Genomic DNA, 71,422 nt, shown 5'->3' with positions numbered 1-71,422 from the left:
CACGTGTGTCTGACTTCGGATTCGCCTTCCACCGAGCGCTTTCTCATGTGTCCATGACTTCGGAATCGCCTTCCACCGAGCGCTGTCTCACGTGTCCATGACTTCGGATTCGCCTTCCACCGAGCGCTTTCTCACGTGTCCATGACTTCGGATTCGCCTTCCACCGAGCGCTGTCTCACGTGTCCATGACTTCGGATTCGCCTGCCACCGAGCGCTGTCTCACGTGTCCATGACTTCGGATTCGCCTGCCACCGAGCGCTGTCTCACGTGTCCATGACTTCGGATTCGCCTTCCACCGAGCGCTGTCTCACGTGTCCATGACTTCGGATTCGCCTGCCACCGAGCGCTGTCTCACGTGTCCATGACTTCGGATTCGCCTTCCACCGAGCGCTGTCTCACGTGTCCATGACTTCGGATTCGCCTGCCACCGAGCGCTGTCTCACGTGTCTAAGACTTCGGATTCGCCTTCCACCGAGCGCTGTCTCACGTGTCCATGACTTCGGATTCGCCTGCCACCGAGCGCTGTCTCACGTGTCCATGACTTCGGATTCGCCTGCCACCGAGCGCTGTCTCACGTGTCCATGACTTCGGATTCGCCTTCCACCGAGCGCTGTCTCACGTGTCTATGACTTCGGATTCGCCTTCCACCGAGCGCTGTCTCACGTGTCCATGACTTCGGATTCGCCTTCCACCGAGCGCTGTCTCACGTGTCCATGACTTCGGATTCGCCTTCCACCGAGCGCTTTCTCACGTGTCCATGACTTCGGATTCGCCTTCCACCGAGCGCTGTCTCACATGTCCATGACTTCGGATTCGCCTTCCACCGAGCGTTGTCTCACGTGTCCATGACTTCGGATTCGCCTTCCACCGAGCGCTTTCTCACGTGTCTATGACTTCGGATTCGCCTTCCACCGAACGCTGTCTCACGTGTCTATGACTTCGGATTCGCCTTCCACCGAGCGCTGTCTCACGTGTCTATGACTTCGGATTCGCCTTCCACCGAGCGCTGTCTCACGTGTCCATGACTTCGGATTCGCCTTCCACCGAGCGCTTTCTCACGTGTCTATGACTTCAGATTCGCCTTCCACCGAGCGCTGTCTCACGTGTCTATAACTTCGGATTCGCCTTCCACCCAGCGCTTTCTCATGTGTCCATGACTTCGGATTCGCCTTCCACCGAGCGCTGTCTCACGTGTCTATGACTTTGGATTCGCCTTCCACCGAGCGCTGTCTCACGTGTCTATGACTTCGGATTTGCCTTACACCGAGCGCTGTCTCACGTGGCTATGACTTAGGATTCGCCTTCCACCGAGCGCTGTCTCACGTGTCCATGACTTCGGATTCGCCTTCCACCGAGCGCTGTCTCACGTGTCTATGACTTCGGATTCGCCTTCCACCGAGCGCTGTCTCACGTGTCCATGACTTCGGATTCGCCTTCCACCGAGCGCTGTCTCACGTGTCCATGACTTCGGATTCGCCTTCCACCGAGCGCTTTCTCACGTGTCCATGACTTCGGATTCGCCTTCCACCGAGCGCTGTCTCACATGTCCATGACTTCGGATTCGCCTTCCACCGAGCGTTGTCTCACGTGTCCATGACTTCGGATTCGCCTTCCACCGAGCGCTTTCTCACGTGTCTATGACTTCGGATTCGCCTTCCACCGAACGCTGTCTCACGTGTCTATGACTTCGGATTCGCCTTCCACCGAGCGCTGTCTCACGTGTCTATGACTTCGGATTCGCCTTCCACCGAGCGCTGTCTCACGTGTCCATGACTTCGGATTCGCCTTCCACCGAGCGCTTTCTCACGTGTCTATGACTTCAGATTCGCCTTCCACCGAGCGCTGTCTCACGTGTCTATAACTTCGGATTCGCCTTCCACCCAGCGCTTTCTCATGTGTCCATGACTTCGGATTCGCCTTCCACCGAGCGCTGTCTCACGTGTCTATGACTTTGGATTCGCCTTCCACCGAGCGCTGTCTCACGTGTCTATGACTTCGGATTTGCCGTACACCGAGCGCTGTCTCACGTGGCTATGACTTAGGATTCGCCTTCCACCGAGCGCTTTCTCATGTGTCCATGACTTCGGATTCGCCTTCCACCGAGCGCTGTCTCACGGGTCTATGACTTCAGATTCGCCTTCCACCGAGCGCTGTCTCACATGTCCATGACTTCGGATTCGCCTTCCACCGAGCGCTTTCTCATGTGTCCATGACTTCGGATTCGCCTTCAACCGAGCGCTGTCTCACGTGTCTATGACTTTGGATTTGTCTTCCACCGAGCGCTGTCTCACGTTTCGATGACTTCGGATTCGCCTTCCACCGAGCGCTGTCTCACGTGGCTATGACTTAGGATTCGCCTTCCACCGAGCGCTTTCTCATGTGTCCATGACTTCGGATTCGCCTTCCACCGAGCGATGTCTCACGGGTCTATGACTTCAGATTCGTCTTCCACCGAGCGCTGTCTCACATGTCCATGACTTCGGATTCGCCTTCCACCGAGCGCTTTCTCATGTGTCCATGACTTCGGATTCGCCTTCCACAGAGCGTTTTCTCACGTGTCTATGACTTCGGATTCGCCTTCCACAGAGCGTTTTTTCACGTGTCTATGACTTCGGATTCGCCTTCCATTGAGCGCTTTCTCATGTGTCTATGACTTCGGATTCGCCTTCCACCGAGCGCTGTCTCACGGGTCTATGACTTTGGATTCGCCTTCCACCGAGCGCTGTCTCACGTGTCCATGACTTCGGATTCGCCTTTCACCGAGCGCTGTCTCACGTGTCCATGACTTCGGATTCGCCTTCCACCGAGCGCTGTCTCACGTGTCCATGACTTCGGATTCGCCTTCCACCGAGCGCTGTCTCACGTGTCCATGACTTCGGATTCGCCTTCCACCGAGCGCTTTGTAACGTTGTTATGACTTCGGATTCGACTTCCACCGAGCGCTTTCTCACGTGTCTATGATTTCGGATTCGCCTTCTACCGAGCGCTTTCTCACGTGTCCATGACTTCGGATTCGCCTTCCACCGAGCGCTGTCTCACGTGTCTATGACTTCGGATTTGCCTTCCACCGAGCGCTTTCTCATGTGTCCATGACTTCGGATTCGCTTTCCAAAGAGCGTTTTTTCACGTGTCTATGTTTTCGGATTCGCCTTCCACCGAGCGCTTTCTCATGTGTCTATGACTTCGGATTCGCCTTCCACCGAGCGCTGTCTCACGGGTCTATGACTTTGGATTTGCCTTCCACCGAGCGCTGTCTCACGTGTCCATGACTTCGGATTCGCCTTCCACCGAGCGCTGTCTCACGTGTCCATGACTTCGGATTCGCCTTCCACCGAGCGCTTTGTCACGTTGTTATGACTTCGGATTCGCCTTCCACCGAGCGCTTTCTCACGTGTCTATGATTTCGGATTCGCCTTCCACCTAGCGCTGTCTCACGTGTCTATGACTTCGGATTCGCCTTCCACCAAGCGCTGTCTCAAGGGTCTATGACTTCGGATTCGCCTTCCACAGAGCGCTGTCTCACGTGTCCATGACTTTGGATTCGCCTTCCACCGAGCGCTGTCTCACGTGTCCATGACTTCGGATTCGTCTTCTACCGAGCGCTTTCTCACGTGTCCATGAATTCGGATTCGCCTTCCACCGAGCGCTGTCTCACGTGTCTATGACTTCGGATTCGCCTTCCACCGAGCGCTGTCTCACGGGTCTATGACTTCGGATTCGACTTCCACCGAGCGCTGTCTCACGTGTCCATGACTTCGGATTTGCCTTCCACCGAGCGCTTTCTCACGTGTCTATGACTTCGGATTCGCCTTCCACCGAGCGCTGTCTCACGTGTCAATAACTTCGGATTCGCCTTCCACCGAGCGCTTTCTCATGTGTCCATGACTTCGGATTCGCCTTCCACCGAGCGCTGTCTCACGTATCTATGACTTTGGATTCGCCTTCCACCGAGCGCTGTCTCACGTGTCGATGACTTCGGATTCGCCTTCCTTCGAGCGCTGTCTCACGTGGCTATGACTTCGGATTCGCCTTCCACCGAGCGCTTTCTCATGTGTCCATGACTTCGGATTCGCCTTCCACCGAGCGCTGTCTCACGGGTCTATGACTTCGGATTCGCCTTCCACAGAGCGCTGTCTCACATGTCCATGACTTCGGATTCGCCTTCCACCGAGCGCTTTCTCATGTGTCCATGACTTCGGATTCGCCTTCCACCGAGCGCTTTCTCATGTGTCTATGACTTCGGATTTGCCTTCCACCGAGCGCTTTCTCACGTGTCTATGACTTCGGATTCGCCTTCCACCGAGCGCTGTCTCACGGGTCTATGACTTCGGATTCGCCTTACACCGAGCGCTGTCTCACGTGTCCATGACTTTGGATTCCCCTTCCACCGAGCGCTGTCTCACGTGTCCACGACTTCGGATTCGTCTTCCACCGAGCGCTGTCTCACGTGTCCATGACTTCGGATTCGCCTTCCACCGAGCGCTGTCTCACGTGTCTATGACTTCAAATTCGCCTTCCACCGAGCGCTGTCTCACGGGTCTATGACTTCGGATTCGCCTTCCACCGAGCGCTGTCTCACGTGTCCATGACTTCGGATTCGCCTTCCACCGAGCGCTGTCTCACGTGTCCATGACTTTGGATTCGCCTTCCACCGAGCGCTTTGTCACGTTGTTATGACTTCGGATTCGCCTTCCACCGAGCGCTTTCTCACGTGTCTATGATTTCGGATTCGCCTTCCACCGAGCGCTGTCTCACGTGTCTATGACTTCGGATTCGCCTTCCACCGAGCGCTGTCTCAAGGGTCTATGACTTCGGATTCGCCTTCCACCGAGCGCTGTCTCACGTGTCCATGACTTTGGATTCGCCTTCCACCGAGCGCTATCTCACGTGTCCATGACTTCGGATTCGTCTTCTACCGAGCGCTTTCTCACGTGTCCATGAATTCGGATTCGCCTTCCACCGAGCGCTGTCTAACGTGTCTATGACTTCGGATTCGCCTTCCACCGAGCGCTGTCTCACGGCTCTATGACTTCGGATTCGACTTCCACCGAGCGCTGTCTCACGTGTCCATGACTTCGGATTTGCCTTCCACCGAGCGCTTTCTCACGTGTCTATGACTTCGGATTCGCATTCCACCGAGCGCTGTCTCACGTGTCAATAACTTCGGATTCGCCTTCCACAGAGCGTTTTCTCACGTGTCTATGACTTCGGATTTACCTTCCACCGAGCGCTTTCTCATGTGTCTATGACTTCGGATTTGCCTTCCACCGAGCGCTTTCTCACGTGTCTATGACTTCGGATTCGCCTTCCACCGAGCGCTGTCTCACGGGTCTATGACTTCGGATTCGCCTTACACCGAGCGCTGTCTCACGTGTCCATGACTTTGGATTCCCCTTCCACCGAGCGCTGTCTCACGTGTCCATGACTTCGGATTCGCCTTCCACCGAGCGCTTTGTCACGTTGTTATGACTTCGGATTCGCCTTCCACCGAGCGCTTTCTCACGTGTCTATGATTTCGGATTCGCCTTCCACCGAGCGCTGTCTCACGTGTCTATGACTTCGGATTCGCCTTCCACCGAGCGCTGTCTCAAGGGTCTATGACTTCAAATTCGCCTTCCACCGAGCGCTGTCTCACGTGTCCATGACTTTGGATTCGCCTTCCACCGAGCGCTATCTCACGTGTCCATGACTTCGGATTCGTCTTCTACCGAGCGCTTTCTCACGTGTCCATGAATTCGGATTCGCCTTCCACCGAGCGCTGTCTAACGTGTCTATGACTTCGGATTCGCCTTCCACCGAGCGCTGTCTCACGGGTCTATGACTTCGGATTCGACTTCCACCGAGCGCTGTCTCACGTGTCCATGACTTCGGATTTGCCTTCCACCGAGCGCTTTCTCACGTGTCTATGACTTCGGATTCGCATTCCACCGAGCGCTGTCTCACGTGTCAATAACTTCGGATTCGCCTTCCACAGAGCGTTTTCTCACGTGTCTATGACTTCGGATTCACCTTCCACCGAGCGCTTTCTCATGTGTCTATGACTTCGGATTTGCCTTCCACCGAGCGCTTTCTCACGTGTCTATGACTTCGGATTCGCCTTCCACCGAGCGCTGTCTCACGGGTCTATGACTTCGGATTCGCCTTACACCGAGCGCTGTCTCACGTGTCCATGACTTTGGATTCCCCTTCCACCGAGCGCTGTCTCACGTGTCCACGACTTCGGATTCGTCTTCCACCGAGCGCTGTCTCACGTGTCCATGACTTCTGATTCGCCTTCCACCGAGCGCTGTCTCACGTGTCTATGACTTCGGATTCGCCTTCCACCGAGCGCTGTCTCACGGGTCTATGACTTCGGATTCGCCTTCCACCGAGCGCTGTCTCACGTGTCCATGACTTTGGATTCGCCTTCCACCGAGCGCTATCTCACGTGTCCATGACTTCGGATTCGTCTTCCACCGAGCGCTGTCTCACGTATCTATGACTTTGGATTCGCCTTCCACCGAGCGCTGTCTCACGTGTCGATGACTTCGGATTCGCCTTCCTTCGAGCGCTGTCTCACGTGGCTATGACTTCGGATTCGCCTTCCACCGAGCGCTTTCTCATGTGTCCATGACTTCGGATTCGCCTTCCACCGAGCGCTGTCTCACGGGTCTATGACTTCGGATTCGCCTTCCACCGAGCGCTTTCTCATGTGTCCATGACTTCGGATTCGCCTTCCACAGAGCGTTTTCTCACGTGTCTATGACTTCGGATTCACCTTCCACCGAGCGCTTTCTCATGTGTCTATGACTTCGGATTTGCCTTCCACCGAGCGCTTTCTCACGTGTCTATGACTTCGGATTCGCCTTCCACCGAGCGCTGTCTCACGGGTCTATGACTTCGGATTCGCCTTACACCGAGCGCTGTCTCACGTGTCCATGACTTTGGATTCCCCTTCCACCGAGCGCTGTCTCACGTGTCCACGACTTCGGATTCGTCTTCCACCGAGCGCTGTCTCACGTGTCCATGACTTCTGATTCGCCTTCCACCGAGCGCTGTCTCACGTGTCTATGACTTCGGATTCGCCTTCCACCGAGCGCTGTCTCACGGGTCTATGACTTCGGATTCGCCTTCCACCGAGCGCTGTCTCACGTGTCCATGACTTCGGATTCGCCTTCCACCGTGCGCTGTCTCACGTGTCCATGACTTCGGATTCGCCTTCCACCGAGCGCTGTCTCACGGGTCTATGACTTCGGATTCGCCTTCCACCGAGCGCTGTCTCACGTGTCTATGACTTTGGATTCGCCTTCCACCGAGCGCTGTCTCACGGGTCAATGACTTCGGATTCGCCTTCCACCGAGCGCTGTCTCACGTGTCCATGACTTTAGATTCGCCTTCCACCGAGCGCTGTCTCACGTGTGTCTGACTTCGGATTCGCCTTCCACCGAGCGCTTTCTCATGTGTCCATGACTTCGGAATCGCCTTCCACCGAGCGCTGTCTCACGTGTCCATGACTTCGGATTCGCCTTCCACCGAGCGCTTTCTCACGTGTCCATGACTTCGGATTCGCCTTCCACCGAGCGCTGTCTCACGTGTCCATGACTTCGGATTCGCCTGCCACCGAGCGCTGTCTCACGTGTCCATGACTTCGGATTCGCCTGCCACCGAGCGCTGTCTCACGTGTCCATGACTTCGGATTCGCCTTCCACCGAGCGCTGTCTCACGTGTCCATGACTTCGGATTCGCCTGCCACCGAGCGCTGTCTCACGTGTCCATGACTTCGGATTCGCCTTCCACCGAGCGCTGTCTCACGTGTCCATGACTTCGGATTCGCCTGCCACCGAGCGCTGTCTCACGTGTCTAAGACTTCGGATTCGCCTTCCACCGAGCGCTGTCTCACGTGTCCATGACTTCGGATTCGCCTGCCACCGAGCGCTGTCTCACGTGTCCATGACTTCGGATTCGCCTGCCACCGAGCGCTGTCTCACGTGTCCATGACTTCGGATTCGCCTTCCACCGAGCGCTGTCTCACGTGTCTATGACTTCGGATTCGCCTTCCACCGAGCGCTGTCTCACGTGTCCATGACTTCGGATTCGCCTTCCACCGAGCGCTGTCTCACGTGTCCATGACTTCGGATTCGCCTTCCACCGAGCGCTTTCTCACGTGTCCATGACTTCGGATTCGCCTTCCACCGAGCGCTGTCTCACATGTCCATGACTTCGGATTCGCCTTCCACCGAGCGTTGTCTCACGTGTCCATGACTTCGGATTCGCCTTCCACCGAGCGCTTTCTCACGTGTCTATGACTTCGGATTCGCCTTCCACCGAACGCTGTCTCACGTGTCTATGACTTCGGATTCGCCTTCCACCGAGCGCTGTCTCACGTGTCTATAACTTCGGATTCGCCTTCCACCGAGCGCTGTCTCACTTGTCCATGACTTCGGATTCGCCTTCCACCGAGCGCTTTCTCACGTGTCTATGACTTCAGATTCGCCTTCCACCGAGCGCTGTCTCACGTGTCTATAACTTCGGATTCGCCTTCCACCGAGCGCTTTCTCATGTGTCCATGACTTCGGATTCGCCTTCCACCGAGCGCTGTCTCACGTGTCTATGACTTTGGATTCGCCTTCCACCGAGCGCTGTCTCACGTGTCGATGACTTCGGATTTGCCTTACACCGAGCGCTGTCTCACGTGGCTATGACTTAGGATTCGCCTTCCACCGAGCGCTTTCTCATGTGTCCATGACTTCGGATTCGCCTTCCACCGAGCGCTGTCTCACGGGTCTATGACTTCAGATTCGCCTTCCACCGAGCGCTGTCTCACATGTCCATGACTTCGGATTCGCCTTCCACCGAGCGCTTTCTCATGTGTCCATGACTTCGGATTCGCCTTCAACCGAGCGCTGTCTCACGTGTCTATGACTTTGGATTTGTCTTCCACCGAGCGCTGTCTCACGTGTCCATGACTTCGGATTCGCCTTCCACCGAGCGCTGTCTCACGTGGCTATGACTTAGGATTTGCCTTCCACCGAGCGCTTTCTCATGTGTCCATGACTTCGGATTCGCCTTCCACCGAGCGATGTCTCACGGGTCTATGACTTCAGATTCGTCTTCCACCGAGCGCTGTCTCACATGTCCATGACTTCGGATTCGCCTTCCACCGAGCGCTTTCTCATGTGTCCATGACTTCGGATTCGCCTTCCACAGAGCGTTTTCTCACGTGTCTATGACTTCGGATTCGCCTTCCACAGAGCGTTTTTTCACGTGTCTATGACTTCGGATTCGCCTTCCATTGAGCGCTTTCTCATGTGTCTATGACTTCGGATTCGCCTTCCACCGAGCGCTGTCTCACGGGTCTATGACTTTGGATTCGCCTTCCACCGAGCGCTGTCTCACGTGTCCATGACTTCGGATTCGCCTTCCACCGAGCGCTGTCTCACGTGTCCATGACTTCGGATTCGCCTTCCACCGAGCGCTGTCTCACGTGTCCATGACTTCGGATTCGCCTTCCACCGAGCGCTGTCTCACGTGTCCATGACTTCGGATTCGCCTTCCACCGAGCGCTTTGTAACGTTGTTATGACTTCGGATTCGACTTCCACCGAGCGCTTTCTCACGTGTCTATGATTTCGGATTCGCCTTCTACCGAGCGCTTTCTCACGTGTCCATGACTTCGGATTCGCCTTCCACCGAGCGCTGTCTCACGTGTCTATGACTTCGGATTTGCCTTCCACCGAGCGCTTTCTCATGCGTCCATGACTTCGGATTCGCTTTCCAAAGAGCGTTTTTTCACGTGTCTATGTTTTCGGATTCGCCTTCCACCGAGCGCTTTCTCATGTGTCTATGACTTCGGATTCGCCTTCCACCGAGCGCTGTCTCACGGGTCTATGACTTTGGATTTGCCTTCCACCGAGCGCTGTCTCACGTGTCCATGACTTCGGATTCGCCTTCCACCGAGCGCTGTCTCACGTGTCCATGACTTCGGATTCGCCTTCCACCGAGCGCTTTGTCACGTTGTTATGACTTCGGATTCGCCTTCCACCGAGCGCTTTCTCACGTGTCTATGATTTCGGATTCGCCTTCCACCGAGCGCTGTCTCACGTGTCTATGACTTCGGATTCGCCTTCCACCAAGCGCTGTCTCAAGGGTCTATGACTTCGGATTCGCCTTCCACAGAGCGCTGTCTCACGTGTCCATGACTTTGGATTCGCCTTCCACCGAGCGCTGTCTCACGTGTCCATGACTTCGGATTCGTCTTCTACCGAGCGCTTTCTCACGTGTCCATGAATTCGGATTCGCCTTCCACCGAGCGCTGTCTCACGTGTCTATGACTTCGGATTCGCCTTCCACCGAGCGCTGTCTCACGGGTCTATGACTTCGGATTCGACTTCCACCGAGCGCTGTCTCACGTGTCCATGACTTCGGATTTGCCTTCCACCGAGCGCTTTCTCACGTGTCTATGACTTCGGATTCGCCTTCCACCGAGCGCTGTCTCACGTGTCAATAACTTCGGATTCGCCTTCCACCGAGCGCTTTCTCATGTGTCCATGACTTCGGATTCGCCTTCCACCGAGCGCTGTCTCACGTATCTATGACTTTGGATTCGCCTTCCACCGAGCGCTGTCTCACGTGTCGATGACTTCGGATTCGCCTTCCTTCGAGCGCTGTCTCACGTGGCTATGACTTCGGATTCGCCTTCCACCGAGCGCTTTCTCATGTGTCCATGACTTCGGATTCGCCTTCCACCGAGCGCTTTCTCATGTGTCCATGACTTCGGATTCGCCTTCCACCGAGCGCTTTGTAACGTTGTTATGACTTCGGATTCGACTTCCACCGAGCGCTTTCTCACGTGTCTATGATTTCGGATTCGCCTTCTACCGAGCGCTTTCTCACGTGTCCATGACTTCGGATTCGCCTTCCACCGAGCGCTGTCTCACGTGTCTATGACTTCGGATTTGCCTTCCACCGAGCGCTTTCTCATGCGTCCATGACTTCGGATTCGCTTTCCAAAGAGCGTTTTTTCACGTGTCTATGTTTTCGGATTCGCCTTCCACCGAGCGCTTTCTCATGTGTCTATGACTTCGGATTCGCCTTCCACCGAGCGCTGTCTCACGGGTCTATGACTTTGGATTTGCCTTCCACCGAGCGCTGTCTCACGTGTCCATGACTTCGGATTCGCCTTCCACCGAGCGCTGTCTCACGTGTCCATGACTTCGGATTCGCCTTCCACCGAGCGCTTTGTCACGTTGTTATGACTTCGGATTCGCCTTCCACCGAGCGCTTTCTCACGTGTCTATGATTTCGGATTCGCCTTCCACCGAGCGCTGTCTCACGTGTCTATGACTTCGGATTCGCCTTCCACCAAGCGCTGTCTCAAGGGTCTATGACTTCGGATTCGCCTTCCACAGAGCGCTGTCTCACGTGTCCATGACTTTGGATTCGCCTTCCACCGAGCGCTGTCTCACGTGTCCATGACTTCGGATTCGTCTTCTACCGAGCGCTTTCTCACGTGTCCATGAATTCGGATTCGCCTTCCACCGAGCGCTGTCTCACGTGTCTATGACTTCGGATTCGCCTTCCACCGAGCGCTGTCTCACGGGTCTATGACTTCGGATTCGACTTCCACCGAGCGCTGTCTCACGTGTCCATGACTTCGGATTTGCCTTCCACCGAGCGCTTTCTCACGTGTCTATGACTTCGGATTCGCCTTCCACCGAGCGCTGTCTCACGTGTCAATAACTTCGGATTCGCCTTCCACCGAGCGCTTTCTCATGTGTCCATGACTTCGGATTCGCCTTCCACCGAGCGCTGTCTCACGTATCTATGACTTTGGATTCGCCTTCCACCGAGCGCTGTCTCACGTGTCGATGACTTCGGATTCGCCTTCCTTCGAGCGCTGTCTCACGTGGCTATGACTTCGGATTCGCCTTCCACCGAGCGCTTTCTCATGTGTCCATGACTTCGGATTCGCCTTCCACCGAGCGCTGTCTCACGGGTCTATGACTTCGGATTCGCCTTCCACAGAGCGCTGTCTCACATGTCCATGACTTCGGATTCGCCTTCCACCGAGCGCTTTCTCATGTGTCCATGACTTCGGATTCGCCTTCCACCGAGCGCTTTCTCATGTGTCTATGACTTCGGATTTGCCTTCCACCGAGCGCTTTCTCACGTGTCTATGACTTCGGATTCGCCTTCCACCGAGCGCTGTCTCACGGGTCTATGACTTCGGATTCGCCTTACACCGAGCGCTGTCTCACGTGTCCATGACTTTGGATTCCCCTTCCACCGAGCGCTGTCTCACGTGTCCACGACTTCGGATTCGTCTTCCACCGAGCGCTGTCTCACGTGTCCATGACTTCGGATTCGCCTTCCACCGAGCGCTGTCTCACGTGTCTTTGACTTCAAATTCGCCTTCCACCGAGCGCTATCTCACGGGTCTATGACTTCGGATTCGCCTTCCACCGAGCGCTGTCTCACGTGTCCATGACTTCGGATTCGCCTTCCACCGAGCGCTGTCTCACGTGTCCATGACTTCGGATTCGCCTTCCACCAAGCGCTGTCTCACGGGTCTATGACTTCGGATTCGCCTTCCACCGAGCGCTGGCTCACGTGTCTATGACTTCGGATTCGCCTTCCACCGAGCGCTGTCTTACGGGTCAATGACTTCGGATTCGCCTTCCACCGAGCGCTGTCTCACGTGTCCATGACTTCAGATTCGCCTTCCACCGAGCGCTGTCTCACGTGTGTCTGACTTCGGATTCGCCTTCCACCGAGCGCTTTCTCATGTGTCCATGACTTCGGAATCGCCTTCCACCGAGCGCTGTCTCACGTGTCCATGACTTCGGATTCGCCTTCCACCGAGCGCTTTCTCACGTGTCCATGACTTCGGATTCGCCTTCCACCGAGCGCTGTCTCACGTGTCCATGACTTCGGATTCGCCTGCCACCGAGCGCTGTCTCACGTGTCCATGACTTCGGATTCGCCTGCCACCGAGCGCTGTCTCACGTGTCCATGACTTCGGATTCGCCTTCCACCGAGCGCTGTCTCACGTGTCCATGACTTCGGATTCGCCTGCCACCGAGCGCTGTCTCACGTGTCCATGACTTCGGATTCGCCTTCCACCGAGCGCTGTCTCACGTGTCCATGACTTCGGATTCGCCTGCCACCGAGCGCTGTCTCACGTGTCTAAGACTTCGGATTCGCCTTCCACCGAGCGCTGTCTCACGTGTCCATGACTTCGGATTCGCCTGCCACCGAGCGCTGTCTCACGTGTCCATGACTTCGGATTCGCCTGCCACCGAGCGCTGTCTCACGTGTCCATGACTTCGGATTCGCCTTCCACCGAGCGCTGTCTCACGTGTCTATGACTTCGGATTCGCCTTCCACCGAGCGCTGTCTCACGTGTCCATGACTTCGGATTCGCCTTCCACCGAGCGCTGTCTCACGTGTCCATGACTTCGGATTCGCCTTCCACCGAGCGCTTTCTCACGTGTCCATGACTTCGGATTCGCCTTCCACCGAGCGCTGTCTCACGTGTCTATGACTTTGGATTCGCCTTCCACCGAGCGCTGTCTCACGTGTCGATGATTTCGGATTCGCCTTCTACCGAGCGCTGTCTCACGTGGCTATGACTTAGGATTCGCCTTCCACCGAGCGCTTTCTCATGTGTCCATGACTTCGGATTCGCCTTCCACCGAGCGCTGTCTCACGGGTCTATGACTTCAGATTCGCCTTCCACCGAGCGCTGTCTCACATGTCCATGACTTCGGATTCGCCTTCCACCGAGCGCTTTCTCATGTGTCCATGACTTCGGATTCGCCTTCCACCGAGCGCTGTCTCACGTGTCTATGACTTTGGATTCGCCTTCCACCGAGCGCTGTCTCACGTGTCGATGACTTCGGATTCGCCTTCCACCGAGCGCTGTCTCACGTGGCTATGACTTAGGATTCGCCTTCCACCGAGCGCTTTCTCATGTGTCCATGACTTCGGATTCGCCTTCCACCGAGCGATGTCTCACGGGTCTATGACTTCAGATTCGCCTTCCACCGAGCGCTGTCTCACATGTCCATGACTTCGGATTCGCCTTCCACCGAGCGCTTTCTCATGTGTCCATGACTTCGGATTCGCCTTCCACAGAGCGTTTTCTTACGTGTCTATGACTTCGGATTCGCCTTCCACAGAGCGTTTTTTCACGTGTCTATGACTTCGGATTCGCCTTCCACCGAGCGCTTTCTCATGTGTCTATGACTTCGGATTCGCCTTCCACCGAGCGCTGTCTCACGGGTCTATGACTTTGGATTCGCCTTCCACCGAGCGCTGTCTCACGTGTCCATGACTTCGGATTCGCCTTCCACCGAGCGCTGTCTTACGTGTCCATGACTTCGGATTCGCCTTCCACCGAGCGCTGTCTCACGTGTCCATGACTTCGGATTCGCCTTCCACCGAGCGCTGTCTCACGTGTCCATGACTTCGGATTCGCCTTCCACCGAGCGCTTTGTAACGTTGTTATGACTTCGGATTCGCCTTCCACCGAGCGCTTTCTCACGTGTCTATGATTTCGGATTCGCCTTCCACCGAGCGCTGTCTCACGTGTCTATGACTTCGGATTCGCCTTCCACCGAGCGCTGTCTCACGGGTCTATGACTTCGGATTCGCCTTCCACCGAGCGCTGTCTCACGTGTCCATGACTTCGGATTCGCCTTCCACCGAGCGCTTTGTCACGTTGTTATGACTTCGGATTCGCCTTCCACCAAGCGCTTTCTCACGTGTCTATGATTTCGGATTCGCCTTCCACCGAGCGCTGTCTCACGTGTCTATGACTTCGGATTCGCCTTCCACCGAGCGCTGTCTCAAGGGTCTATGACTTCGGATTCGCCTTCCACAGAGCGCTGTCTCACGTGTCCATGACTTTGGATTCGCCTTCCACCGAGCGCTGTCTCACGTGTCCATGACTTCAGATTCGTCTTCTACCGAGCGCTTTCTCACGTGTCCATGACTTCGGATTCGCCTTCCACCGAGCGCTGTCTCACGTGTCTATGACTTCGGATTCGCCTTCCACCGAGCGCTGTCTCACGGGTCTATGACTTCGGATTCGACTTCCACCGAGCGCTGTCTCACGTGTCCATGACTTCGGATTCGCCTTCCACCGAGCGCTTTCTCACGTGTCTATGACTTCGGATTCGCCTTCCACCGAGCGCTGTCTCACGTGTCCATAACTTCGGATTCGCCTTCCACCGAGCGCTTTCTCATGTGTCCATGACTTCGGATTCGCCTTCCACCGAGCGCTATCTCACGTGTCTATGACTTTGGATTCGCCTTCCACCGAGCGCTGTCTCACGTGTCGATGACTTCGGATTCGCCTTCCACCGAGCGCTTTCTCATGTGTCCATGACTTCGGATTCGCCTTCCACCGAGCGCTGTCTCACGTGTCTATGACTTCGGATTCGCCTTCCACCGAGCGCTGTCTCACGTGTCTATGACTTCGGATTCGCCTTCCACAGAGCGTTTTGTCACGTGTCCATGACTTCGGATTCGCCTTCCAACGAGCGCTGTCTCACGTGTCCATGACTTCGGATTCGCCTTCCACCGAGCGCTTTCTCATGTGTCCATGACTTCGGATTCGCCTTCCACAGAGCGTTTTGTCACGTGTCTATGACTTCGGATTTGCCTTCCACCGAGCGCTGTCTCACGTGTCCATGACTTCGGATTCGCCTTCCACCGAGCGCTTTGTCACGTGTCCATGACTTCGGATTCGCCTTCCACCGAGCGCTTTCTCTCGTGTCTATGATTTCGGATTCGCCTTCCACCGAGCGCTTTCTCACGTTTCTATGATTTCGGATTCGCCTTCTACCGAGCGCTTTCTCACGTGTCCATGATCTCGGATTCGCCTTCCACCGAGCGCTGTGTCACGTGTCTATGACTTCGGATTTGCCTTCCACCGAGCGCTTTCTCATGTGTCCATGACTTCGGATTCGCCTTCCACAGAGCGTTTTCTCACGTGTCTATGACTTCGGATTCGCCTTCCACCGAGCGCTGTCTCACGTGTCCATGACTTCGGATTCGCCTTCCACCAAGCGCTTTCTCACGTGTCTATGATTTCGGATTCGCCTTCCACCGAGCGCTGTCTCACGTGTCTATGACTTCGGATTCGCCTTCCACCGAGCGCTGTCTCAAGGGTCTATGACTTCGGATTCGCCTTCCACAGAGCGCTGTCTCACGTGTCCATGACTTTGGATTCGCCTTCCACCGAGCGCTGTCTCACGTGTCCATGACTTCAGATTCGTCTTCTACCGAGCGCTTTCTCACGTGTCCATGACTTCGGATTCGCCTTCCACCGAGCGCTGTCTCACGTGTCTATGACTTCGGATTCGCCTTCCACCGAGCGCTGTCTCACGGGTCTATGACTTCGGATTCGACTTCCACCGAGCGCTGTCTCACGTGTCCATGACTTCGGATTCGCCTTCCACCGAGCGCTTTCTCACGTGTCTATGACTTCGGATTCGCCTTCCACCGAGCGCTGTCTCACGTGTCCATAACTTCGGATTCGCCTTCCACCGAGCGCTTTCTCATGTGTCCATGACTTCGGATTCGCCTTCCACCGAGCGCTGTCTCACGTGTCTACGACTTTGGATTCGCCTTCCACCGAGCGCTGTCTCACGTGTCGATGACTTCGGATTCGCCTTCCACCGAGCGCTGTCTCACGTGGCTATGACTTCGGATTCGCCTTCCACCGAGCGCTTTCTCATGTGTCCATGACTTCGGATTCGCCTTCCACCGAGCGCTGTCTCACGTGTCTATGACTTCGGATTCGCCTTCCACCGAGCGCTGTCTCACGTGTCTATGACTTCGGATTCGCCTTCCACAGAGCGTTTTGTCACGTGTCCATGACTTCGGATTCGCCTTCCACCGAGCGCTGTCTCACGTGTCCATGACTTCGGATTCGCCTTCCACCGAGCGCTGTCTCACGTGTCTATGACTTCGGATTCGCCTTCCACCGAGCGCTTTCTCATGTGTCCATGACTTCGGATTCGCCTTCCACAGAGCGTTTTGTCACGTGTCTATGACTTCGGATTTGCCTTCCACCGAGCGCTGTCTCACGTGTCCATGACTTCGGATTCGCCTTCCACCGAGCGCTTTGTCACGTGTCCATGACTTCGGATTCGCCTTCCACCGAGCGCTTTCTCTCGTGTCTATGATTTCGGATTCGCCTTCCACCGAGCGCTTTCTCACGTTTCTATGATTTCGGATTCGCCTTCTACCGAGCGCTTTCTCACGTGTCCATGACTTCGGATTCGCCTTCCACCGAGCGCTGTCTCACGTGTCTATGACTTCGGATTTGCCTTCCACCGAGCGCTTTCTCATGTGTCCATGACTTCGGATTCGCCTTCCACAGAGCGTTTTCTCACGTGTCTATGACTTCAGATTCGCCTTCCACCGAGCGCTGTCTCACGTGTCCATGACTTCGGATTCGCCTTCCACCGAGCGCTGTCTCACGTGTCCATGACTTCGGATTCGCCTTCCACCGAGCGCTGTCTCACGTGTCCATGACTTCGGATTCGCCTTCCACCGAGCGCTTTCTCACGTGTCCATGACTTCGGATTCGCCTTCCACCGAGCGCTGTCTCACGTGTCCATGACTTCGGATTCGCCTTCCACCGAGCGCTGTCTCACGTGTCCATGACTACGGATTCGCCTTCCACCGAGCGCTTTGTCACGTTTTTTTGACTTCGAATTCGCCTTCCACCGAGCGCTTTCTCACGTGTCTATGATTTCGGATTCGCCTTCCACCGAGCGCTTTCTCACGTGTCTATGACTTCGGATTCGCCTTCTACTGAGCGCTTTCTCACGTTTCCATGACTTCGGTTTCGCCTTCCACCGAGCGCTTTCTCATGTGTTTATGACTTCGGATTCGCCTTCCACAGAGCGTTTTCTCACGTGTCTATGACTTCGGATTCGCCTTCCACCGAGCGCTTTCTCATGTGTCCATGACTTCGGATTTGCCTTCCACCGAGCGCTTTCTCAAGTGTCTATGACTTCGGATTCGCCTTCCACCGAGCGCTGTCTCACGGGTCTATGACTTCGGATTCGCCTTCCACCGAGCGCTGTCTCACGTGTCCATGACTTTGGATTCGCCTTCCACCGAGCGCTGTCTCACGTGTCCATGACTTCGGATTCGTCTTCTACCGAGCGCTTTCTCACGTGTCCATGACTTCGGATTCGCCTTCCACCGAGCGCTGTCTCACGTGTCTATGACTTCGGATTCGCCTTCCACCGAGCGCTGTCTCACGGGTCTATGACTTCGGATTCGCCTTCCACCGAGCGCTGTCTCACGTGTCCATGACTTCGGATTCGCCTTCCACCGAGCGCTGTCTCACGTGTCCATGACTTCGGATTTGCCTTTCACCGAGCGCTGTCTCACGGGTCTATGACTTCGGATTCGCCTTCCACCGAGCGCTGTCTCACGTGTCTATGACTTCAGATTCGCCTTCCACCGAGCGCTGTCTCACGTGTGTATGACTTCGGATTCGCCTTCCACCGAGCGCTTTTTCATGTGTCCATGACTTCGGAATCGCCTTCCACCGAGCGCTGTCTCACGTGTCCATGACTTTGGATTCGCCTTCCACCGAGCGCTTTCTCACGTGTCCATGACTTCGGATTCGCCTTCCACCGAGCGCTGTCTCACGTGTCCATGACTTCGGATTCGCCTTCCACCGAGCGCTGTCTCACGTGTCCATGACTTTGGATTCGCCTTCCACCGAGAGCTTTCTCACGGGTCTATGACTTCGGATTCGCCTTCCACCGAGCGCTGTCTCACGTGTCTATGACTTCGGATTCGCCTTCCACCGAGCGCTGTCTCACGTGTCTATGACTTCGGATTCGCCTTCCACAGAGCGTTTTCTCACGTGTCTATGACTTCGGATTCGCCTTCCACCGAGCGCTTTCTCATGTGTCTATGACTTCGGATTTGCCTTCCACCGAGCGCTTTCTCACGTGTCTATGACTTCGGATTCGCCTTCCACCGAGCGCTTTGTAACGTTGTTATGACTTCGGATTCGCCTTACACCGAGCGCTGTCTCACGTGTCCATGACTTTGGATTCCCCTTCCACCGAGCGCTGTCTCACGTGTCCACGACTTCGGATTCGTCTTCCACCGAGCGCTGTCTCACGTGTCCATGACTTCGGATTCGCCTTCCACCGAGCGCTGTCTCACGTGTCTATGACTTCGGATTTGCCTTCCACCGAGCGCTGTCTCACGGGTCTATGACTTCGGATTCGCCTTCCACCGAGCGCTGTCTCACGTGTCCATGACTTCGGATTCGCCTTCCACCGAGCGCTGTCTCACGTGTCCATGACTTCGGATTCGCCTTCCACCGAGCGCTGTCTCACGGGTCTATGACTTCGGATTCGCCTTCCACCGAGCGCTGTCTCACGTGTCTATGACTTCGGATTCGCCTTCCAAGTGTTCATGTCTCAAAGAAATATTTAGTCGTATATCTTTGAACAACAAATTATGACATTTGAGACACCCCACCCCCTTTTTCTTCCTAAGTCTGAGTCACCTGCGGATCCAGGGGGGGGGCGGTAGGGGCGATCGCCCCCCCGCCACTCGGCTGACCCCCCCCCCCGCGGGGGGGTGCGGACGAATTTTAGTATAGAATTCACACAATTTGTATACGAATTTATTACTTATGTTAATAATATATACTAATTATTTATATTTCAACCTTTTTTTAGATTATTTCGCCCCCCCCCCCCCTTTCTAGTATTTTGGCCAATTTGGTAGGGTCGGGAGGGGGCGATAGCATCAATCCGCCCCCCCCACCATAAACTTTAAAGTGGGGGGGCGGTCCTATTTATTTGTAGAAATCACAGCTTGCTAACAGAATCAATTAAATATCTATATGATTAAAACTTGTTATTGGTATTTTAACCGGTCTTTATATTATGTCGTTCATCTGTTGGCCGATTGGAAAGGGAGGAGCGAATACCTCTACTGCCCTTCCCATCTAAACCCTTTGAGTGGGGGTGTGGTCCTATTTTATGGAGAAATCATAGTATGTGAACAAAATTAGTCGAATATCTATATAATATAAACAGGTGGAAATGCGATACACGCAATCACCGCCCTCTCCCCCCCCCCCCCCATCGGACAAACCAATACTTTTTCTTTTTGTATTATAGTAAGAAATTACAAAATTTAAAAAATCTGTCACTAATAACCATATATAAGTAAATTCTAATATCGAGTCGCCCAACCTCTATTCTTTAATGCAAAATGCAATCATTAGCAGAAATTATAAGCAAGGATTAATCGTTTTCATTTTACCGCCCTTCCCCTTTCCAGACAGAGTTTGTGTAATTTCACATGAATTTATAATAACTATTTTAAGAAAGACTTTGCTTTGGAAAAGTTATAATTCAAACGAAATTTTTCAATATAACAGTCACGGTTGAGATGAGTTCAAAAGCCAGATAATCCTTTCCTAGTCGACTTTTTCCAACCTTTACTCTATCTCATATTATTCTAGTTAAATAAATTTAGGACTATAACTAACAATTTATGCTTACATTTTATTGAATATTATTCATCGAATATTTTATTTTCGGCGGCGATCCTCAAAGCCTTAATCTAAATATGTTGGGCATCTTATCTTTTCAAAGAAGAAATCGATTGTATTTGCAATGTATTAAGGGACTATAAATTCATATTAGAATATTTTTCCACATTATTCAAAAGGTCCTTTATAATGGAATGAATAATGAGCTGTAGGTCAGGAGAATGCGTTACTACAGTGAAGAATGCCAAAAAACGCTTTTAGCGTTGAGGCTTCGCCCCGAACCTCACTGATGAATAATAAGCTGTAGATGTCAGGAGAATGCGTTTCTGCAGTGAAGAATGCAAGAAGACGCTTTTGAAGTCGGGGCTTCGCCCCGAACCCCACTAATAAATAATGAGCTGTAGATGTTAGGAGAATGCGTTTCTGCCGTGAAAAATGCAAGAAAACGCTTTTGGCGTCGGGGCATCGCCCCGAACCCCACTGATAACTAATGAGCTGTAGATGTCAGGAGAATGCGTTTCTGCAGTGAAAAATGTAAGAAAACGCTTTTGGGGTTCGGGGCGAACTACTGAGGAAATTTACTGCGCTTTTCTAGGCCCCCAAGCGTGCAAGAGAAAGGCCTCAACATGACTGTTTTTTTTTTCTGTTTTTTTTTTTTTTTGCCGAAGATTGAGAAACAGTATTATCTTATTCGAATATATCGAATATATATATATATATATATATATATATATATATATATATATCGAATATATATGCTGTACTCACGTTTATGCATAGGGTTAGGGTTTACTGGGCGTTAGGGTTAGGGTTTGGAAAAAAATCGCCCCCCCCACTCCAAAGTTCTGGATCCGCCAGTGGTCTGAGTATACACTTTACATATCCCCAGAACTTCGGTCTACTTAAGAATATTCTCTCACGTGGTATGTACTCTTGACTGTCAACTCGATGGCCCGGGGCTCGAAATCTGCCTGCCGCCCCCCCCCACACACACACACACACCGTTCTGCGGGAGGTTTGAAATAGGATCTTTAATTCTGAACGAACATGTAGAATAAAAACTTAAAAACAAAATCAGTTTATTTATTATTTAATTCTATCTTCTTAGCAAACCGACTTTCAAACCTAACCCGTTCTTTTATAAACTTTTCATATGTTTAGATACCAAGGTCGTATCCATGTCTGACTAAGTCCAGAGTCTTCGTGACATGGTCTCTTTTAATCTAGGATGGCATGGTCTTACCCCTGTCCATTCATCGTCTGCTCCTCTCGCCCACCCCCTCATTTCTATGCACTCGTCTTGATTAAAGGTCAACATTTCAGGCGCCTGACTAATGACCTCTGAAGATGCAATTTCTTCCGGGGGACTATGCCTTCTTTAGACGCGCTATTTAAAGAAGGGTTCACTTGCCATGACATATATTTCATTCCCCTTTTTTAAATATCAGAAATGTATTAAATTCAATTCTTCCCCGTCGTTGCGTGTAAGTATTATGTAAGTATTGCAAGTATTCATTTTATTCATTAGGAAATAACATTCATTAGTTCATTACATGTTACATTATAAACATTACGTCTAGACAGTTTCAAGGAAGTATGGAAGTGTTCCTGAATACTTCAAATGGTGTATGAACATTCAGAAATTGTTCATTACAATTTATATGAAGCCAGTAGAAACTTTGTTCATAAGACTTTATCCTGGTTACGCTAGTGCGCTAAATACAACACTGAGTACTGACATTGATTTCTTTTCGCTTCTTGAGACTCCACTTGCGTCTAGAAAAGTCTCTAGACATGGAATGTCAAACTGGGTGTTCGGCCGCATGCGGCCCCCTTGGCCACCTACAAAATTATAAAAATAATGTTAAACTATTACGCTGGAAAACTAGAGATGACAAGCAACTTGAATTGAAAAATAATATTTGTTAATTAAACTGAACAACCAGGGTGAGTCTGCAATGAAAGAAAGCTACATTTTGTCAAACTTCATTGTAAGCCATTGCAAATCTTTAATAAATGTGATTTTATGAAGGAGTGTGCCATTAGAGTCGAAATAGTTTGTCCAGAAAAGGTGAAAGCATTCAAAGAAATAGCGTTAACACTGTGGCAGATAGAATAAATGACATGTCAGTCAGGTTGCGTGAACAATTAAAGAACAAAATAGCTGATTTTGAATTATTTTCATTGGCTCTCTATGAGTCAACTGATGTAAAGGGTGTAGCAAAGTTGGGTATATTCATAAGGACCTGTGAGGAATTTTGACATACAAGAGGAACTACTTCAGTTCTGTTCTATGCATAAAACCACAACAAGCGAGGATGTTTTTGAGAAATAACAGGAGGTGATAATGCAGTACAATTTATCATTGGTAAAGCTATCTAGTCTAACATGGTATGGCGCACCAACCATGAAATGCAATGGTTTTGATGCAAAAATAAGAGAGACTGATGATAATTTTAAATTTGCTCATTTTCAGTGCATCATTCTCAAGAAACATTCTGCGCACAGCAATTGCAGTTTCAACATGTCATAAGACCGTTTTCAGTCGCTCCTCAATTTTATTCGTGCCCGCGGTTTTAATGCTCGTCAATTTATAATGTTTCTGGATGACATTGGACATGAATTTGATTGTGTTTCCTACTACACAAAAGTCCGCTGGCTCTCATGACATATAATATTGAAGAGATGGTTTGCACTGCGTGAGGAAATCGTATTGTTTCTGAACATGAAAGTTGAACCTGTTGAACATTTCCAAACTGACGAATGTGTTCAGAATTTGGCATTAGCAGTTGATCCCACTGGTCACCTGCAAGACTTGAATTTAAAACTTCAAAGTAAAGACAAAATTGTCACAACTGAGTGTAATCATGTGAAGTGCTTTCAAGCAAAGTTAGGACTGTGGATAAACCAAATATGAAGTGAAAATCTTGTTCACTTCTCAACGTGTCAGGAACTAAAAAGATTAAATACGGTTGTGACATTTGGTGAATGTCTTACACCTAGAATCGTTAGTAGATGCTTTCAATGACCGTTTACGTGACTTCGTTACATAAGAGCAAGAATTTTCGTGTTTTGTATCTCCATTCTCATTTGATTCTGAAAATGCTGCTGGAAATGTGCAACTAGAGCTGATAGAATAGCAGCCAGATTCTTAGTTGAAATCGAAGTACATTGAAATGGCTGTGCCAAAAAGTTATTTACCCTGAACGGTATGCTGAATTGCGGAAATTGGCAGCCAGAATTCTAGCTATGTTTGCATGCACTGGTCTCTGTGAGCAGTTCTTTTCCATAATAAAAGCTACAAAAACACCTCACCGTTCCAGATTATCTGATCAAAATTTTGTCATCTGTGATGAAAGCGTCAGTGGCAAACAAATTTCAAACTGACATTAATAAAATGTTATCCCAGAAAAGATGTCAAGCATCAGGACAAAGAAAATAATGCGTAATCAAAGTATTTTTTAATTAGCCAATAGCCAATTAGCCAATAGTACTACAAATTTAGCTAAGGGACTGGTATGCCATTAATTATTGTATTCTATTACACTATTTCTAATTTACAATTTCTAATTTAGGCATACAGTATATCATAAAAATTGTATTTCCTACATAGATCACGCTCAATAGCAAGAATAACCAAATGTTTCAATCTATCTTTGAGAATTGTTGACCTCAAGTAATTCTTCATTAGTTTGAGGCGCGAGAAGCTTCTTTCACTAGATTCCACAAGTATTGCAAAATGCCTTTTTTTTCGCGTAGGATTGACGTTTTCCATTTTGAATGACACCCCAAAATGACAATTTTGTCTATATTTCAGGAGATTATTATGAGTTTTCAAAATATTTTAATAATTCCGGAGATTTCCTGAACTTTTTTCGTATATTTTGCAATTTCCGGAGATTTCCAGGAGCTTCTGGTAAACGTAAATGTCCATTCTTGTTGTATTGGCGGAGCCTTGGGTTGGGGTTGTTGATAGTTTTAAATTTAATCCATAGCTTTTTATATTCATGCTGAAAATATTCAAAATCCCTTTTTACCTACTTGACTGGACCACTTCGGGAGCCGATTGTGATTTGATTTTTTTCCCCACGAAAACTATCTTTGTAACATTTTTTTGCAGAGCTTATATCAACTCAAGCAGTCTGTTCGTTTATCTGTCTGTCTATCTGTCTGGTAAAAGGTTTGAACATGTTTTATTTTTCTCCAGCTTCTTATTCTCGGATCAAGTTGAAATGTTGCACAATTATTCATATTCAATGACAAAACACAAATCTATCCAATTAGTCAATCAATAAGTACTAATAAATAAATTATATTTTATATTGTTTTATATAGCAGAAAGGAGCTAAGCCCCGCCATTTTCATATTAATGTCATCGATTAGCGGTTCTTCCCCTTAGATGAGCTTTGTTTTTTTAAAACGTATTTTGTTCTATTGCTTGTTAAACTTGTTTTTCCTTTGTTGTCATCATCATAAAATTACATGTAAGCGTGCTCGAGTTCTTGTGAGGCTCAAATCCTTTATTGCAAAAGTCCTGTACAAAAACCCTGCGGTTGTGCATCATGCACAATTTTATTGGTTTTTTTTTCATTGGTGTCTCCCTTTATTCGGTCTTATTTGTTTCATTTTTCTATGTCATTCAATTATTCCAGCGCCTACTCCTGCGCTTCTAATACAAGATCATTAAAGTACCTATTTTTAGGACATTAGAATGACTAGAAACGTATGCTCAATAATTAGCTTCAATTTAAAAAAAAAAAATTAATTTTATAAATGCATACAACAGAAACGTTTCAGTAGATTTGAGTAGAAAATATTGTTCTGACTCTAGGTCCCTCATCCATGAGGTATATTACAAACCTTGCAATCCAAAGGGCAAATTATCTGTATTTATGGCCGACAGCTTGCACAACAATCAACCTCCTTTACATTCCCCCAACTATTAGAGTTGGGTGGACTCAGGGCGTTAGGTACCGTCGATCTATTAACACTTTTGGCGTGAACAGAACAGACCAGCTGCAAGACGTCTTGCTAAACACGAGGATGGGCTTACGTTACGCTGATCCATTACAAGCTGATATGCCCTCGGCTACTGCCTCGAATGTAACTTCAGTTAGGACTCGTCCCACCCCTTCTTCCATTGAGTTTTAATTTACCTTTGATATTATTAAGTAAAAATTGTACACTGTAGACCCAAGGATACCTGAGTTTACTGAAGCTCTGAAAGGAAGAAAAACATGACACCTTAGCCCCTGCCCCCTGAACACGCTAGAAGATCTCACAGCGCTCCCATGCTCTTTTCCCCTAGACCCTCTTGCTGACATACAGGGTGATGAGCGTGAATATTTTGGTCTAGGTGGGTGTTACTAGTAAAAGTTTGAGAAACGCTAGTCTAATGACTAAAGTTAAGTATTCGCTAACCGCACCGCGTGACCCTATCCTTAGTGACGCTACTGGTTTTAATACTAGACGTAAGTTATGTGAAAATTCAGAGAAAACTGTTGAATAGTTAGATATCGAATTTGATGAGTCAACATTTATTGCGAGCTGTGTTGGCTTTCTAGAGGACAAGTTTACAGATTTTTTTAAAAATAATTCCTTCATGCTTCCATCGCCAGTCTTTGTTGTGGGCCAGTGTGGAGAGAGAGGGGGGAGAGAGAGAGAGTATCCTCTAGGCGCCCAACCAACACAACTCTGCTAAGTCGGGATTCGAACTTGAACCCATTGCTAGGTAGCCAAGCTGTAGCCCAGCGTTTTTTTGCCTCTCAGACACACAGACCAGACTGCGCCGGGTGAACCTATCCTTAAGTGACGCCACTGGTTATAATACCATTGGAATCAAATTTGAGAAAACCTTGAATAGTTAGATATGGAATATGCTGATCTCAAATTGTATTGAGAGGTGGGTTGGCTTTCTAGAGGACAAGTTTTCAAGATTGTATGTATATGCTTCATGTTTACAGAATGCTCACTGCGTTATCGTCCAATATTTTTTTGGGGGGAGGAAAGGATATCGTTAGGCGCTCAGCAAAACAGCACAACTCTGCTCAAGTGGAGATTCGAACCCTTTTGTTAGGTAGTCAAGATGTAGACAAGCTGTTTTGGCCTCTCAGCCACACTGACCGTATAATTGTGTAAAAAAAAATATTTTGAAAAACTGTTGTATTTTATTTTCTAGAAGAGAATCTACTCGAGGAAAGGGAGGACGCTTTTGTGTGATGTTTAATGTTTGGGTTGATGTTACAAGCCATATCATTGAATGCAAGGCAAGGAGTTAATAGTTTGATATCTTAGAAATCAGATGATTTAAAATTTCAGGGCAAGGAGTTAATTGTTTGATAACTTAGAAATCAAATGATTTAAAACTGCAGTTAAAACTGTTTATGTCTCAATAAAAAAAATATTAAGAGTCCAACCCCCCCCCCCCATATATATATATAAGGAAAATAGAAAAAACAATGTATTTCACGTTTTAACACTTGTAAAGCTCAATCTTATTGTAATATTACTCAATCTTATTGTAATATTACTCAATCTTATTGTAATATTACTCAATCTTATTGTAATATTACTCAATCTTATTGTAATATTACTCAATCTTCACCCACCGTCTAGTAATTTCCTTATTGTTAGACTTGATATTTCTAGAGAATGTATTATCCTTAACAGTTTGGAAATTAGAAGCACATCTTTTATTACTGAATCTACTCTAAACATTAGTGGGGCATTAGATTTTGTTAGTCCAAGATCCATTGCTATATTTCAAAATAAATAAAAGCGTTTAAATGGTTTTCAAATAGATCTCTTCCACACAAACACTGTACCAAAATATTAAGCAAAGACAGACGAAAGACTGTTTCTCAGTTATGAAGCTTCCTGTTTATTAACAAATCTTGTTGAAAGTTAACATAAGATCAAGCAGATGAAAACATTTCTGATAGACTAAACATTGTACAATAGATTTCTATCTCTCAATGTTAAAGTTTCAACAATCTCCTTGCTTTGAAGTGTTCACATTTTTAGAGGAGTTAAAAAACATTTGCATTCTTACTTAAGTAAAATTGTTTTTAAAAAATGGAATCATTGATACAATGTTAAACTATCACTGGAAATAGTTTGTATAAAAATAACAGATTTTCAAGATGGAATTTGTTTTCTGAAACAATGCCTGAGTTGAATAAAGTACAAGAGAAATGTTTAAGTCAGATGTATGAAGATGTATGATCAATGCGCTCACCCGTGAGATTTGTGCAAGAAAAAAATTAACAAATATCAACAATTTATTTCAATATCAACACTTGTTCGTCTATCAAAAAGTTCCATATGAAAGAGTTTCGTGGTCCGAGTGCTAAGTAAAGTCAGTTTTTCTGAGAGCTGTTTCCTTGTTTATGCTTTCTTGAGAACTTCATTGAAGGAAGCAAACAGGTTGGTCCAGGCTCTGGATTCAACGCTGTCAGATGCAACGTTCAGATTCTGTTCGATATACAGGTGGATGTACCTCTGGAGTGGCTGCAAGTTTACAAATTAAAACATGATCTCATTCAGTGTTGGACAATTTTGGGCTAAACAATCATATCTCAAATAGTGAGAAAGTCAAATAGATGCTTAAAATAAATAGATGTTTTTTGTATTAAATATATAATTGTAATAAGAATGGGTTGAATTTTAAAAGCTAATATATTTTTTTATTCTTTATCCAGTGAACAGAACAGCGCAAGTTATGTATTTTGTAAAGTATATAATAGTGCACTTTTTGGCATTACAGAATCAAATTTGTAAGAATCATTGCTTTTAGCAAAAAGTAATATCACAATAGATAAAACATTAGACTTTCTATGAAAGTAACGCAACTAAAAGTTAGTATTTGTAGTTAACAGTGATCATGCAGTTTAGAGTCCAGGTTTCTTTTCTATTTTATCTTTTTTTTTTCCTGTATTCAATAATCCCTTACAACGCAAACACATGTAGCAATCCTCTCCTTTACTTGACTGCATTGCTTAGAAGAATACTAGCTGAACTTAATAAGCAACTTATCAACAAAGGGCAAATTACTTTGATTAGTTTGCTTTTGAAAATAGTGCAGTAGGATTTATAGAAATTTTACTTTTAGTTTCCTGTTTTCCTGCATACTGATGCCAATTAAAATTGTTTATGTTTATATCACAATATTTTGAGATAGAAATGATTGCGGGGATCCAACTTACCCCAAAGTATTGAAGTCCAACACTAGGGGTCTTGTTCTTGTGAAGGGTGGACAGTCTCTCTAAGGCAGCCTGGAACTGACCAGGGTTCTCTACATTGTTGACCAGGGATTCCAGGCCAGATGTGATGCGGTCAACTTGGGCTCCAAACTCTCTGTCTTGTCTCAGGGCTGAGTCAGGTTGGTAAGCATTGAACTTGGTGAATCTGTCTCTCATGTTGGGCACATTCTCAAACATCCTGAAGGAATGACCAAACAATTCGTGAATGAAAAAACAAATATGAACATAATTCATTGATAGAATCACAGAAAAAAAAATTTTAGATAAAATTTTAAAACTTTTTGAAAGAAAAAGTTTTCAGGAAAAAAACAACTCCCGTTATGTCGACCTACTTACCAGAGGACAAGATTGGTTCCAGCATTGTCTCTACCTCCAGCTCTGCCGACCAGTTTCCTCCAGGAGCTAACAATGGCCTTCCTGTCTCTGTGGGAAGAAAGAATTATTTTAACATAAAGTAACGCATAACAAGCGCTGACATCGACAAGTTTTGGTGTATATCTATATCTGAAGGAATCTCATTAAAAGTTGACAAGAGAATGAATTGAAAAGCAAAGAACTTACTCTTCTGAAAGACCGATTTTCTTGACGGAATCTGGAAAGAAAATGGACAAAAAACATTTCGTTAACTAGGTTATTTGAACAAAATAAGGATATATAGGACTTAATTCAGAAAAAACTAATAATATTAGTAAAATATGTTCTTTAAATTCTCATTTTTTGTTTAGCCGTTTTAAAATATTCATAAATACAAATTATAAATATATGTCTGTGTCATAAATATAAATTTCACATATTATTTTTTTTTATATATGCACCAACCAAAAATGCGTTCAAAAACAAAAGAGAACTAAGTAGAAGGCTACATGTGGAGAGCTGTGGCTACATGTGGAGAGCTGTGGCTGCTTGTGGAGAGCTGTGGCTGCATGGTGTAAGGTTTGTATGTGTAAAGCAATATTGAGACATTAATTAGTTTGACTCAGCAACAATACTTACGTTCCTTGAGGACTTTGTTGAAGGCACGAAGCAGATTGGTCCAGGACTTGGACTCCACACTGTTTGAGCTTACTCCGAGAGCTTTCTCAATGTAGAGGTGAATGTATTTTTGGAGAGGCTAGAGATAAATGTCATTAGATAAAGTCATTAGATAAATGTCATTAGATAAATGTCATTACATAAATGTCATTAGATAAATGTCATTAGATAAATGTCATTAGCAGTAAATTAACTGTCTGTGCTCATAATTTTATTGTCCTAATTTCATTATTGTTGTGATCATTGTAAAGATGTCCAATAAGAAACAATTTAAACTTACTCCGAAGTATTCAAGACCAACACTTGGTACCATGTGCAAGTGGTCATCCACTAGTTTCTCAAGGTTGGCCTGGAGTTGACCAGGTTCATTGACGCTGTTGATCAGTAGCTCTAGACCTCCAACAATGACGTTGACCTGATTACGGAACTCTTTGTCGTTTCTGAGGGCTTCGTCTGACTGGGTGGCGTCGAATTTGGTGAATCTAGCTCTCATGTTGGGGACATTGTCGAACATCCTGTAATGTACATATGTGTATGATTAGTAAAGCTTTATAGGAGAAACATAAATGAATACCAATGAAAGAACAAAGCGGCTTAGACTACATATCACGTGGGCGGATACAACAACAGCCAAGAAGTATTTAATTTAAAGTTGAAGATCAGACGTATATTTAATAATAATGATAATAATAAGGCTTATCTTCGAGTCCGAAGATTAGTGAGGAATGCAGTATTTCCCGTGGCTGCGCAGCCCAAGCTGTGACCTACATATTTTGCCACCCCCAGGGCAAGCATACCCACTGTCCGCAGGTGGTCGATTTAGATTTTCTTTTCGCCGTCTGCGTTTGTCCTCGGCAGCGGATTTTCTTTTGGTCTCAAATATGTATCCCGCGGCCTTTGTGAGTGACCTCCAGCTGCAACCAGGTGCTCTCTTCTATGTCAGCTAAGGAAAGTTGACGCCTAAGCTAGTCTTTGAAGCGTTTCTGAGAGGCGCCTCTGTTACGTCGACCACCTTATAGCTCACCAAAAAAGACTTTCTTTGGCATACATTCGTCTCCCATACGGGATACGTGCCCTGCCCAGCGTAACTGTCGGACCATAAGAATTCCCTCTATACTGTCCATACCGGCGTTCGCAAGGACATCGCTGTTTGTATTGCGGTCTTTCCACCTTATGTCCATGATGGAGCTCAAGCATCTTTGGTGAAAGCGCTCAAGAAGTCTTTGTTGTAGAAGTCTTTGTTGTTTTCTGTATAGTGTTTATGTCTCAGAGCCATATAGAAGGGTTGATAGAACCACCGCCTGGTAGACATTGATTTTTCTAGGCAGGCGGAGCGATTTGTTCCGCCAAACTCTCGCCTGAAGGCGTCCAAAAGCGTTCCTGGCCCTGGCCAGTCGTTTGTCAACTTCCCTTGAAAGTAAGGCGTCATTTGATACTATACTTCCTAGATATGTGAAGTGGTCTACCACGTTAAAGGGCTGTCCGTTTACGGTGATCTTTGGGGCTGAGTATGTTTTATTGGGTGACTTCTGGAACATGACTTCTGTGTTCCCGAGGTTTATAGTTAAACCGAAAGAGGCGGCAGCGTATGCAAATTCGTTTACCGCGTTTTGGAGATCATGTTCATTGTGAGCTAGCAGGGAGCAATCATCGGCATAGAGAAGCTCCGTTATGACCATCTCCTTTGTTTTTTTATTGGATAGTAGACGTCATTTGTATATATAACGTATATTTAATCGAGACATTTTACTGCTTTCAGACACTTGTGTGTATCACGTGATAAGTAGGCGTTTAGTTTTAAATTATTTGTATCTTTGAGGATAAGATCCAGATAAGTAAAAAAAAATATAACACTTACATCACTCCAAAACTCTAACAAAAAAGTAATAATGCGATAATTTGTTTTATAACTCTTCTTGGTATTATAATTCTTCTTTGAATTATGGTTCTATTTTAAGTCTTGATTTCATAAAGCTGCTTGGTATTATAACTCTTCTTTGTATTACGGTACTACTTGATATCTTGGTATTATAACTCTATTAGTTAGTATAATGACTCAACTTACCAAAGTACCAATTTCTCTCCAGCGGTATCTTTTCCCTCGGCAATCAAACTGCTCCAGGAACTGGTCAAAGCTTGTTTATCACTGTCAATTAGACAATTATTGTTTAGATTATATTTAAGACATTTCTAAGATTCTATTTTAGTTTAAAAATGGACGTTAGAAAACAAAGATTCACTATACACGAAAGAACTCGTAGAAAGATGCTATCTACCTGTCTGAAAGTCCAATTTTCTCAACTGAGCCTGTAGAAAGATGAGGATAGAAAATGTGTATGTATAAATGTATAAAACATTTATAAAACATAAAAATTAAATTAAAACCTTTTTTTATGTTATACATAATTTAGCGGCCTAGCATTTTGTTGTGTTTAAGACCAACATTATTATGAGACTCACGTGTGATACATCACTGCTGGATTGCAATAGTTTGATTCAATAACATTAAAACACTATACGTCGACATTTTGATGTAAATGGGATTTGAATTTTCTTTTAGCGTACACGATTTTAAGTTATAAAAGTGTTTTTTTCTCTGTATTACATTTTCAAAATTATTATTAGATTTGGAAGTAGACTAACTGATATGCTTAGTAGACTAACTGAAATGTTTAGTAGACTAACTGAAATGTTTAGTAGAATTACTTAAATGTTTATGTTTTGCTTGACAATCTGTATTTATAGAAAGTTGACTGGAAAAAAGAAATATCTCACTTTCCTGCTAGACAGGATGACTTATGACTTACTGTATTTCAGAATCTCATTGAAAGCTCCGAAGACGTCTGTCCAGGCGTTAGCTTCATCACTTCCAGCAGCAACACCCAGAGCGGACTCAATGTAAGTGTGGATGTTCTGTTGTAGTGGCTGCAGAAACAAAGCAAAGGATGAACAAGATGACCTGTGGGATGAACTGTGTACATTATAGTCAATAGAAGAAAAATTCTCGAAGGGTTTTGCACCAAAATTGATTGTAACTAAGATGAAGATCTAATCCAAAGCTGTCTTCCTATATTGAACATTGTTTGCAACAATAAAAAAAAAGATGACATTGTTTTCAAAACAAGACTTCAATCTTACCCCGAAATATTCCAGTCCAATACTTGGCTTCATGTTCAAGTGAGCAGAACTGAGTCTCTCCAGGGCGTCCAAGAAACGGGCGGGGTTGTTCACATTCTTAACCAAAGATTCTAGGCCACCAGCAATACGGTCTACTTGATTGAGGAACTCTTGGTCATTTCTGAGGGCAGCGTCTGGCTGGTTGCCATTGAATTTGGTGAAATGGTTGCGCATGTTGGGTACATTGTTAAACAGCCTGTTTTAGTTTGGGAGACAAAAAATATACGATGTAAAGTGAGTACTGGTAGAGCAACAAGATATACATTTTATTTAGGACTTAGTATTTAGGGTTAGGGATAGTTCATCCAACACCAGTACTTCAGTATTAAGCATTAGAAAACACATTTCAGCGATTGTCTTCAAGTTGGAAGATTAAGACAGAGTGCAACACTGTTTAAGTAGACCCAGTTAGAATTTGTCATTTCTAACGCAGACAAAGCTGTTGGTCTCTAAAGCATTTAAATGTTAAGCTTGACATGAACATTTGCAATGGACGTACGATAGTTTATTGTAAGGGCCAACTCCCACGCCCAGTGAGACTGTCGCCCAGTGAGACTGTCGCCCAGTGAGACTGTCGCCCAGTGAGACTGTCGTTATTAAAATCGATAGTTTATTGTAAGGGCCAACTCCCACGACCAGTGAGACTGTCGCCCAGTGAGACTGTCGTTATTAAAATCGATAGTTTATTGTAAAGGCCAACTCCCACGCCCAGTGAGACAGTCGCCCAGTGAGACTGTCGTTATTAAAATCGATAGTTTATTGTAAGGGCCAACTCCCACGCCCAGTGAGACTGTCGCCCAGTGAGACTGTCGCCCAGTGAGACTGTCGTTATTAAAATCGATAGTTTATTTCTTGGTGCATGTCATTAGTGGATATTGTCTTTGTTATTTGATCTTTAATATTCAAAACTAGAAAACAATTCACTAATATACACTAGTCTTGCTTTCTGTTGAAGAAGAGCGTATCCTGATGTCTGGAGTGTAATCCTGATTAGTACTGAGTACACATGTGTGTCATTTGTAACAATTTTTATCATGATGTATTCTAAAGTAAGAATGAGTAAAGAGATCTCAAGTATATTGAGAATTGTAGAGAACATTACAGAAAACCCTTTTAATGAGAATGTTACCAACTTAAAGTAATGGCTCTCCAAATGTAGGCTTTTTAAAGAAGAGCGTGATAACTTACCAGAGAACTAGATTGACTCCAGCATTGCGTCTGCTGCCAGCCTTTCTAATCAACTCATTCCAGGAGCTTACAAAAGCACTCTTGTCACTATTTAAAAAAAAAACATTATGCCGATGTTTATAAAATAGTTACAATAATTCAATACACGTGTTTTATGTGTGAAAATGTCGTATTTTAATCAAACTTCTAAGTAAAAGGGCTGATAAAGTTGAATTGGGGCCTTATCGTGATTCATTTCTAAAAAGAACATTCTGTATCCACCAAGAACTCTTTTAAGAGATTGGGCGAGAAGCAAATAAAGCAAACAAAGACCTCATTCAATACAAGAAATCGGACGGGAGGTTACAAAGGTGTAGACCAAATGACACTTACAGTTCATATTGTGCACTATGATGACTGGAATTGTATAAGATAGATGTCCATCATTTGAACGTGAATGTTTAGTTTATTCCCAACGTAATTACTGTAGGCGTGACACCAAGGAAGTCAAGACATCGACTGACGTACAAGGAACTGTTTCAGATGACTTTAAACGACGCTCTGCCATTACTTATAAATAAGTCTATTTATTATGAACTAATATTGAGTTCTTGTTAAATTTATTATCCTATGGCCCCTGTGAAATCAATATAACTCTAACAATAGTCAACGCTAATCATCACAATACACAAAGAGTCTAAATTAGTTGTTTGTATTTAAAATCAATGGAGTTCAAAATAGTGGATTTCTTTTTCGTACCTGTCAGACACTTTTCTGAGAACAGCTCCTGAAGAGAGATAGAGAGAAACGAGTTAGCAAGGGACAGAACCAATGCAAATATAAACATGAATATGTCTGGAAACATTGGAAATAGAAAAACAATTTAAAAAAAAAACGCAGTATCAATCTATATTTTTATCAGCCAATGTCTTAACTACAATGAGATATATTTTTTAAATTACACATCAACACCTCTATGCAGAAGTTTTAAATCCATTAAGCGCAAGGATTTATAGTGAACATTTGATATAATACGAAGAAAATACACAGACCTGGGGTAGCCAACAAGTTCATTTTAAAAAGTACAAATATCCCCCCCCCTTTTTCAGACCTTGCGATCTACGGGGGAGACGATGTAAAGGCCATGTGTTTTTTTGGGCCATGGTTAACGAGGGTGTCATATAGCTAGCACAACGGCCAACCTCTTTTACTTTCCATAATTTATGTCAGGTACCCATTAGAGTTGTGTGGACTCGGGGGTGTCCTTAAAATCCAGGAATTAAAATTCCAGTCTTCACAGAATTCGTACTGAGATGCCTCGGTTCGGAAGCTAAGAGTTTGACCACTCCATCATGCCTCCTAATATTAAAATAAGCTGTTTTTTAAATTGTATTTTTAAAAGCTGAATTGATAATGTTTTATTGTTCTGTCCTTACTGTTTCTAACGACTCTAGTAAAGCCAGCCAAAAGGTCAGTCCAAGCCTGGGATTCATCGCTGTCTGCGGTAACACCCAAGGAGATTTCAATGAAGCGATGGATATTCTGGGAAAGGGCCTGAAAAAATATGCAAAGGATTGTTTAAATCAACGACTAAAAATTGGCTAAAAAATCTAGAATATGCAAGCAAATAACCGAATGACAAAGGACTAGCTGAAATCACTTACAGAGAAGTATGGAACACCAACAACTGGATCCATGCTCAAGTGAGCTTCAGCAATTCTGTCCATGTTGGCCTGGAGTGCGATGGGGTCGTTAACACTATCCAAGAAAGATTTAAGTCCTCCAACGATGACATTGACCTGTTTTTGGAATTCGGGGTCAGCTCTCAGAGCATCATCAGCTTGATTGGCGTCAAATTTGGTGAATCGTTCACGCATGTTGGGGATATTGTTGAAAAACCTGATTTCAATGAACACATGGAAATGTTAGAATTGTTTGAATTTTAACGACATTTGTTTCTTAACGTTTTCTTTAGTATAAATAAATGTATAAAATTAGATGTTTTAACATGTACAGCGTCCCGTGTAAATACTTACCAGAGAACCAAGTTAACTCCTGCTTTCTGGACTCCGTTTTCACCAGCTGTGAGCCTCTTCCAGGAACTGTCTAGAGCTCTTCTGTCACTGAAAGTTAGAGATGTATGTTTCTAATACGGAACATTTGATGTTGTATTGATCTTTGAACTACGTACTACTCGAATGTTTTATTTCTAAATAATGTAATTAACGATACGAAAAGACAATAATATATAAAATGTAAATACAAAATGAAATTAACAAAGTGACAGATTTAGGCAAATTTTTGAGCAATATTCATTTTTCCATTTAACAATGTAAACTTTTACTTCCATAAGAATAGATTATATGGAAATGGAAATTTAATACACCATTGGATGACTGAAGTTGATTGATAGAGCGCAAGTGAGTCCAGTGAAAAACTGTTTGTCAGATGGTCAAACAAGTAAATTCAGACATTTTAAGCATCTCTGTGCGTTTTACATCTCGAAAGGAGATCCTTTCCCTTTGAAACTTATCATGTGACTAATTTCATGATACACAGCTGCGGTCACAGGTTGGGCATCTGTTATCACCAAGCGCTGTTGCACTTTCACCCTTCTCTCTACCATCTGCAGTCCAGGATCTATCTAATGCCTCTTTTTTTCCAACTGTTAGTGTCGATTTTAAAGAGCTTCATGTTACGTTTGCATGCCTCAGTCTCTAATTAAAAGTGGGCGACCGGCGGCTCTCCTGCCTTCTAGTAGATCACCATGCAAAAAGTCTTGTCGGATTGACCTTTTGGCATTCTGTGTCCAAATCAGCAAGGCATACCACGTATCAAACAGCACTAAATGTCATGTTAACAAAGAAAGTACAGAATGGAATTTGAATTAGACGATGTAACAGAAACTAATGTCTTACGTTTCAGAGAGTCCAATGTGTTGATTGGCATCTGAGGGAAGAAAAAACATAAATGGTAGGTTTTAAAAAATAAGTTTCAATACTTAGTAGCATTTGTCTATCAAGTTGAAGCTATTCAGCAGATTTGTTTTGTTGAAATCGCTAAAGAGTTACTCTATAACACATCCATTGATAAAAGACAAACAAACTATCTATGCGATGTACAAAGTGTTTGATTTACTTACGGTCATTAAGAACTTTGTTAAAAGCACCAATCAAATCAGTCCAGGCTTTGGGCTCATCACTATCAGCACCGACACCAAGGGCTTGTTCAATGAAGGTGTGAATGTTCTTTTGGAGTGGCTGTAGACAGACAAAAAGACAGTTATAAACCGCACAAAAAAACAACAACATGGAGATCAGTGAAGACACATTGGCATTACAATATTTTCTATTTTTCCCTCAAAAAGTTAAGATATATTTGAAATTGTTGACATAAAAGATTGTACGGATGTTGGTATACTCAATTAATTCCATGCTTGTATTTGTACTATTAGAAACGTGTTTGAAAATAGGTGTACCTAAAAATACAAGAGCTAAACTTACACCAAAGAATTCTGGGCCAACACTTGGTACGAAATGCAAGTGGACATCAGTGAGTCTCTCCAGATTGGCCTGAAGTTTGCCAGGATCATTCACGCTATCTACCAAGTCTCCAACTCCATTGATGATATTGTTGACTTGTTTCAAGAAGTTGGGGTCTCTTCTCAGATCAGCATCAGATTGTTTAGCGTCAAACTTGGTGAATTGTTCACGCATGTTGGGAACATTGTTGAACATCCTGAGAAGACAATGTTTTGACAATAATTTATTTATTTGTTTGTAATAATATAATTGTTGTTTGTTTTGTTTAAACATGATAATAAAGTCAGCATATTATAGTTTGATACTAGATAGCTGATTGGTCAAGTGATATTTATTTCGGATTGTCGTCACAATAATCCACTATTCAAACACAAAGATTAATTAAAGATTAATTAAGAAATGTAAAACTCAAAATTTGTAATTTTTTTCTGCATTATTTTATGCCCAAACTAGCCTTTAAAAAAATGGGTAGTGCTACATAAATTGGGAAAGAATTGCTTAAAACAATATCTACTCATATGATATGTAATATTTACTGAACCTTACCAAAGAACAAGATCAACACCGAAGTTTTGTCTGCCACCAGCAGTTAGTTTCTTCCAGGAGCTGACAAGTGCTCTTCTGTCGCTGTGGAATGAAAAGGCCACTATGAAGTTCGAACTTTCTCATCTTTATTAAACTTATTTAGTTGAAAGCATTTTAGGAAAACTAGTACATTCGTCAAATTGTTTCAAATTCATTCATTTAAATACAAGTTATTGATCGGTTTTTTTTATTTAACAACATTAATAATCAAGGAATAAATATCAAACTGTATTAAAAATGAATAACTCTAAAATAAAAATAAAGAAATAATTTACCTATCAGAAATACCGATTTTCTCGAGGGAATCTGAAAATGTATTAAATAAATGAGTTTAAAATATTTTTTAGTCTAACAATGGATTTTCAGTAATGTTTTAAATACCATCTGGTACAAAAAATCTTTACTTTTTTTGTTGATTATTAATTATTGACCAGTATACAAATCTGATTTTAAGAATTCTCTTTCTTGTAGGATAACAAACTTCTAGTTTAATTTTCTCAACAGATGTCTTTACGATTGTAGTGACGAAAACAATCTCCATTAATTCTTAAAAAGACATGTTTGTATAGCAAGCTTATCATTAAGATCTTTCTCATTGATACTTTTCCCCCCTCAAAACTGTTACGAATGTATAGAAGCCATGCCTCAATATTTCAACTCATTTCATGACAACAAGGACAAGCAGGTAATGACTATAAATGAACGTGTAGTATCATTGCCTTAATGTACCAAACTGTTCATATGTACTAAAACGTTCAGATCACTTACGCTCTTTCAAGACTTTGTTGAAGGCAGCGAACAAGTTAGTCCATGATTTGGCCTCATCACTGTTAGAAGCAACACCGAGAGCTTTGGCGATGTAGAGATGGATGTATTGTTGGACGGACTGGACAGAGAAGACATGGTCAATATTTATATCAAGAAATTAAAATAGATAATACTATTTATTTTAGGTAAAGTAAAGGTACCCCTTTAGAAAAATAACTTTGATCTCTGGGGGCAGATGAGGTCAAATGTATCTGATTCTATTGCAGAGAGTTAACGAGGGTGTCATATGGCCAGCACAATGAAGAACCAAGTTTATTTCCCCGATGTAGTACCCATTGGACTTAAGTGGACTCAGAAGTGTCCTAATATCCCGTAGTTGAAACTCCCAGTATTCATACTATACAAGCTTGAGATGCCTCAGTTTGGAAGCCATGCTATAAATATCATTAAACAAAGAGTTCAATTAACCTCAGAATATTTTTTTATTTGATACGATAGTTTCATGATAGTTACATGATAGTTGCACGATAGTTGCATGATAGTTGAACAATGGTTGCACGATAAACAAAGCGTTCAATTAACCTCAGAATATTTTTTTTGAAATCTGATATGACAGTTACATGATAGTTGCTCGATAGTTGCACAATAGTTGCAGGGTAGTTACACGTAATTGTACGATAGTTGCAAGATAATTGCACGATAGTTACTTTAAGTAAAAAAAAAGTCTTAGGCATCATAGACATTAACAGAAATTATTAGCAGAATGAAATATATTCTACACAGTTGGCATTATTTCTCTGTGTTCACTTACTCCAAAGTAGGAAAGACCAATGCTGGGTTGGAAGTTCAAATGAGCATCGACCAGATTCTCAATGCTGGACTGGAGAGCAGCGGGGTTGTTGACATTGTTCACAAATGACTCGATACCACGGGTGATGGCCCTGACCTGGTTACGGAACTCGTCATCGTCTTGGAGGGCAGCATTGGATTGGTGGGCGTTGAATTTGGTGAATCTGTCTCTCATGTTGGGGACATTGTCCAACAACCTGTTTGAAGTAAAAAGTTGGATAACTCAGAAAGCTGATCAGTCCTGATCAATTGTTTTCTATAATGTACCTTTCAGTGTGGGTCATAAGTGGCTTCTTTCTTATGAAAGCAATATACTGAATGGATTGAATAAATCTAGTTAGACGGGTCCCCAAAAGACTTACCAGAAGACAAGGTTTGTTCCAGCGTTCTCGCTTCCACCAGCAGCATCTGTCAGTTTTTTCCAAGAGCTTTCAAGAGCTTTTCTGTCGCTGTAAAACAAACATTCACATTACTAAGCAGTGAATAATATAACTTATACAATATTATAGTGCAGTATATTATAGATTGTTCCTCAAAATAACTAAAATTGGCTTGTATACTTGTGTTTTGTATGAGCCAATCTAATCAGGAAACAAATGTCATCTAATGTTGCGAAATGAGAATCTCAAAGACTACTGCATGACAAGGGTTATGTGAGGTAAATATGTAGGAGACAGTCGGGTCTAGGTAGTCACATGAAATACTGCATTCCTCATTAATCTTCAGATTTTTATTAAATATTTTTATTATAGTCTAATTCTAATAATGTTTTTACGCTATATTTCTAGCATTACTATTATTTTCAAAGAAAATGTATTAAACACAACTTATAATTTGATTTCATTGTATATAAATGTTGGTATTTTTTATTTTCTTGTCTCAATTTTTCTTCTTACTTTTAAAACATAAATCAAGCTTTTGACCTCTGCCCTACTTCTGCCCTACCTCTGCCCTACCTCTGATATATTAATGGCGTTGCCTAGCGTTTATTTTTTGTTCAGATTATGAAACCGAACTATTTAGATAAACCAACGAATAATATTTAAAAATTCTAGATATACTTAAAAATACTTTAAAGTATACTTACACATCTGAAAGGCCAATTTTCTCAAGAGAGTCTGTAGTAGATAAAAGAAACAGATGGTTACTTGGATATATAGGACACAAAGAAAATAAAAATAACATAATAATATAAATGACCTTCATAACACACCAGGCTAATAGAATAGCTCGAACTCTCATCAGAATATCAGAAGAGAAACCTATTTGTTTTATATGAAAAAATATAAATCTCTGTTGTTGTGGTTGCTTGTTGTTTGTTTTTGGGTTTTTTTTTTTGACAATTTTTGACCAAAAAAAATCATTTTTATTTAATTTCTTGAAGAGCAATGCAATTCCAAAAATGCCGTAATTGAGTTCTATTGAAGATATTACAAATGATGAATTTTTAACGACCTCCTTTCATAAAATACAGAAGGAATAAAGCGATAGAGATTCGAGAATTAAAGACACAGACAGGCCTATCTTTTTGTAGACTTAGTCGGTGAGAACAAAGAACCAACACGAGCTTTTAAAATTTTAAATACATGTAGTTACAATGGAGGTCCACAAACCCTTTCACCACCGAATCATGCAGGACAACTTGAACAAGAAACTGGCAAACATAAAATGTTTGAGTAATCTGATGCGACATGAAGACTCTCCTTCTCAAACCTATTACAAAATGTAAGACAATGAATTAAAATGACGTACGTTCTCTAAGGACTGTGTTGAAGGCACTCAGTAGATGTGTCCAGGCTTTAGCCTCATTGCTATCAGCGGCAACACTAAGAGCAGACTCAAGGTATTTGTAGATGTTCTCTTGTAGTGGCTGGAGAGAAATAGTAGATTCTAACTCCATGTCTTCATCGAACATGTTCACAAAATGATGACATAATATAATTTGAGATATACTGTTAGAGTTCTGCTGCTGTGTTAAGAAATACCTGGAAATACTCAAGTCCAACGCTGGGTCTAAAGTTCAAGTGAGCATTAACCAGTCTATCAATAGCAGCTTGGAGCTTGCCTTGGTTGTCTACGTTGTTGATCAGAGATTCCAGTCCTCCAGCGATGCGTTCAACTTGTTTGACGAACTCTGCGTCGGCTCTAAGAGCGTCGTCTCCTTGGAGAGCATTGAACTTGTTGAATCTTTCACGCATGTTGGGCACGTTTTGCAACATCCTGCAAGGGAGAACAATGAATGTCGTAATATTTACGAGAACAATGAATGTCGTAATATTTAGGAGAACAATGAATATCGTAATGTTTAGGAGAACAATGAATGTCGTAATGTTTAGGAGAACAATGAATATCGTAATGTTTAGGAGAACAATGAATGTCGTAATATTTAGGAGAACAATGAATGTCGTAATATTTAGGAGAACAATGAATGTCGTAATATTTAAGAGAACAATTAATGTCGTAATGTTTAGGCTGTTGACTGTCGACAAAATAATGACCTAGTTCGTGAAATCTCATGCATTCAGGCGTCAAGTGACTGGCAGCTAATACACTCACCAGAGTACAAGCCTGACTCCAGCCTCTTGGGTTCCACCAGCAGCGCTTTTAAGTGAATCCCATGAACTTCTGAGAGCAGCCCTCTCACTGAGGAAGTATTTATAGAATAGGTCAATAGATCATCAAACTTCAGTTTTCAACTACAACAAACTATGAAAGACAAAGTAAATGAAGGTTGTATTCTATTCAGTATTTGGAGACCATGTCGAACTTCTATTTCAATATATTTTACAAATGCTTTGGTATTATGTTCATTAGTTTTATTGTTCATCTATCTGAATAGTGGGAAAAGGTTCTTACTTGTCTGACACAATCTTGAGAACAGTGCCTGGTGATACAATCATAGAAACATTTTGAAAATAAAAAAAAATTAAAGCAAAAAAAAAGAAAACACAATCCTAATATATATTTTTTATACAGCAAATAATTATGTATTTGTGTTAGAACTTGTATTGTTTAGTCAATTTCAATTGTCAATTTTAATGTTATTTTAGAAAATTATGACATACACTTAATGACATAGTTATTGAAAGGGTTGATGTCTTCTAATTTTACGTTAAGGCCGAAAAATGGTTGGCGTTACAGAAGCACAATAATAGATTGCCTTTATCCCCTCCCCCTTTTTTTACAATTTCAGCTAGGTAACACATTTAGGATCATAGAGATGAGTCCAGAATTGAATGAGGTATATATTTGTTTCAAGGATTTGTACACCACAATTCCCTCATGTTCCACACGATCAACTCTCGTCCCCAAGTGAAACAATACAACAGATGAATTTCTTTTTATAATCTACATACGTTCTTTGAGGACCTTGTTGAAGGCAGCGAAGAGATCAGTCCAGCCTTTAGCTTCGTCACTGTCAGCACCGACGCCTAGAGCTTCCTCGATATAGTCGTGGATGTAAGTTTGGAGAGGCTAGTAAAGAAATCAACGCATCATAGAATGTGCAGCTTCTATGAAATGGCACATTTCTAACAGGTCAGCATTAAGTTGACATAAACATAAACCGTTAACGAACCTCATTATGTTAAATTTAATTAATAAAATATTAATTGTCTTTTAAATTATACTTTTGTGAAAATTTGTTTAGAAAGTAAATTACACTTTAAGGACTTGCGATCTAAAGGATAGATGATGTAATTGTCATCTTTTTTCTATTGCCTAAGGTTTATGGGGGTGTCATGTGGCTTGCACATCGGCCAACTTTACCTACGTTCCCTAACTAATGTTAGCTACCCAGTAAAGATTCAAACTCGGAGCCTCGGTTCAGAAGCCAAGCGCTTTACCACTCAGGCACCACACCTCAATGTGTTAAATACAATGATGTCTTCTAGAATCGCTTATTTGTTGAATACAATGATGTCTTCTAGAAACGCTTATTTGTTGAATACAATGATGTCTTCTAGAAACGCTTATTTGTTGAATACAATGATGTCTTCTAGAAACGCTTATTTGTTGAATACAATGATGTCTTCTAGAAACGCTTATTTGTTGAATACAATGATGTCTTCTAGAAACGCTTATTTGTTGAATACAATGATGTCTTCTAGAAACGCTTATTTGTTGAATACAATGATGTCTTCTAGAGACGCTTATTTGTGGCTGGAATAGTATAGTATTAGTAATAAGTTAGTTTAACTCATAGCTGCGCTCAAATGAAGACTTATGTGTAGCACCTAAATAAAGAGGTTTTACGTCCTAGTACAGACAACTAAAGCCATTGTTTACATCCAGCTGAATGTCAACTACTGTAGGAATTGTACAAGATTTTATTCAGAACAAGAACTTACTCCAAAATAATCAAGGCCAACTCTTGGATCGAAACTCAAATGGGCATCTGCCAGTCTATCGATGGCGGCTTTAAGGGCAACAGGGTCGTCGACATTGTTGACCAGGGACTCAACGCCTCCAAGGATGCGGTCAACTTGGGCCAAGAATTCTGGGTCACGTTGAAGAGCTGCGTCTGATTGCTTGGCGTCGAATTTGTTGAAGCGATCGCGCATGTTGGGGATAGTCCTCAACATCCTGTGGTCAGCAAGAAGAGTAGTTTGTATGAACTATACTTTAACATTTCAACAATGAAGCTAATTTATTTGGTAATAGTTTTAGGAAGATTAATAATGCAAGACTTTCTCGTGACATGTGAATTTAGCCGTATTGATTTCGTGTCTTGGTCTTGTAACTTGGCCTTCTTTAGACAGTTTAAAACCTCACGTTTTTCAAAGATGTCTTTTATAACAAGGGATTAATTTACTTTGAAAATTCTCATTACAGTTTTAAGAAGCAAAATATGAGATGCTGTCTTGGTCTTATTGTTTCTATTACTATTCTATTAAGCCCTGACAACAATGGACTTCAAGCCTGTACAAAACTTTAAACAGCTATTTAACAAATCTTCTATTTAACATAGCCTTAAACGAAAAGTTGAATTGAAACACCAATTCCTAACATCAACATATAGTAAACCTCTTATTCTAAGTCATTCCTGTTTAATTTGCTAAACGCTCAACCTAAATCTTTGACTTGAAAATTATTAAAATTAAAATTAAATTAAATTACGTAGTTTCTATAAACTTAATCAGAAGTTAAGACTTACCATTGAACAAGCTTAATACCAGCATTCCTTCTGCCACCAGCTCCAGATCTGAGTTTCTTCCAGGAACTGTCAATTGCTTCTCTGTCGCTATGAAAGAAAGTAACATAGACAGTTAGCCTAACAAAACAAAAGACAGTCACAGAAAGATTTGCAAACGATGAACAGAAAAATCCATCTAATTTTAGATCAGTTTCAATAACCCGATTGTAGCTTGCCATTTTGGTTTGTTGTATTATTAAAAATGCTCCAATTTCGATAATTCTTTTATGTGAATTATGAATTGAATATTGAGATACACAGATGTCTTCCAAAAAAAAGTTAAGTTTTCTATTCGTATGTCTTCTAGAGAAATGAGGCTGTCTACTTACTTATCTGAAAGTCCAAGTCTGTCAATGGCATCTGTCGAGAAGAGTAGAAAAAAAAAACAACCATTAATGAATACATCAAACGTTTGTGAAAATTAATGCATTATGCGTGTAAACAACTAAGGAGAAACTATCCAGGCTAGACTAGATTTGGTGTCCTTACGATCTCTGATGACTTTGTTCAAAGCAGTCAATAGATCTGTCCAAGCTCTAGATTCCTCACTGCCAACAGCAACATTCAGGGCACTCTCAATGTAGAGATGGATGTACTTTTGTAGAGGCTGGAGACATACACAAAAATGTTAAGGTAACTGTATATGATCGTCAAATTGAAGTGTGGGATTAACGCTAAGACCTAACATTAAACTTTGTTTATTACATACACACAAAAACTACAAAATCTTCTTTCTCTTTCTTCTTCTGACTTCTCATTGTTATATTCAAGGGCTCAGGTGACTAGTTTAGATGACTAGTTCAGGTGACGAGTCAATATCTAAGATGAACTGTGCTGTAGTTTCCAGATGAGTCAGCTGTCCGTAATGTTTTGTTTTTGGTTTTTTATATAGGTGTGTTTTTATGGGCCAGTGTCTGTTTTGGGCCTCTTAATAACGAATGAGCCTTTGAAGCTTTTAACGTAACAACTGGTAACAATAGAAAGAATGAGTTAACATTGGAGATTCTTGCAATACTTCCTTGGAATGTATCTAGATTTCATTTTTTCTCATGGAAATAATACCTAATGGAAAGCGAGCGGTTTGTCGAGTTTCATTTCTTTGATAGATTCAGCTGTTGCGTTCCATTCATATTAGTTTGGTTGAAAAAAAAAGTACTTTAAGTGATTTCAGTATTATGAGTCGTAATTGTCTTCTGTAGAAACGTCTGTAATTTAAAAGATAAGATTTTCTACAAGTCATTGAACTTACGCCGAAAAATTCAAGTCCGATTCTTGGTTTATGGTCAAGATGGTAGTCGGCGAGACGCTCCAGGGCAGCCTGCAGTTGACCAGGTTTGTCTAAATTGTTTAAGATGGAGTCCAGACCTCCAACAATGTTGTTGACTTGGTTGATGAACTCAGCGTCGTTTCTCAGCTCAGCTTCGGATTTGCGGGCGTCGAATTTGGAGAACTGGTCGCGCATGTTGGGAACTTGATCGAACATCCTATGGTTTCAAAACAAAAGTATATACACATTGTAAAATATACAAATTCGCGTAAATTGCTCCGACAAAATAGAAAACACCAAACTGTGGGAGATGAGTGGACAGAAAAATATAGAGATGTAGATCTTAGAGAGAAAGTGGAGAAAGGGTCATACCCTTAAAAAAGATACCAAACAACAGAGCTAAATAGGCCTTAGAGTGGAACCCCCAAGGGCAAGAGACGTAGAGGAAGACCAAAAAGAACATTGCGACGCAACGTACTAGATGAAGCCGAGAGGACAGGAAGGAGTTGGAAAGCCATTAAAAAAACTATCAAGAGACCGTGGAGAGTGGCGTGTTCTTACTGAGCCCTATCCTCCATAAGGAAAGCAAAGGAAAGAAGGTCACATTGACTTCGAGTCAATGGCGGTGTCATCAACATTAAATAATGCATTAACAATTCTGATACTGATAGTAATTTTTCGTGTGATCGTAGAGATGGTTTTTAAGTTTGGATGTTGTTTACGACTTGAGTTCCGATGAATTAAAGATTACGGGACTGTGTTTACGACTTGAGTTCCGATGAATTAAAGATTACGGGACTGTGTTTACGACTTGAGTTCCGATGAATTAAAGATTACGGGACTGTGTTTACGACAATGTTACTTACCACAAAACTAGTTTAACTCCAGCTTCCTGTTTGCCACCACTTGTCAGCTGCTTCCATGTTCTGTCAAGGACTTTTCTGTCGCTGTTGGAATAGAATTATACAAGTTGAAGTCATAAATTAAGAATAAAGAGTGTATGATAGAAGAGCAGCGTAACTTAGAATGACAGTAAATAGTTTGTGTAAATTCAGGGGAACACTAGCAGGTTTCATTGTTTAGAACAAATTAATTATGCATAAAACATTACAACTAAGTAAAAAAAAGGTGTTGAGTATTGAGAAATTCTTGCTTTTGTTTTCAAGTATCAAAATTTTTATGGCAGACCCACGGAGTGGAGGGGTAAATAGAAACCTTACACTTTTATAAATCTATCCCAAAACGACATTGTTAACCTTTAACCTTTATCTTTCATTCCCTATGTAGTACGTGTTAAGTTCGTGGTAATTGCCATATAATTTTAATGAATTCATTTCTTTTTTTTTTAACCTGGTTCGTATGATACTAAAATACGTCATCATTGTTCCAATAAGTAACTGGGTAGAACGTTTGTTTGTGTTGGAAGATGACAACATAGTTGACTGTAAACACTAAATGAATAGGGAAACGTCGGTGTAGTCAAAAGAACACTTAGGTCAAACTTGATCATCTATGGTTCAGTTTTTTGGGGGGAGGCATGAGTTTTGAAGGAAACTAACTTACGTTGGTGAGAGTCCGATCTTCTGAATAGTGTCTGTGGATACATATATAATAACAATATTAACTCAGTTTATATACGTTTTATATATCACAATGTAGACATGTTTACGTATATATTAAGAGATAGATCTTTAAGGTGTGATAGTTTAAGTATCATTTCTTTAACCATTGAGTTAAAGTCACAAGTCACAAAAATGTTTGACTTGTTTGGTGATCAAAGTCTGCACATAAGTTTGATATTTAATTTGCCTTTAAAAAGCAAAATGTTTAGTGACATTTCAAACGTAGTGACAGGTGACCTCAAATAGGGCGTGGCTTGCTGCTTCTGGCAAAAGAATTCACTAGTAGAAGCTGTGCACAAGATTTAAAAATTAAACACGCTGTGCTCGTGTAGATGTGTTGCAAGAAAGGACTGGAAAGGAATTGATGCTGATTCCAGAAAAGATAAATCAGGACTTTTGAAAACAGGAAAAGGGTCAATTTCAATCTTTTAAATTATACACGCAGCTTAGTCTATGCTGTATTATTATTGCTTTGAATTACTCTACATGGATTATGTAAATTGAGTTAAAGATAATTAAACGTCAAGTATTGCCTGAGAAGAAATTGATGAACAATGAAATGTACTTACGATCAGCAAGGAACTCATTAAAGGCGGTAAATAGGTTTGTCCAGGACCTGGCCTCAGCACTGTCAGCAGCGACTCCAAGGGCGTTCTGGATGTAAGATCTGATGTTTTGTTGCAGAGGCTGGAAACATACATTAAATGTATAGCTCATAGTTCGACAATTCCATCTAATTAGATGCATTTTTTCTTATAGTAGCTATTCTATATACTTAAGAAATGTCCATGGCACAATGGGAATGAACAGATTAGATCTATTGTTTGTTAGGAAGAGTTGAAGATTAAAAACTTACACCGAAATATTCCAGGCCAACACTTGGGGACATGTGCAAGTGAACATCCACAAGTCTCTCGATAGCAGCTTGAAAGTTGTCACTGTTGTCCACATTGTTGATCAATGAATCTAGACCTCCAACAATGACATCGACTTGTCTTAGGAACTCGTTGTTAGCTCTTAGGGCTTCATCAGAAGAGTGGGCGTTGAATTTGGTGAATCTGTCGCGCATGTTGGGGACATTGTCAAACAGCCTGAAATAATTTAGAAAATATCAATTAAACCACTGTGCGGTAGCTCCGCACGTTGGACAGTTGTATTCAGCTTTCCTTTCTAGACGGTCTAGAGAATGTGGAAAAAAGGTGATAATACATTTGCATAATGTTATTTATTGTTATTATTATTTGCTTTTTAAATTATTGCACACCCAAGCTATAGATATTGTGGTAATGACGCTCTAGTCCTATCGTTTTTCTTGACATTCATGAGTGAAGAGTGACAGGAATATCTGTGCATGTGTTTATTTGGATGTCTTTGAACACTTTCGTTTTGTCTGCTCGAGCAATTATACTCGGCTTATTTCCCTTTTTAAAAATGTCTTTGCTTCCCTTCCATCAGTATTGAAGCTCAGTGCCCTAAGTTTTAGAGATCTGGGTAAATAAAAATATTCAATAGCTGCTCTAAATTTATAATTATTTTTATTTATTTATTTATGTCAGTGTCAGTGTCAATGTATGCTTGAGTTTCTAACTAGTGACAAGCAAAGAAGTATTGAGCTCAGCAGGTTCAACTGTCTTCAGAAAGGTTCTCAACTTACCAGGTCACCAATTTAATTCCAGCTTCCTGTTTGTTGCCTGCTTGACTCTGCAGCCTGCTCCATGAACTCTGGAGAGCTCTTCTGTCACTGAAACAAGAGTTAGAACCATTACAAGTGGATGAAAGAAACCTAGCAGAATGTTTAGTGATTGTTTGGTCAGTGGCCAAGAAATCAAGGAACACATCTACACTGTTACTATAATTTAGAGCAGTGATTCCCAAACTTTTCCCTTATCGGAACACTTCGCACATTCTGAGTATTCAGCGGAACACTTTGCTTATTTTTAGAGAGATTCATTCATGTTGTGGCCTACAAGTGAATTAGTCCAGGTGTTTACAGCTAGTTAGACCTCGCGGAACACTAGGGTTCCTCCGTGGAACACAGTTTGGGAAACACTGATTTAGAGCCTTAAAAATAAAAAGCATAGATTTCAACAATGTTAAGAAACTAATCCGAAGTTTTATAAATACTTTATTTTATTGAAAATTTAGCCAAAATAACAGTTTTTAAAATTCATAACTTACTCGTCAGAGACAATTCTAAGGAAAGTACCTGAAAAAAAAAACATTTTAAAAAGTTACCATATGAAACCATTTATATTTTGATCTAAATAAAGACAGTCTAACATTCTAACTCTGGAACAATTAGAACAAGTTTTTGTAACACTTGGCTTCAAAACATTAACTTACGGTCTTTCAGCACGTTGTTGAAGGCAGTCAGTAGGTCTGTCCAGGCTCTGGGGGCAGCACTGTCAGCAGAAACACCCAGGGCTTTCTCAATGTAGGCGTGGATGTAGCGTTGAAGAGGCTGGAAGTAAATACAGAACTTTCTCTACTGGGTCTCTCAGATTTGAAAAAGTTATCTTATAAATTACCAACTTTCGCACTAAAAAGTAATACTAATTACATTCTACGTGTATTCGTTCATCTTGTAGTGTAAATAAATTTGAGACTTACACTTATTTATGCGTCTAACTGATTCAGACAACTCGTTCTAAGCTTTTATGTCACTAAATCATGAAATAAGGAAAGTGTCGATATTTTGGTGTCTTTTTGATTACTGGGCAAAACGAAGCATTTAACTTTTGAATGTCAGGCGTAAGTCTCTATTTCGTTTGACCAAAAGGCTTGAGATAAACTAAAAACCCTTCTTGATAAACGTAATTTTAGAGGTGGGACAAGTTTTACTGAAGTTGTACGCCCTTGTTTTTATTCGTTTCATATGTAATTATGCCCCATGTGACACCAAGACAAGACATCAAGAGAAAAAAACAACTTACACCGAAGTATTCAAGACCAACTCTTGGTTTCAAGTTCAAGTGAGCATCGGCCAGTCTGACCAGGGCCTCCTGAAGGAAAATTGGGTTATTAACATTGTCGACCAATGACTCAAGGCCACCAGTGATGAGGTCCACTTGTCTCACAAACTCAGCATCCTTTCTCAGATTGTCATCTGACTGGCGGGCGTTAAATTTGGAGAATCTGTCGCGCATGTTGGGCACGTTCTCCAGCATCCTTAGCGTAGGGAAAGGGAAATAATTAATTATGTTAGATTTGATTTGCATACAAAAAGATTTTTAAAAAATTGTTATTTCTTTTCCTCTACTTCCCACAAGTTCTCATTTCAAATGTTCTTGTCCATTGGGAGCACTAACTTACCAGAGGACGAGATTAGTACCAGCATTCCTGCTTCCACCAGCACGACCAGTGAGTTGGTTCCAGGAACTGACCAAAGCATCTCTGTCACTGTGGAAATAAAATAGAACACATAGTGAAAAAAATATATCGACCTTTTTTAAATTCTACTTTATTTGTTTGTAGAAGAACTGATCTGTATGTTTTTTAATTTTAAATGGAAAGACAAGTATTTATTAAAAGTGATGAGTAGGAGCAATAACGCAATACTGAAGAGTTCTGTTTGATAGAGTTTCTAACTTATAGGTTCAATAGAAGAAAAGTGTGGAAATACTTACATGTCAGATAGACCCAGGTTGTGAATAGCATCTGGAAAAAAAATACAAATATATATACCTATCAATTTTGCAATCTTCGACATGACAAAATCTAGACCTGGTTTTAACTAATCATATATATATATATCCAGAGAGAGAGAGGGTGAGAGAGAGAGATAGATATAGATAGATAGATAGATAGATAGATAGATAGATAGATAGATAGATAGATAGATAGATAGATAGATAGATAGATAGATAGATAGATAGATAGATAGATAGATAGATAGATAGATTGATAGATAGATAGATAGATAGATAGATTGCGATAGAGATAGCGATATAGATAGAGATATATCTATAACAAATTACCAAAATTATAAAGTTTGCGATGAACTAAATATTGATAATAAAAACAGAAAATGTAGATGATGAAAAAAAGATGTTTTTTGTTTTTTTTTGCTGATTAGTTTTATCGTGTATTGAACATTAACTTCAAAATTAAAGTTATTAATGGATTGGCTTATTGATTTAAACTATTCAAATTGATGGATTGAAATATTGAATTTATCATATAAAATATAAAATTTAAGCATTTGAGTTTTATTTTTTTTTATTCTTTCAGTTGACACTAAAGAGAAAAGAGAAAATTTCTAGTGTGAACACTTACGATCTTTAATAACTTTGTTCAAAGCGCCAACCAAGTGAGTCCAGGCGCGAGCCTCGTCACTGTCTGAGCCAACATTGAGAGTGCCTTCAATGAACAAGTGAATGTTTTTCTGTAGAGGCTGAAAACACACACAAATTGTGATCGGTCAGTTCTACATCAATGCCACTACAAAACTGATGCACACGTTTATGCTATTATCTGGTTCAAATGCCTATAAGTCCACTTACTCCAAAGTAATTAGAGCTGATGGCTGGTTTCTTTTCCAAATGCTCATCGGCAAGACTCTCCAGACGGTTGAGCAGCAGATCAGCGTCATTCAGGTTGTTGATAAGTGTTTCAAATCCTCCAATGATGGCATCAACCTGTTTTAGGAACTCAGCGTCGGTCTTGAGGGCTTCGTCAGACTGGCGAGCATTGAATTTGGTGAATCTCTCACGCATGTTGGGCACATTGTTGAACATCCTGTTTGGAGAGGCGACAGAAATAGCAGAAATGTGACAACTAGGACAATTATAAATTGAACTAGGATATTACATTCTAATGTAGATTAGCGTTGTGACCTAACCTTGAACCTTGTTTTATTTTTTTTTAACCCAGCAAATTGGATGTCTAGTGCGCATGCCTAAATTGTAACCAAATGAAAATAAATTGCTTGTTACGTCACCTCCATATCTCGGAATGCTTAGGGTCGATCGGTACTTGTGAAAACAGTATCAAAAGTAAAGCGAGCGGAGTGTTTCACTGTTTAGGGTCAATTGTTTTATGTCATTGAGCAATTCGGTTGGTTACTTCATAGTGCTGATGTGGTTTAACAAATGTGATTCATGTGATGTCAATGTTGCGATGCAAACTTACGTGACTATTCTTGTTCGATTTATTTAGTAAATGTTTTAGTATTTCTACGTATTTCGTATTTCTTTTGTGCTTTAGTCATTACAGAATTTGGTGTCAGAAGAAATAATCCGCTGACATCTACCATCACTAATGAAACAGCAGTCGAACAATAGTATATTTTTCTCAGTCAAATACTAGAACACGGGGTACATTAGTGAATTCGTGGGACATAAGTGAACTAGTGGGATATTAGTGAATTTAAGAGCTGCGTGGGGAAAAAAAGATGTTTTCGATACATCCACATTTAAGGACATTACCAATATACTAAAATGTTGCACTAGTTGATGAGAGCATCTAAATTAAGTGACTAAATGAAATTAGAGTAACAAGAACAAGGACGTATATTGTTATCTTGTTAGACCTGTTTCAACTTTCCTTCCAAGTAAACTGAATCTGATTTCATGAGGAGTATTCCAGAATGTCGATCATTTTATAAAGTCTTTTAAATTTCTTACTACAATTCTAGTCTATTTTAAAACTAATAAGTCAGATTTACGCATATAACGTTTGAATATGTGCTACACTTAGATCTTAGCATACAAATATTTCTCATTGACTAGACTAAGATCTAAACAGACAAATAGTTGACTAGACTAAGATCTTAACACACAAAAAGTTGACTAGACTAAGATCAAAACCTACAATTAGTTGACTAGACTAAGATCAAAACATACAAATAGTTGACTAGACTAAGATCAAAACCTACAAATAGTTGACTAGACTGAGATATAAACCTACAAATAGTTGACTAGACTAAGATCTAAATCTACAAATAGTTGACTAGACTAAGATCAAAACCTACAAATAGTTGACTAGATTAAGATCAAAACCTACAAATAGTTGACTAGATTAAGATGATTTAAATCTACAAATAGTTGACTAGACTAAGATCTAAATCTACAAATAGTTGACCAGACTAAGATCAAAACCTACAAATAGTTGACTAGATTAAGATCAAAACCTACAAATAGTTGACTAGACTAAGATCAAAACCTACAAATAGTTGACTAGATTAAGATCTAAATCTACAAATAGTTGACTAGACTAAGATCTAAACCTACAAATAGTTGACTAGACTGAGATCTAAACCTACAAATAGTTGACTTCACTTAAAAACTTACCAAAGAACAAGTCTAACTCCAGCGTTTCTCTTACCATCAGCGCCAGCAGTCAGTCTGCTCCATGAGCTCTGGAGAGCGACTTTGTCGCTGTGAAATGTAAAAACAAAAACAGCATAAGACCTCAGTGTGGAGTCAGAAGACACTTTAAGTAAGACACAAAAGTATTACTATATTTAGTTCTAAAAAGATGATGAACTTATGTTGTCATTTTTACCAATCTATAAATTTAAGTCCCTGTATCTTTTATAAAAAAAAAGGAAACGCAACTTACGTATCAGAAAGACCAATGTTGTAGTTGGCAACTGTGGACAATAAATGGCATACATTAAAATTACAATCGATTATAATATATTTTTTTTTTAAATTTCATGAAGTGTGATTTTGTCACAAGATCTCGGATTATGCTATTTTGACAGTCTCAGGTGCCATCACTGCTTCTTCAAATCTCAGGAATGGGTGCTGACAACATACTAAAATCAGGCACTGTTGTTTATTGTCGCAAGAACAAGTTTCAAATCTGACAGACTCGCTCTAATCATTTCCTTTTCTTAACATCTGACTGACTTCTGGATTACATTACTCTCATACAGTAGTCTCCCCTCTTTTCCAGGTCATAAAAAATCTTCTGAATCTTATATATATATAGTGCCATTACTAACTTTTAAAGTCTCTCTCTCTCTCTCTCTTTTTCACAATAAATGTTTACATCAGTTATCTGCTTTTTATTACATCTTGTTCCGGTTTACTTTATTAAAGCAATAAAACGTTTACTTTTACTTTTGCTATTATGTAATAGAGTAACATACTGACATGACATACTGAACTGACATACTGTCATGATATACTAACATGACATACTGACATGACAACAGTGAGACTCCAAAATAGTGTCTACTTACAGCTATTCAGGACCTCGTTGAAGGCATTCAGAAGACGTTCCCAGGCTTTAGGAGCTGCATCGTCAGCACCGACGCCAAGAGCACTAGCGACGTACTGGGCAATGTTCTCTTGGAGAGGCTGGAGACAGACACATAGACATAGGATAACAACATAACAACATAACAAGGGGAGTCAGTCATAATTACACAATAAAGCCAGAGGTATGAAACACCTGTCTTACAAATGAATAGTATGTGTCAAACTGTACACACAGGAGCTATTCAAATGTTAATGGAACATGTAAGTGTGAGTGACCACTGGCTACTAAGTTCTCCGTACATTGACATATGTTTAGTTTCATGTCTTCTGTACTTGTCTTAGATTTACTACAAGTGTTAACAAAAGAAAACGCTTGTGTTTCTTCTTCTATCCCAGAGCATGGATATTGCAAAGTGGAGCTAATAACAACAGAAGTGTTTTGTGTGAGATTGTCTATAATCCCGTAAATAATTCTATGATATAATATGTGAAGTTTCATTGGTTCTAGGCATATGGCGAAACTGTAGCGGCTACTAATAGCCGTACAAAAAGAGATAGGTCTGAGCAAGGCCGGCCATAGGTAATTGGAGGCCCTATGCGAAGCGAATAAAGAGGCCCTAAGAGGAGTGAATAGGGTGGCTCCAAATAAAAAAGAAAAACAAAATATTAAGACCGAAAAATACGCAATGAATTGAAAACCGTCCTGTTACTATAGCCTGTAACGTTTGCTGGTATTTAAAGAAATACAGTACAATTGGACAGTCAACTTTACAGTAAATACTTGTATACAAAACTACTATGAGAACGAGAGGGCTACTTTTTAAATTGTTTTTGTATAACTCAATGTTCATGCATATATCATGCTCAGGGCGCTTTGGTCCACTCTCTGTTGTGGATCAGTGGGGAAAGGGGGTATCTGGGAGGTTCCGTGCTGCCTTTAGACGCTCGGCAAACACAACTCTGCTCTAATCAAGGTTCGAACTCATTCACACATCGCCCTACTTTCTCTGCAATTAGTGTCTCGCACATGTTACGATCAAACTAACCCTGAAATATTCCAATCCAATGGTTGGTCTCATTTTCAAGTGGACAGAGGCGAGTCTCTCAATGGTAGCTTGAAGCTGGCCAGGGTTTTCTAGGTTGTCAATGAAGGACTGCAGGCCTCCAACAATGAGTTTCACTTGCTTGACAAACTCGTTGTCGTTCTTCAGGGCCTCATCAGATTGGTGAGCGTTGAATTTCTCGAATCTTTCTCGGATGTTGGGGATAGTGTTCAACAACCTGTATGGGTGAAATATAATTCAAACTAAAGCAAAGTGTTCTATGTACTCGTGATCCTATTTTACATAAACAGAATAAACAACTTAAGTTATTTCTTAGTCATTTTATATGGATTTCTAAATGATTAAATATAAAATAACCAAATTATTATCAACAGTTTATACATTTGGAACTTAGAAAGTATTAATTTCAAGTATGCATTACTATACCTTGTCGATGGTTAAGTCTATTTTGTTTTAACTGGTCGTAAAGAAACTTATTGTTAAATTTCGAGTTTAGAAAGTAGGCCTATTCATTTCAGTTATGCATCACCTTACTTTGTCCATGGTTTGAACAGGTCGAGAAGAGACTTATTGTAGCCGAAACTTACCAGAGGACAAAGTTGTTTCCAAAATTGTTTCTGCCATCAGCGCCAGCAGTGAGTGTAGCCCAGGAACTTCTTAGAGCCTGGATGTCGCTGTAGAAAAGAAGATTAGATTAGATTTGTTTAAACATTTAGGTAGTTAACCAAAAGGATCTAGGACTATTAATGCTATTGGAGAGTGTCAGAAACAGCAAAGCTTTTTGGTGTATCCGGTGTCCACAATACAGGAAGTGTTGCTGAGCTAGGTTGTTTTAAAAGTCTATGACATTTTTTTGTTTGCACATTTCAGCTGAAGAATCAAAGTCTCTAAGCTCTTCCATTTATAATTTCACTCTGGAGTATGCATTAGACTTTCTTTCTATGACTTTAACTTAATATATAAACAAATGGGCAAGTTACTAGAGGAAATAATAGAGATTTGATACAAAGATCAACTACTACGCATTGAGATATTGTTAAAACGAGAGTTCAATGCTTTTTTTAAAAGTTAGTTGGCAACATTGATGCTGAATTTATCGTCATTGACGTTGTTTAGTTTAAGAAGAAACTCTCTAATATTTCAATAGCTGTGTCATGTGATCGATCAGATGTGTTCATACTCTAATGTATAGTTAAGTGACATGAGCTCTGCTTCGCAGTGCTAGATGTTCAAGACTTACCTATCTGTTACAAGTCTGTGGATGGTATCTGAAAAAAAAAGAGTAAAAACGTTTAAGAATAAATCTCAACACTGCAAGTTATAACACGTTTTAATAGACTTTATATGCAACACGTTATTTTAAAAAAAATGATTGACTAATCGTTTTACGTAAAAGTGTGTCTTGGTCCTCGTTTTAAACAAAAACTATTTTTAGACAATTATAAACTTCTCATTAAGTTCAGAGGGTATGACAATAAATTGAACTTAATCATAAACTAATCAACATCATTTCATTGTGTTCATAGTGCTTATAACAGTTGTTTTGAGCGCTATGTAACAAAAAAAAATATTTTTGTTGTTGTCACGGACATACTTGAGATAACTGAGACGAACAGCATGCCATTACACATAGTGTTTGGTCACTTCATCCCCTGGTCACTTCATCCCCTGGTCACTTTATCCCCAGTCATTTTATTCTCAAATAAGTTTTGTTTTTCTAAATCATTGTGCAATGGTGTTGTTAAGCTTTGGTTTTGGTAAGGAACCCTGCAAAAAAAACCAACAGCTCAACAGCAAAGAAGAGAAGTTGGCTAGGCCATGAAAACGAAGATTCACTGACCTGTCAAGTTAGCCTGAAGCTGAATGAGCCTGTCCTTGCGGTCATTCTCCTGCTGGCAGTCATCGAATTGAGACTCCAGCCGCCTCAGCTTGTCCTTGGCTTTCTTGATCTTGTTGGCGTACTCAGCAGGAGCCCTCTGTCTGAACTTGACCTCAGTGCTGCAGGCTACTTCTTCGCTGTTGTCCTCTAGACGTCTGGCAGTGCAGGAGTGGCGTCCTTCTTGACTTTGTTCTGGTCTTTTCCATTCGGCGTTTACGTAGCGAACTCCATCATCGGCAATTGTGATCTCAAGACAAACTGAAGGAAATATAGGAAGTCGTTTAGTTAATTACTTTGCAATAGTGATCTCAAGACAAACTGAAGGAAATATAGGAAGTCGTTTTGTTAATTACTTTGCAATAGTGATCTCAAGACAAACTGAAGGAAATATAGGAAGTCGTTTTGTTAATTTCTTTGTGATAGTGATCTCAAGACAAACTGAAGGAAATATAGGAAGTCGTTTTGTTAATTACTTTGTGATAGTGATCTCAAGACAAACTGAAGGAAATATAGGAAGTCATTTTGTTAATTTCTTTGTGATAGTGATCTCAAGACAAACTGAAGGAAATATAGGAAGTCGTTTAGTTAATTACTTTGTGATAGTGATCTCAAGACAAACTGAAGGAAATATAGGAAGTCATTTTGTTAATTTCTTTGTGATAGTGATCTCAAGACAAACTGAAGGAAATATAGGAAGTCGTTTTGTTAATTACTTTGCAATAGTCATCTGAAGACAAACTAAAGCAAATATAGAAAGTCATTTTGTTAATTTCTTTGCAATAGTGATCTCAAGACAAAATGAAGGAAATATAGGAAGTCGTTTTGTTAATTACTTTGCAATAGTGATCTCAAGACAAACTGAAGGAAATATAGGAAGTCGTTTTGTTAATTACTTTGTGATAGTGATCTCAAGACAAACTGAAGGAAATATAGGAAGTCGTTTTGTTAATTACTTTTGTGATAGTGATCTCAAGACAAACTGAAGGAAATATAGGAAGTCGTTTTGTTAATTACTTTGCAATAGTGATCTCAAGACAAACTGAAGGAAATATAGGAAGTCGTTTTGTTAATTACTTTGTGATAGTGATCTCAAGACAAACTGAAGGAAATATAGGAAGTCGTTTTGTTAATTACTTTGCAATAGTGATCTCAAGACAAACTGAAGGAAATATAGGAAGTCGTTTTGTTAATTTCTTTGTGATAGTGATCTCAAGACAAACTGAAGGAAATATAGGAAGTCGTTTTGTTAATTTCTTTGTGATAGTGATCTCAAGACAAACTGAAGGAAATATAGGAAGTCATTTTGTTAATTTCTTTGTGATAGTGATCTCAAGACAAACTGAAGGAAATATAGGAAGTCGTTTAGTTAATTACTTTGCAATAGTGATCTCAAGACAAACTGAAGGAAATATAGGAAGTCGTTTAGTTAATTACTTTGCAATAGTGATCTCAAGACAAACTGAAGGAAATATAGGAAGTTGTTTTGTTAATTACTTTGCAATAGTGATCTCAAGACAAACTGAAGGAAATATAGGAAGTCGTTTTGTTAATTTCTTTGTGATAGTGATCTCAAGACAAACTGAAGGAAATATAGGAAGTCGTTTTGTTAATTTCTTTGTGATAGTGATCTCAAGACAAACTGAAGGAAATATAGGAAGTCATTTTGTTAATTTCTTTGTGATAGTGATCTCAAGACAAACTGAAGGAAATATAGGAAGTCATTTTGTTAATTTCTTTGTGATAGTGATCTCAAGACAAACTGAAGGAAATATAGGAAGTCGTTTTGTTAATTACTTTGCAATAGTCATCTGAAGACAAACTAAAGCAAATATAGAAAGTCATTTTGTTAATTTCTTTGCAATAGTGATCTCAAGACAAAATGAAGGAAATATAGGAAGTCGTTTTGTTAATTACTTTGCAATAGTGATCTCAAGACAAACTGAAGGAAATATAGGAAGTCGTTTTGTTAATTACTTTGTGATAGTGATCTCAAGACAAACTGAAGGAAATATAGGAAGTCGTTTAGTTAATTACTTTTGTGATAGTGATCTCAAGACAAACTGAAGGAAATATAGGAAGTCGTTTTGTTAATTACTTTGCAATAGTGATCTCAAGACAAACTGAAGGAAATATAGGAAGTCGTTTTGTTAATTACTTTGTGATAGTGATCTCAAGACAAACTGAAGGAAATATAGGAAGTCGTTTTGTTAATTACTTTGCGATAGTGATCTCAAGACAAACTGAAGGAAATATAGGAAGTCGTTTTGTTAATTACTTTGTGATAGTGATCTCAAGACAAACTGAAGGAAATATAGGAAGTCGTTTTGTTAATTACTTTGCGATAGTGATCTCAAGACAAACTGAAGGAAATATAGGAAGTCGTTTTGTTAATTACTTTGATTATGCATGAAGATATGAAAGTTTTTTTTTTTTGCTTGCTTGCTCTTACTTTTTGTTTTATTACTTTTTTTTCTTTTTTTTTTTAATAATCTTTTGAAAATAAATGACAAAAATAGATATTATGAGTTGTCACCTACAAAGTAAAAGACTAAAATATCTCAACCAAACTAACCCTAAGATATTATATAGATAGTTTCCATAACCTACTTAAAACCGACTTTTTAAATGTTTAAGGCTTCTTTGTAAATGAAGTAGCCCCTTGTTTAAGGCTTCTTTGAAAATAAAGAAGCCCTTTTCAGACCTTGTGATCTATGGGGTAGATGATGTAAAGGTCATCTGTTTCTGTAATGAGGGTGTCATGTGGCCAACACAACGATCAACCGCCTTTACTTTTTCCAACTAATGTCAGGTACCCATAAGAGCTAGGTGAACTTAGAGACACCCTAAAGAACCCGAAATTAAAATTGGAATCTTCAACAGGATTCGAACCGATACCCCTTGATTTGGAATCTTTACCACTCGGCCATCGTGCCTCCATTAAAGTGTCTACAACACGTGGTGTCCCCAAGCTGTCACCCATCTAAGTACTAACCACGCCCGAGGAACAGAACCGATGTTTTCAGTGGAGTATGGCCGTAGACTCTGTAAATAACTTCTAATTGTAGGATACTTGAAATAAATGCTTGCTATGTTTCTTTTGTACTCACCAATGCTCAAGAGCACGAATGCTTGCACCACACTTCCCTTAAAAACAAACATTCTGATCGTTCAGTTCTCTCCCTTGAAAACAGTAAGGAAACATTTGTCATACATTTAAAATATGAACATTCAAAGTTATTACATTAATTATTACAAGATTTGTGCAGGGTGGTGGGTACAATGACAGTTATATAGTGTTGTTGTGACATTTCTCTGTTGAGAATTAGTTTTGTTTCTATCCTAAACATATGAATAGCTGATGAAGCTGATGCCTTGATTGTTTTTAAGGCAAGATGAAGGCCATTAAAGGGAAAGAAGTGGTGCAGTATGAGACGCTTGCCCAAGTGAGCTAAAGCTCCAATGTTCATGCCTGAACAGACAAGATAATAATATAATAAGATTGACTCTGTGTGATGATAAGACGGTGAAGTAATAATAAATTGTCAAAAGATAAATAAGAGATGATGATAAGACGGTGATGTGTCAATAATAGATGTCGTGCGATGTCTAGAAGCTATATTATAACCTTGCATCTTCGTTCTTATTATCTATCTTGATTGGCCGATTATTTATGCTTTTTTTTTTGTCGGTTCTCTATTGAAATCATTAGGCTTGTAAATACTTAACAACATTAAAAGAAATAGCATCGTGTAAATCCAACAGAACAATAATTGCTACAAAGTAAAGATTGCTACCAGATACGGATAATAACTTAATTAAATACGCTCCATGGACTGTGTCTATAACTAAGAGTTGGAAACAGATGACTGACTACATAGGGGTCCTAGTTGAACTTTGACGTAACAGTAAAACATATAACAACAAATTTCAGGTCGACGAAAGTATTGGTGAAATCATGTGACTAGTATTAACTTAATGAAATGTTTTTATCAAAAAAATAAATTTATAGTTTCAGAAATATTCTATGTTTTAATAAACTGAAACTTGAAAGTATTTTTAAACAACCGCCATAATTAAAACAAAAAAGAATTTAATATTCAAATTTTGAGAAGACATTGTTTATGAGTTCATTTTCTAAATTGACTTTGTTAAAAAATGTCACGTAAGTTCTTTACTACAATGTTTAAAATGAATATAATAAAGTTATTCAATATGAAAGTAACTCTACTATGACAAATCCTAACAAGGTTCAAAGTTTAAACTTCCGGAACTAACTCTATGATTAGCGTTCCTTTCACTGACCTATACAATTGAAATTAAAAAAGCAAATATTTACCCTATGGAATCTCCGTGCACTTGTTGGGTACAGGAGGCTCTGAAGTAACAAGCTCTCAGTCCTAGTATATATAGTCATAATCCAACTGGAGTGGTACCATAGCTGGTCACGTACTGACCTCTCCATCCCTTGGCCTTCACCTACAAAACAGAAGATAAGACAAAAAAAACAAACTTAAAGCTGGCATCAGCTATATTTTGTGCGTAGTCGTTAAAGAGGGCATAACTTAGGGCTTTAGGGGGCGGGGCAAGGAGAGATGTTCTAAGACGATGATAAAGCAAAATTTGAACTGAGTTGACAAATAGAGTTGTTGTTTTGTTTTCTATACTAGTTCTATATTGGTGTAGATGTTTTTAGGATAGATTTTACTTTGTTTCAATGTGTTAGAAGATCAATAAGAGATGTGTGTATAATGATTTAAGGTTGATAATATAGTGATATAAATAAGAGATATCTGGGAGGGGTACTGTTATCTATTCAAGAAAATTGTAAAAAAAAATATAATTGTAGTCAGATTTATTATTAAATACATAATCGCACATCTTTCAAATTTAGAAGAAAATATTGTGTTTTGTTTGTTATTGTTGTTAGTTGTTGTTTTTTTGTGAATTATACATTAGATATTTCTAAAATTTTATTCAGTTTTTTTCACATAAAAATGAAAGGGCGTTATTGGTTAATTGATTTAAATTTTTATTGAATGCAATACAGCCTGTAGACATCATTAACAGAAATTAACATTTAAAGTGAAAACATTTTTTGAAAGAGCTTGAATCATTGGTTGGCCACTTGCCATCAATGTGCACCTTTAACTAAAACTAATATTGAAGACTTAAGACTAAAGGCAGAATTAGATGTTTTATCATTTAAAAAAAAATATCAATCAGACTTAGTCAAATTTGTGTTCGTTTATCTTTCTATTTACTCATTCACACACACACACACAAACACACATACACACAAATGAATTTCAATAGTGTTCAATTGAATTGAATCAATTCAATTGAATTCAAACCTAGACAATGGCTACAAAAACATTTATTGTATAATTCACATCGCTTCGGTATAACATTGAAGTCTAAAGAGAAGTTTAGGTAAGATCTGAAAACATTTGACTTGAACACGCATCTTTAAATATAGGTTAGGAGACAAATTTTTATTTCCTGATGAACCCTGACTCTCAATAATCTATACTATCTATATTATAAAGTAGAATGTGTGGTGTATGTATGGATGTATGTTACTTATAGACATCAAAACCGCTTGACCAATCTTGATAAAACTAGGCAGGAATGTTCCTTGGGTACCAACTTAGACCGTAGTGTATGTATTGTAGCCCTAAAACAAACTTAAGACCCTCAAAAAAAATAAAGTTGTCCGACTCTACTACAGCTATAGTATTTTATGGATCTAGGCCATGTCTACAATGTTGACATGAGAAAAGATAGAAAGGATTTAGACCTAGATCTAATTTTAAGAAATACACTTTGCGCATATAAATTTTTACTTTGACACATGAAAAGACAAAAGAAGATCCATTGATTTCATTATATAATAAAATTAATCTTCAATTTTGTGTTTCAAAATCATTTTTTACATTAATTAGTTCCTTATATCTGTGATTACAGATTTCCTGACGAACATTCTTTCATTAGACAATTCCGTAATGAATCGCGTACTAAATATTAATTCGTTTAATTGTTTACTTTATAATCCCATCCCTAGATCTAAAACTCTAATTCAACTCTAAGATGATAAAACTTCTCTTCGCACAGATAGTTTTATACTTTAACACATAAACATATTCTGATTTGATCGCTTCATTCACACTATTTTTACATTGACACATTCGCTTTACTTATTACATTATTATTTCGTTTAATTGTTTACAAAACACTCTCAGTGACTATATCGACAGTAATGCGCAAATAAAGACCCGCGGGTCGCGGGTAACATATGTCTAGTCTATATTATAAAGTAGAAAGTATGTATGTGACTTATAGACATCAAAACCGCTTGACCAATCTTGATAAAACTAGGCAGGAATGTTCCTTGGGTACTAACTTAGACCGTAGTGTATTTATTGTAGCCCTAAAACAAACTTAAGACCCTCAAAAAAAAAAAAGTTGTCCGACTCTATTAAAGCTATAGTATTTATGGATCTAGGCTTTGTTGACAATGTTGACATGAGAAAAAGATAGAAAGGATTTAGACCTAGATCTAATTTTTAGAAATATACTCTGCGCAGATAGTTTTTTACTTTGACACATGAAAATACAAAAGAAGATCCATTGATTTCATTATATAATAAAATTAACCTTCAATTTTGTGTTTCAAAAGCATTTTTTACATAAATTAGTTCCTGATATCTGTGACTACAGATTTCCTGACGAACATTCTATCATTAGATAATACCGTAATGAATCGCGTACTAAATATTATTTCGTTTAATTGTTCACTTTATAATCCCATTCATTTAACAAAGCTATCGCTATTTTCGTTTTTAATATCCGGCTTCGGGTAAACCCATTTTCGCAAACCTAATTTTATTTTCGTAGCGAAAGAGAAAAAAAACTTGAAAGGATCATTATCTAAGTTTAACATACATCTAAATCCAATCCACTAGATTAGTAAACACAAACTTAGACCCGCAGGCCGCGGGTAATGTCAGGCTAGTGTTTAATAATTACAGCTCTTCATTATATTCGCTGTTGTTTAAAAAGTGTGATCGCACCAATCTTCTAGTATAGTTACTATAGGAAAGGGAGGTTGTGAAACAATTTCTTTTAGTCCAAGTTATAGTTCTATTTCCTGCTATTATCTCAAACTTTTGTATGGTCTAAGGACGATGGTAAGAGGATGGAAGTTGGTTACAAGATGCAACTCCGAAAGTCAAGTAAACACAAAATATTTTTTTTACATAGATGTATGACTGGATCGCTAAGTTGATAGATCAACGCATTTATAACGCGAATACTGGCCAGATTTTTCTCTGTTTTTTTCAATGGACAATAAAATAGGAATGCTTCGTTTTGCTATTTCTTTCTTTTGTTATTTGAACATAAAGTAAGAAATGATTTTTTTATTACTTGTCGTGTTTCTTTTACTCTTCGCTCTTAACAATAGTCTACTTTAAAAAAAGAAAAAAACAGGCGCCGCCAATGCACATGGCACTGTAAACCTAATTCTTGACAGAGGTCATTTTAGAGCTCGCTGTCTGTTTCCGTCACGGTGGACATGGCCGTCTTGCCAGCATTTGAAACTCAAGCCATGTCGTGAGACAGATAACTTTGGTTAAGAAACTGCATGGCGCTGCACAAACTAAAAGAGAGACGGACAGACTTCACAATAAGTTCAGAAAACTACAGGCTCGGGTTTTGATGGTAAGGGATGGAGGGGCGTTTTTATCTGACTGGGTCATCTCGCAGCTCAAAGTCGTCTGCTAATTACCAGAGTGAGAGAGTAGAATGTCACTAAAGAAAGTTTAAGTGACAACAGCAAAACACAAAAACTTGACACCTTGTAGGTCAGTGTGCGTCCCCAGTGACTGACTGGAACATTCTCAGGCATGACAAATGGAAGGTTCTGGAGCACAGGGAAAAAAGATGGTTTGTGAAAAAGATCTGGGTCAGAGGCGGCGCACAAGTAATGCGATGGTCTCTGTCTATTTCTTCTATTATTCATCTTTATTCTTCTTTTCTCCTTTCATCTCCTTTTCATCCGACTTTCGTCTTCTCACTAGCACGTAGTCTGTGTTTCTTCTTGTGGAAATGGCCAAACATCATTCTCTTGTTATGGGATAATTCAAGTTGTATCAGTTGATGTCTTTTTTGTTATAATCTACTATTCAGAAAGACTTTATTTCAATGTCGCTTTGAACACTGAATGTGTGGACATTTTGGTGATCACAATCATCTGTCTAGTCAGCATTTTTTTAAACAACTTAAAAAAAAAAGAAAGTCATGTAAAAAAATAAAATTTGTATGCGTGTGGGTGGGGGAGTGTGTGTGGGAGTCAAGTTCTTAGGTCACAAGAAGTTTTGTTTGTTGTACTCACAGTCTAGCCACTTTATATATCAAACACCATATTGCACTTAGAATCATAACTCACGATATACTGTATGTTGTCATGACATTATTAACAGGGTGATAACAAACAGACAGACTTAAGAACGTGCAACTAAGTTGGCATCTCTTTCTGAACAAACAAACAAAATATTTGTAAGAAAAAACAAAGAGGAAGAATCGCATGATTACTGTCATCTCTCAACACTGAAAGAGTTATTTTCTTTTTTTATATATTAAACAAAACTTATTAAATTACCACTATATAATTAACTAATTGATTTTTTTTTATTTATGTGTTGTCATCGAATATCGATAATTGTACAACGTTTCAAATTGATTTATGAATACCAAGTGGGAGAAAGAACGTGTCCAAGATGTGTACCCAGACAGACAGAAACAGTGATAAGCTTTGTAAAGACATGACAACAACGTGCACGAACTGTGGTGTTCAAAATATCGTCCCATTCTGCCCAGAAGAACTAATGTATAAAACAAATGACTTTGTTGTCGGGCCTGTTAGTTAAGACAGAACAATGTGAACATTAAGTGGTCTAGGTTTAGATCGTCTCTTGGTTCTATTAGTTAGTTCCTCTTTCACAGTACTGCAGAGACCATATTAACACAATGAGTGCATGGCCACCATTATTACAAGGCTTATATCAATTCACTCTGTCTGTCTGTCTGTCTGTCTGTCTGGTAAAAGGTTTGAACATGTTTTTTTTCTCCCATTTCCCGATCTTTGCACAATTATTCATTGAACCTGACAAGACATGAATCAATAAAAAAAATAACAAATTAGTTAATCAATTCTTGGTGATTAATTATTTAGTTTGATAATGAAATAAGGGGAATAAATGCTACTCAATAAAAGATGTGGATGTAGATATGGATTTAATTCCCTTATTACGTTGAAACATTTTTTCTCCCACTTCCCATTCTCGGATCAAGGTGAAATGGGGACACGACATTTTGTTCACTGACATTTCGTTCACCGACTAATCGTTCAAATTAACAATTTTTCTATTTGATTTTTATTTTAGTTAACTGGTTTCTATATGTGACCACCCATAGGTAGACTGATTTGATTGCTTGGACTTCAATAACAAATTTATTGAAATAATTTTGTTTTGTTGTTTTGCGATAAATTTATCATTTTTTGATAGGAAGCCAAAATATTTCCTACTGTTGTATATGTAATTAGTTTTTTTTTTCTTAGATGTCTTAATTGACAAGTATTTACCTTAGATCTTTATCTAGTATGTGAAGTTCAGAGTTGAACAGTGAAACCATTTATTATTCCAAATTTATAACAATTGTTAAAAATCTAAATTAAATATCGCAAAACACTACAGGAATGTGGAAGAAATAATATGTGTGTTTGTGTGTATGTTTTTGTTACGATATCAATAAAATGGTGTGTTGTATTTTTCTTTACTCTTCCACAGTAATTTTCAATTATTTTAAATAATTTTTTATTTATTCATTTAAGAACATTTTTTTTATTTTAAGAAAATTTCTTATTTCTTAATGATAGTAAACCAAGAACATAAAAATCACAGAGAAAAATGCACATACATTTTCAATCATGATTAGCCAAATAATTGTAGTTTATTTGCTTACATAATATTTTATCAAACACTACAATCCAATTATAATAATAAAAAACAAAAGCACATATCATTTATAAATAAATAATTAAATTTTTTTTTTTTATGTTTCAAAGAATCCTTGAGATAACATTATATAAAACAGAACATGCAGGCAAAATTCAAAGAGATAAAGGAAAACTTTTTAATGGCCACCCTAATAGAAGTTATGACTAATTCCTTTCAAAAAACTCTCCAAGTTACTTCTAGCTGGCCATGTAGCAGTGACGTTGGCAATCCTTGCAGCAAGTCGAATATATGTTGGACGTTGTTTTTATCTACCGACTCCTGCATTCATTTCTGTATTCATTTTTCTGTTTCCACTTGCAAACATTGTAGTCCTTTGAGAAATGTCCATAATTCGGATACTGAGCCCCAAACGTGTGGGCCACTTTTAAGTGAAACCCCTCGACTTCATTGTCTGTCCTCCCAAAGCGCTCCAATATGCGTGATCGCACATTCCACATTTCAATGGCTGCAACTCTAGGCGCGCGCCTGACACCTGCAATGTTGTGCCCAATGTCATTTATTTCAAAGTAAGTTAATAAATTATCAAGCTTCTGCTGTATGTTCTGTTGCTGCAGCAGTATCCAGAGCTGGAGGATAATCAGAAGCTCTTCCCAACTGTTAATAACTTCTTAGATAGGGAAGAAAGCCATTGCAGCTATCATCTTTAGTCGGGTTGCATTTTCAACACTCTGACCATAAAAAGTTGACAACCCAGTTTCTGTAATCTTTTTCCAAATATTTTGATTTGTCTGTGAACAATTGGTCTGTGAACGAATTATCAGTGAACGAATTGTCTGTGAACGATTTGATTTGTCAGTGAACGATTTGTCGTGTGAACAATTTGTCGCGTGAACAATTTGTCGTGATCCAACTGTCGGTGAACAAGTTGTCGGGTGAACGAATAGTCGGGTGAACGAAATGTTGGGTGAACGAATTGTCAGGTGAATGTAAAGTCGTGAATGATTTGTCGGTGAACGAAATGTCAGTGAACCATGATCACAAAAGGATTAGGAAGTAGATTATCTTGAACTCTGAAGGAACATTCGAAGCATGTACAACATTTTCCTAACTTTTACTTAACGGATATGTCAGTAAAATAGCAACTAGTATTTACTACTCCAGATTAGGGTTTCCAGACTTCTAACAAAAGGAGGGCGTATCCTCCTTTTTTGAGGTAGTGACCAGCGTCTGGCAGGAATTGGTCTAAAATGAGCAACTGTCTAGCTTTTACTCCGCTATTTAATCCAATAGTAATAATAATGTCTTCGATTCCGAAGATTAAGGATGAATGCACTGTTTCTAAGAACTATGCATGAAACACCGTGGAACACTCGTTTGATACCCAAAGAAAAATGCAATGTACTCTGCAAGTAAATAGAATGTAATCTTTACATTTTCTTTCAAATGTTTGTCAAATGTTTGTCAAATGTTTCAAATGTTCCTTCAAGTTGATGAGAACCTAGTTCCTAGTCCAAACTTACATATGAACGAAGGGATAGCAGCGGAAAGGTATGAACCTAAGACCATCGAGACGGCCGAACGACAGTCCGGCGCGCAGACCGCACGACCAGGAAGTCCTTTTCTGCTTTAAACAAACTCGTACATGTAGTAATGCAAAGCATTCAACACCTTCAACGATTGGGTATTGATATGTAGGATTTATTCTTTGACCATGGGCTACTGCGATTTTTAATTACTTGCAGAACAAGACCAAAACATGCACGACCTATAAAATCTCTAAAAAGTAGGTAGACAAACATAAGGGCCCAAATCGATTAAGTCTGTTGTTCTAGAAATGTAATAGTTGAATATCTTTGGGTAAAGAATTGCTAGCTCGTTGGTCATACTGGGAAAACTCTAGTTTGAACGTTAGAATTTTTCAAAGTATAAAAAATAATTTAAATTTGGCTAGAGGACGAAAAAAAATACTTATCTTAAACGTATTACGTAATAATCTTTTTTGAAGTAACGTCTGCATTATATAAGATAAGAAGATATTAACTCTTCGGGTATTTCCTCATGTTGACGTTAAAAAGGTTTAATAAATGAATGTTCAGGGACATTTTTGGGTAGTGCCGTCTTCTAGGTCTAGATATAAAGGCCTATCATTAGAATAGAGTATAAAGTCTAACAGATTTATACATTCGCTTAACGAGGAATTTTTTCTCTCGAAAAAAGAGGGGGGGATGTGTGGCTAGCATTCAATAATTATTAAGAGCGCAAAAGAATCACTCTTTAAGATGGATAAAGAAGTTTGTTTTTTTTCAGTTTTTCTAGTTTAATATTTTTTGAGCCATTGAATGTACACGTTGAATAGAGGAGTTGCAATAAATAGTCGCAAGCCAAATTTAATTCTAAGATGATTATATTTGACAAATTATAGCTTGGTGTCAAAATTAGCCCGGGTATTACCATGCGATTCGGCCCACAACATGATTATATTAAATGTGCATAAATTGAACGCATGTATTTTATAAGATAAGATAAGATGTATCCAAACATAAGTTTTGCATAACCTATTGTATTTCTACATGTAAATGGACTTATGGGGCTACAAGAAATCTTAATTTATAAAAATAAAATATACAGGGCAATCGCAATCTTTATTAGTCTTTTACGTTATTTTGATATAACTTAAAGAGTAAAGCCTAACACTTGATAGCGGCCAATTCGTGTGTTATGCGCTCTGAGGTGTCGTCTCGATGGTCCAGGGTTCGAACTCAGCCTATTGGAACAGTTATTACAAAACAGCTCTCTTTGCTAATCAATAGCCATCGTCTTTATATTCCAAGTGTCACGGCCAGATTTAAGGGAGAGCAGGCAGGGCTACAGCTCCAGGATCTCCATAAGAAAGGGTCCTCTTCAAAAAAAGAAAAAATGAGGGGTCAGAAATGTTTACGCTATTCCGAAAAGTTAAATTCAAGAAAAACAAGATTACAAACAGAGTGTGTGTTTATCACACAAACTCAGAGGCGGCCCCCGTCGGAGTCGGCTCCCTATCGGATCCGCCTATTCGTTAGGAATATTCTAGACGTGATTTAATTTTGATGTTTTTTTTGTTTTGTTTTACATGTTTCGGATGTTCCCTCTAAGTTAAAAATAATTAACTTCTCGCTGGATGACAGAGGATGGCAGCGAGCAGGGTATGAACCCTGCCTGGTCGTGCAGTTTGTGCGCTGGACTATCGTTCGGATTTATCGATGGTCCCTGATTC

General features: G+C 40.9%; 1 protein-coding gene across 2 annotated transcripts; it reads right to left on the bottom strand.

The window, feature by feature from the left end:
* Positions 1-27,391: 27,391 nt before the first annotated feature.
* On the bottom strand, positions 27,392-62,637 carry LOC106051763 (uncharacterized). 2 transcript variants are annotated; one of them, XM_056027625.1, is made up of 55 exons: positions 62,487-62,637; positions 61,258-61,330; positions 58,112-58,408; positions 57,512-57,539; positions 56,859-56,945; positions 56,254-56,488; positions 55,189-55,306; positions 54,561-54,591; positions 54,290-54,376; positions 52,502-52,736; positions 52,275-52,392; positions 51,626-51,656; positions 51,312-51,398; positions 50,933-51,167; positions 50,343-50,460; positions 50,178-50,205; positions 49,654-49,740; positions 48,856-49,090; positions 48,569-48,686; positions 47,941-47,971; positions 47,244-47,324; positions 46,360-46,594; positions 45,600-45,717; positions 45,440-45,470; positions 45,072-45,158; positions 44,266-44,500; positions 43,273-43,390; positions 42,773-42,800; positions 42,473-42,559; positions 41,902-42,136; positions 41,669-41,786; positions 41,004-41,034; positions 40,279-40,365; positions 39,879-40,113; positions 39,068-39,185; positions 38,575-38,605; positions 38,261-38,341; positions 37,676-37,910; positions 37,315-37,432; positions 37,091-37,121; positions 36,209-36,295; positions 35,837-36,071; positions 35,609-35,726; positions 34,932-34,959; positions 34,194-34,280; positions 32,967-33,201; positions 32,636-32,753; positions 32,105-32,135; positions 31,894-31,974; positions 30,109-30,343; positions 29,790-29,907; positions 29,358-29,388; positions 29,133-29,219; positions 28,740-28,974; positions 27,392-28,044 (listed from the first exon to the last, which is right to left on the bottom strand). In XM_056027625.1, exons 2-55 carry the CDS (start codon positions 61,307-61,309, stop codon positions 27,922-27,924), a joined length of 6,447 nt encoding a protein of 2,148 aa, XP_055883600.1. In that variant the 5' UTR covers positions 61,310-61,330; positions 62,487-62,637; the 3' UTR covers positions 27,392-27,921. The 2 variants fall into 2 exon arrangements, with proteins under 2 accessions (XP_055883600.1, XP_055883601.1); XM_056027626.1 differs by lacking the exons at positions 36,209-36,295; positions 37,091-37,121; positions 37,315-37,432; positions 37,676-37,910.
* Between the last annotated feature and the right edge of the window lie 8,785 nt (positions 62,638-71,422).

The sequence above is a fragment of the Biomphalaria glabrata genome, chromosome 4 (genome assembly GCF_947242115.1).
Source record: "Biomphalaria glabrata chromosome 4, xgBioGlab47.1, whole genome shotgun sequence".
NCBI classification, from domain to species: domain Eukaryota; kingdom Metazoa; phylum Mollusca; class Gastropoda; family Planorbidae; genus Biomphalaria; species Biomphalaria glabrata.
The sequence above is the reverse complement of the archived record's forward strand: the minus strand, read 5'-3'. Positions and strand labels throughout refer to the sequence as shown.

Coding starts and splice junctions, on each gene's coding strand:
- LOC106051763 (XM_056027625.1), bottom strand. CDS start 61,309: ATGTTTGTTTTTAAGGGAAGTGTGGTGCAAGCATTCGTGCTCTTGAGC. Junction 57,540..58,111: donor GCTTCAGGCTAACTTGACAG/GTCAGTGAATCT, acceptor TTTTTTTTTCAG/ATACCATCCACAGACTTGTA. Junction 38,342..38,574: donor AAAATCGGTATTTCTGATAG/GTAAATTATTTC, acceptor TTCATTCCACAG/CGACAGAAGAGCACTTGTCA.